Consider the following 72,089-nt stretch of genomic DNA (forward strand, 5'->3'; position numbering starts at 1 on the left):
GCCCCGAAATCCGTGGCTTTGCTTGTTTCAGCGGCTGGGGAAGGCGCTCGGCAGAGGATGGCGCTTGGGAGGCTGTATCGGAGGGGCTGGTCAGAGGCTCGAAGTTTTCGGACGGACGGACTCAGTGTCGGCTGTGGTCGGCTGCTTCCAAGGCATCGGCAAGTTGACGGTGCCTGGAGGTTTATGGCAGGGAGTTTCTCCCTTTTGCCGCCTGCTATCGGGGACTCAGGAGTCGATCGACTCGGGGACTTTGAGACTTTTTTTTTTACTGTGCCCATGGTTTGTTCTTCATCAAATTATGGTACTGCTTTGCACTGCTGTAACTATATGTTATAATTATGTGGTTCTGTCAGTGTTAGTCTTTGGTCTGTCCTGTTTTCTGTGATATCACTCTGGAGAAACATTGTATCATTTCTTAATGCATGTATGCATTTCTAAATGACAATAAAAGAGGACTGAGTGTTCTCATAATCTAATCTAATCTATGTATATATGTATATATAAGCACAAGGACATTTAGCTTTCAACCAAGCTCAAGGTGTACAAGGCTGTGATCCTCACCTCTCTCCTGTACCACTGCGAAAACTGGACCCCGTACCACAGGCACATCGAACAGCTGGAGCAGTTTCTTTCTGTTTCAATCTTTTTATTAAATTTCAGATTAATATACATTATACTAATGGTACAAAGAGATCGGAGTAACATTGATAATAGTTTTTTTAGATTGCTCCTTGGTATGAACAAACACCTCATATACCGTCTAGGTAGTCTCCAGTCCCTTGGTATGAACATAGAATCTCCAACTTCCGGTAATTCCCTGCCCCTCTCTTCCCCTATCCCTATTTCACTCTGCCCCCTCCCCCAGCTGCCTATCACCTCCCTCATGGTTCCGCCTCCTTCTACTACCCATGGTGTTTTCCCCTATTCCTTCTTCACCTTTCCTGCCTATTCCCTCCCTGCTTCCCATCCCTCACCCCTTTATCTTTCCCCTTACTGGTTTTTCACCTGGAACCTACCAGCCTTCTCCTTCCCACCCTCCTCCCACCTTCTTTATAGGGCCTCTGCCCCTTCCCCCTACAGTCCTGACGAAGGGTTCCGGCCCGAAACGTTCACCGATCGTTTCCACGGGTGCTGCCCGACCTGCTGAGTTCCTCCAGCGTGTTGTGACTGTTGCTTTGACCCCAGCACCTGCAGAGTATTTTGTGTTTACTAATAAGGTTGAAAGAGTGCAGAGAAGGTTTACAAGGATGTTGCCGGGACTTGAGAAACTCAGTTACAGAGACAGGTTGAATAGGTTAGGACTTTATTCCCTGGAGCGTAGAAGAATTAGGGGAGATTTGATAGAGGTATATAAAATTATGATGGGTATAGACAGAGTGAATGCAAGCAGGCTTTTTCCACTGAGGCAAGGGGAGAAAAAAACCAGAGGACATGGGTTAAGGGTGAAGGGGGAAAAGTTTAAAGGGAACATTGGTGGGGCTTCTTCACACAGAGAGTGGTGGGAGTATGGAATGAGCTGCCAGACGAGGTGGTAAATGTGGGTTCTTTTTTAACATTTAAGGATAAATTGGACAGATACATGGATGGGAGGTGTATGGAGGGATATGGTCCATGTGCAGGTCAGTGGGACTAGACAGAAAATGGTTCGGCACAGCCAAGAAGGGCCAAAAGGCCTGTTTCTGTGCTGCGCTGTTCTATGGTTCTGGGGTTCTGTGTTGCTGAAAGTTCAAAGTGAGAGTGTTGTCAAAGTACACATACACAGCCCTGAGATTCGTTTTCTTGCGGGCATACTCAACAAACTCTTAATAGAATCAAGGGAAGACTGGGAGTCCAACCAGTGTACTAAAGACAACCAAATGTGCAAATACAAAAATAAAGAAATATTGATAGCAAACAAATAAGCAATAAAGATCAAGAACATGAGATGAAGAGTCCTTGCAAGTGAATTCATAGGTTAAAGGAACACTCCAGTGATGGGGCAAGTGAAGTTATCCCCTCTGGTTCAAGAGCCTGAAGGTTGAGGGGTAATAACTGTTCCTGAAATGGTGGTGTGGGTCCTGAGGCTCCTGTACCTCCTTCCTGATGGTTGAGGGGTAATAACTGTCCCTGAACCTGGTGGTGTGGGTCCTGAGGCTCCTGTACCTCCTTCCTGATGGTTGAGGGGTAATAACTGTTCCTGAACCTGGTGGTGTGGGTCCTGAGGCTCCTGTACCTCCTTCCTGATGGTTGAGGGGTAATAACCGTCCCTGAAATGGTGGTGTGGGTCTTGAGGCTCCTGTACCTCCTTCCTGATGGTTGAGGGGTAATAACTGTTCCTGAACCTGGTGGTGCGAGTCCTGAGGCTCCTGTACCTCCTTCCTGATGGTTGAGGGGTAATAACTGTCCCTGAACCTGGTGGTGTGGGTCCTGAGGCTCCTGTACCTCCTTCCTGATGGCAGCAGTGAGAAGAGAGCGTGTCCTGGGTGGTGGGGGTCCCTGATGATGGATGCTGCTACCCTGTGACAGCGCTCCATGTAGATGTATTCAGTGGTGGGGAGGGCTTCACCCGTGATGGACTGGGCCGTATCCACGATTTTTTGTGGGATTCTCCATTCCAGGATATTAGTGTTTCCACACCAGGCTGTAACGCAGCCAGTCAACACACTCTCCACCACTCATCTATAGAAAGAGTTTTAGATGCCCACGCTCGTCTCTCTTAGGATATTGAAACTGAACTTTGAACAAAACCAGGGCTTCCCAACATTTATTTATGCCATGGTCCAATACCATTAGGCAGGGGAACCCCCAGTTTAGGAACCCCTGAATTAAGAGAAGTGAGCACGTCCTGGGTGGTGGATGTTGGTCGGCCCCTCGCTAATTTACACCGGTTACTATTAACCCAAGCAACCCCCTGCTCTGCAGACAAGTCCTGACATGGCCCGGTCGCTTTTGAAAACTGGCACGTAAAGCCCACAAGCTCCTGTGCTGTTCACCCTCCAGCTTGCAACAAGAATTGCGCCACATTGTGGTCACCGGTTGAATGCGCGTGATCTCTAATTTATCCTCCCTCATAACCAAATCTAAAATATTTATTGATTGATTGAGATGCAGCATGGAATAGGCCTTTTCTGCTTTTCACGCCCAACAACCCCCAGTTTAATCACGGGATAGCTTACAATAGAGCCGGCTGGTGGCGTAGTGGCATCGGCACCGGACTTCGGAGCGAAGGGTCCCGAGTTCGAATCCAGCCGGCTCACTGGCACACTTCCCATCCGTGCTGGGCTGAGCTAGCAACTCGACCTCGTAAAAAAAGAAATTGCCTGCTAAGGAAACATCAACAGCAAAAAAAGTTGATGGTCTATGCTCCCTCGTGAGTTCAAAGGCAATTTCTCTTTCTTTTCCTTAACTTACAATGACCAATTAATCTACCAACTGGTACGTCTTTGGACTGTGGGAGGAAACCGGAGCACCTGGAGGAAACCCAGGCAGTCACGGGCAGAACATGCAAACTCCTTTCAGACAGCAGCGAGAGTTGAACACAGGGCACTGGTACTGAAAAGCACTGTGCTAACCAATACACGCTAGCGTGCCTGCCTTTCTAAATAGTCTATTCCTGGGTGGGTCTGGTGACAGACTGTTCGAAGTAGCAATTTCTGATGTTCTTCTCAAATTATTCCTCCATGACAGCCATTCCCAACTGTTTTTTTAATGCCACAGATCAATCCCATTTGTCACGTGACCGGCAACCATGAACATAGAATTGAGTCAGGTTTTATAAAAACAAACAAACATTTATTAATCTTTGCTCATAAATAGCGAAATGTATTTAACTGCTATACGACAACTCTGGAACAGTTCTTAAAAGGGTAAATGCGAAAACAGTTCTTAAAGTGGTAAATTTGAAAGTCCAAGAGATTTATACAGTCAATTAGGAGAGACTTTCCTGAAGTAAAGGATTCCTCGAAGACGTGTCGTTACTGCTGATCCCAGCCGGAACCTGCCTTGTCCACAGGATTCACAAGGATGGAAATAAAACGGTTTAAAGGAACTGATACTTTGCTCTGGTGAACAGACACTGCACTGTCCTTCCTTCTTTAGCAGGGGATATCTCAGTTGCAGGTCACTTTGACTTGAACGAAGATTCAATAAGGTTGATCCTCTCCAAAACCACCAAATGATATCAGCTTTATTCGACTCAGCAAATCCCAGTATTTTGGTAAGGTCTTCGCTCTCCAATACTACTCACAATAAAAAGTCCGTCTTAAAACAAAACTGCATCACAGGTCCAACACACAGCAAAACGGAATATCTAACACAAAACTAAACTGAAAACTAACTGCGTCACCAGGGGTCTCCCTTTCATATACCTGTTGAGAACAGGTCATCATGTGACCTCACTGGCGGGAAAATTACATCATGTGACCTCCGCAAGACCATTACATCACCCTCACAAGACAGTCACAATATATCCATGAAGCAAGGGCTGGGGGTGGTCTATGATACCTCAAAAGTTTAATTTATCAAATCAACATGTCTTATGAGTATAGTTTGAGCGAGTTAGGGTTCTTCTCTTTGGAGCAAAGGAACAACCAGGACATGCTCTCTTCTCGCTGCTGCCATCAGGAAGGAGGTACAGGAGCCTCAAGACCCACACCACCAGGTTCAGGAACAGTTATCACCCCTCAACCATCAGGAAGGAGGTACAGGAGCCTCAGGACCCACACCACCAGGTTCAGGGACAGTTATTACCCCTCAACCATCAGGAAGGAGGTACAGGAGCCTCAGGACCCACACCACCAGGTTCAGAAACAGTTGTTACCCCTCAACCATCAGCATGGAGGTACAGGAGTCTCAGGTCCCACACCACCAGGTTCAGGAACAGTTATTACCCCCTCAACTACCAGGAAGGAGGTACAGGAGCCTCAGGACCCACACCACCAGGTTCAGGAACAGTTACTACCCCTCAACTATCAGGCTCCTGAACCAGAGGGGATAACTTCACTCAACTTAATTTGCTCCATCACTGAAATGTTCCCATAACCTATGGACTCACTGTTAAGGACTCTTCATCTCATGTTCCCCATATTTATTGCTTATTTTTTTATTATTCTTTCTTTCTTTTAGTATTTGCATGCTTCATTGTCTTTTGCACACTGAAAAGCCCAAATTGGCGCAGTCTTTCATTGTTTCTGTTATGGTTATTATTCTATCAAGGATTTATTAACTAAACCCGCAGGAAAATGAAATTCAGGGTTGTATATGGAGACAAATATGTACTTTGATAATAAATTTACCTTGAACTTTGAAGATGAGAGGCGACTTGATAGAGGTGTACAAGATGATAAGAGGCATAGATCGAGTAGACAGCCAGAGACTTTTCCCCAGGGCAGAAACAGCTAATAACGGGGCACAATTTTCAGATGTGGGCACATGGCCAAGTGGTTAAGGCATTGGACTAGCGATCTGAAGGTCGTGAGTTCGAGACCCAGCCGAGGCAACATGTTGTGTCCTTAAGCAAGGCACTTAATCACACATTGGTCTGCGACGACACCAGTGCCAAGCTGTATGGGTCCTAATGCCCTTCCCTTGGACAACATCGGTGTCGTGGAGAGGGGAGACTTGCAGCATGGGCAACTGCCGGTCTCCCATACAACCTTGCCCAGGCCTGAGCCCTGGAGAGTGAAGGCTTTCCAGGCGCAGATCCATGGTCTCGCAAGACTAACGGATGCCTCTAATTTTCAGATGATTTGGAAGAAAGTATGGGTGGTGGGGAAGGGGGGGAGTATGTCAGAGGTAATTTTGTTTTTATAGAGTGTGGTGTCCTTGGAACGCCCCACCAAGGGTAATGGTAGAGGCAGATACATTAGAGGCATTTAAGATGCTCTTAGGTAAGGCAGATGGGCGATGGAAAATGCAGGGCTGTATGAGAAGGAAGCGTTTAGATTGATTTTGAACGGGTTAACAGGTTGGTGCAGATCGCGGGCCGAAGGGCCTGCACCGTGCTGGCCCATTCCGGGTTCCGTTCTAATCCATAGGTTGAAATCTCCTTTCAAATGTCCCCCACTTCTGCTCACCCCCCCCCCTAATCATGGCCACCATGACAAGTCTCTACCGGGTTGGAGTTCAAAAGCACGGCGTAGAAATCGGAATCACTTTATAGCCAGTGTGTGAAGCGTGCCAGAACTGACTGTGGCTCGGCGCCAAGCATAAAACACAGGACAATAACCATTACAGGCAGCACAACAGGAACCAACAGTTCACAAGACAACAGTGCAAACACCAAACAACAGGAATTCTGCAGACGCTGGAAATTCAAGCAACACACATCAAAGTTGCTGGCGAACGCAGCAGGCCAGGCAGCATCTCTAGGAAGAGGTACGGTTGACGTTTCGGGCCGGGACCCTTCATCAGGACTAACTGAAAGAAGAGCTAGTAAGAGATTTGTAAGTGGGAGGGAGAGGGGGAGATCCAAAATGATAGAAGACAGGAGGGGGAGGGATGGAGCCAAGAGCTGGACAGGTGATTGGCAAAAGGGATATGAGAGGATCATGGGACAGGAGGTCCGGGGAGAAGGGAAAGGGGGAGGGGGGGAAACCCAGAGGATGGGCAAGGGGTATATTCAGAGGGACAGAGGGAGAAAAAGGAGAGTGAGAGAAAGAATGTGTGTATAAAAATAAATAACGGATGGGGTACAAAGGGGAGTTGGGGCATTAGCAGAAGTTAGAGAAGTCAATGTTCATGCCATCAGGTTGGAGGCTACCCAGACGGAATATAAGGTGTTGTTCCTCCAACCTGAGTGTGGCTTCATCTTTACAGTAGAGCAGGCCGTGGATAGACATATCAGAATGGGAATGGGATGTGGAATTAAGATGTGTGGCCACTGGGAGATCCTGCTTTCTCTGTCCGCCAGGGACACTCAGGAGAAGCAGGATAGCTACTGGAAAGAAGCTTCAGAGACGACATGTCGTCCTGGTGGCGATGGACCTGTAGCGTCTCCCTTCCTTTTTAATGCATGTTGCGATCTACATTGAAATAAGCTTATCAAAGACTATCAGAGTGGGATACACAATGCCCTACAAAACAGCTTTAAATGTGAAATACCCTTAGTAAGTAAGACCATATATTTTGGGTATGTACCTCAAGAATGGTTGAAAAGAGATAAATACTTAATGAATGTACTGCTGGTGGCTGGTAAACAGACCCTTACCAGGAAATGGTTATCACAGGAGAGCCCAACTTTAAATGTATGGATGGAAATTCCAATGGACATTTACAAAATGGAGAAGATAACAGTATCTGTTAATCATAAGTTGGAACAATTTGATTCATACTGGGAAAAATGGTTTAACTACATAACACCTGATTTTATTCTCACAAGTCAATGAATATATAAAAAAGATCACTCCCTACCTTGTACATAGTTTTCTTCTTTTGATTGTTCTTTCTTTCCTCTCCTTTCTATGTTAAATATTATGTGGAGATTTGTGACAAATATGACTATATGATATATATGTACTGTATCTGAAATACATCTTATGGAAAGTTTTGTTTGATGACGAACTTCAACAAAAAATAAATTACAAAAAAAAATGGAGCAAACATGAACTAGCAGGCCAGACCAAGGGCTCACCAGCTCAACCATGACAGATCAGCCCAACTTCAGTGCGCGGTTCTACGTCCCTCTGATTGCAGATTTCTACCAGTACTTCCCTCAAATTACCGACTGCCTTCTGTTTCAAAATACCTGAAGGTAAAGTTCTGAGAAAGGGCGAGAGTGATTTTATTTTTTATTTTTTGGTATTTGCAGGGTTTGTCAGTCTTTTTGTGGAGTTTCTCATAGATTCTATTGTATTTCTTTGTTCTACTGTGACACTGTTCCCCCTAGGTTGTGCGGGCGTGTGGTCATGCAGTAACTGAAATGCCCCTGTGCACATAGCCTTTGTTGCCACACAGTTGGAATTTTTTTAATATAATATTAACATAATTTTGAAATTGGTAATATAATTTTGTATTTATGTTAATATAATTTTAAGATCTATGTTAATATAACTGTGAAACACCCTGTAATTGTTAATAAATAGAATCCACAAATTCAAAATAATAAATATGTCTTTACTTTGAAAACGTTTTAGAGCTTCTATGCATTTACATCATCAGTATTTCAAGTTACAACGCTGTTACAAATTGCAACAATAAACACAGAATGGAAGTCAGTAGCTCATTGTTAGAGGAAACGTTGACTGTGAATACCTGCAAGAAAATGAATCTCAAGTTAGGAGACGATGGCGCGTACGTACTTTGTCAACAAAAGTACTTTTCAACTTTGAAACACTTTGCATGAGTTGGGCTGAGTGACGGGACCCCCTTCCTGTGTCACAATTGAGCTTCAGTCAGCTGAGGCCGAGCATTCAGAGGGCAAACCACAAGTGGACAGTGCACTGATGATGTCTCCTGCTATGGTGACGAAACGTTTGCAAATGGATTTGCCAAGATCAGAGAACAGCCCGGCCCAACCATCAACCACCTGAGTTACACATTTTCCAAGAGGTTTTTTAAAATTTTCTAAAGCTATGGTGAAATTTTGCTAGTTACAATTATTACTGTTGATGGTAGCCGGAGATGACCAGAAGGGAGCACATCACAACCGGACCAGTTCTGAGGTCACAGCAGGATACCGACCCAAACCCGGATAGGATCAGTGGAAGGCAAGCGGGAGTTTTGAAGGGGGTCGCACAGGTGGAACGGGCTTGCCGGAGGCAGTAGGGACAATAACAACTTCGAAGAGGCAATCTGGACAGGAACTATTGGTCAGGCCACAGAGGAATGTGGAATTAAAAACGCAAGAGATTCTGCAGATGCTGAAAATCCAGTGCAAAACACACACACACACACAAAACGCTGGAGGAACCCACCAGATCAGGCAGCATCTGTGCAGAGGAATAAACACAAGAGATTCTTCAGATACTGGAAATCCAGGGCAACACACAAACAAAAAATGCTGGAGGAACTCAGCAGGTCAGGCAGCGTCTATGGAGAGGAATTCACAGTCAATGTTTCGGGCTGTTTCAGGGCTGGAAAGGAAGGGTGCAGAAACAAGCACACAGGTGATGGGTGAGACTAAGTGAGGGGAGATCAGATTCCTCTCCTATCAGATTCCTTCTTCTACAGCCCATTACCTTTTCCACCTATCACCACCCCCTCCCAAGCTTCTCACTTCACCCCCCCCAATCACCCCACTTCACCTGATCTCACCTATCACCTCCCAGCTTTTCACTTCATCCTTCCCCTCCAATCACCTGGCTTCACCTGGCAGCCTGCAGTCCTCTCCCACTCTCCCCTTCCTTTCCAGCCCTGAGGAATGGTCTCGCTCCCAGAACGCCGCGGCCGGTTGGATTATGAGGACACGCAGTCCTCTTTTATTGTCATTTAGTAATGCATGCATTAAGAAATGATACAATATTTCTCCGGTGTGATATCACAAAACACAGGACAGACCAAGACCGGAAAGACTAACAAACCCCACATAATTATAACATATAGTTACAACAGTGCAACAATACCACAACTTGATGAAGAACAGTCCATGGCACAGTAAAAAAGTTCAAAGTTTCTCGAAAGTCCCACATCTCACGCAGACGGGAGAAGGAAGAAAACTCTCCCTGCCATGCCCGACCACAGTCCGACTCTGAGTCATCCGAAAACTTCGAGCCTCCGATCAGCCCTCTGACACCGAGTACCGAGCACCATCTCTATCCGAGCGATTCGACTTCAATCTCGGTTGCCAACAGCAGGCAAGGCCGGGGATCTTGAGGCCATCCCTCTGGAAGATTCATGATTGCGCGGTAACGAAAGCAGCGAACGGGCGTTTCAGAAATTTCTCCAGATGTTCCTCTGTGCTTTCACGTCTGTCTCCATCAAATCAGAATTGTCCACGGCCACTATTTAACGGGTACGATATCATTTCTCACCGGAGGGCTGCGCACGTGCGGTGCACTGCTCTCTCTCCTCGCGCCGAGTTACTCCTCTCCGCGGACAGTGCCTGAGCTGCCGAGACCGCCCCGGCGTTCTGTGGGCGTGGGATTAGCGCAGGCAAGTGGGATGGTCGGCAGGGGCGTGACAGGATGAAGGGCCTGTGTTCCAGTTCGTGTACGTCAGAGGCAGTCCAGGAGGAGATCCGAGGGCAAGGGCGGCAGCTGGTGTGGCGGCGACGGAATGTGGGAAGTTATGCCCGTCTGCAGGAGGCGGTGGTGGTACAGAAGTCCGTAAGAGGCAGAAGCAGAATTGGGGGCCACTTGGCCCATCAACTCTGCTCCACGGCCGATTACCTATCCCCCTTAACCCCACTCTCCTGCCTTCACCCGTAACCTTTGGCACTCTGACCAATTGAGGACACCCCCCCCCCCACCCGCTTTAAGTACACCCAGGAGAGCTTCTGCAGACGCTGCAAATCCAGAGCAGGTACATACTTCCGTGGGAAGATGGCGGCGCGACGCAGCTCGCAGTGGCCTCTCCGGTGGTGATGTCTGTTTATCTGTCAAGTAGGGTGCCGTGCACAATCCTGAGTTGATGGAGACGGACGTGAGAGCACGGAGGAACATCTGGTGAAACTTCTGAAATGCCTGCTTCGCTGCCGCTGCTACTGTGTGGTCCAGAATCTCCGGAGGGGAAGGCCCCGAGTCCCCGGCTTTGCTTGTTGCTCGGCAGCCGGGGCGGGGTCAAAGCGCTCGACAGAGGATGGTGCTCAGAGAGACTGTGTCGGAGGGGCTGATTGGAAGCTCGAAGTTTTCGGACGGACTCAGGGTCGGCTGCGGTCGGGTGCTTCCAATGCATCGGCAAGTTTGCGGTGCTTGGAGGTTCATAGCAGGGAGAGTTTCTCTCTTTTACCGTCTGCGTCAGATGATGAGGCTATTAGGACTTTGAGACTTTTTGTTTACTGTGCCCACGGTCTGCTCTTTATCAAATTACGGTATTGCTTTGCACTGCTGTAACTATATGTTATAATTATGTGGTTTTTGTCAGTTTTAGTCTTGGTTTGTCCTGTGTTTTCTTGTGCTATCATTCTGGAGGAACATTATATCATTCTTTTAATGCATGCATTTCTAAATGACAATAAACGAAAACTGAACTGAACACTCAAAATGCTGGAGGAACTCGGCAGGTTCTTTCAGGTGACGCCAAAACAGCTTCTCCCCCCACCTTCCCTCTCCCGTCCTCACGGAGGGTCTCCCCCCACCCCGCCAAGACGTCGACCGTTTACTCCTCTCCACAGATGCTGCCTGACCCGCCGGGTCCCCCCACTGCTTCGTGCGTGGCGCCTTCAAACACACCCCGCGGGCTGGCCTCCGCAGCCGCCCGTGGCGATGAACTCCACCGGCTCCCCAACGCTACCCCCCCCCCCGGCTGAAACGTGGCGCTCTGTCGCTGTCAGACGGGAACGCGCCTGGGAGGGCGGGGAGAGCCGGAACGGATCTGGAAGAGCGTCAGGGTCTTACGGCGGTGAAGAAGCAGAGCCCCGGGTTATCTGAGAGCGACGCGGAAGGCGCTCTGCAGCTCCGCCCTGAAGTCGAGTTGCATTTGCAGTGCTCGCTGGTAAGACAGGGCCCTGTCGCACGACTGGTACGTTAGCCTGTAGCAGTAGCTCCTGCGGTTCGTCCCGGGGTGGCAGAAGCTGTCGATCAGCTCCATTGTTTTGACTGACCCGCCGCTGACCCGTCGGGCGGCGGCGTGGAGTTCCAGCTCGGCCGGCTCTGCGCCGGGCTCCACCCAGAAGCTGACGTCGTGGGTGTAGGAGGGTGGGTAGAGCGAGAGGCCGGAGAGAGGCCGCGGCAGTTTTAATCCCCCCGCGTGGCACGGAGAGCACCAGTCGCGCGTCCACAGCAGCCTCCAGTCACTGATCCGGCACAGCGCCATGGTCAGCAGCCCGAGGTTCACCGAGGCGAGGCAGACCCCCAGCCCGCCCCGGGTCGGGTCCGGGACGAGGTCCACTCTTCCGGCGGCCACGCTGGCGCAGCCCGGTGGCGCCGCGGCCGTAACGCGAATACTCCAGCGCCCGCCGCCGCTCTCCTCTTCCAAGGCGACGGGAGCCGGGCCGTCCCCGGAGGCCGATTCCACCAGCACCGTGATGGCCTTCTCTACGGCAGACGTAAACCGGCGGAAGAAGCCCAGCGGTGACGCGGCAGCCACCAGGAGCAGCTCGTGGAAAGCGGGCATCGTCCGCGGGGAGATCGGGCACCTTCTGAAGACCCTGCCACTCAAGGTGTAGATTACCCCGGCTTGGAAGTCCGGTCTCCGCAGCACCTCGGGCAGGTATCCCGTCAGAGCAGGACAGAGGCAGTAAGCCTCACTCAGACCAGGAACCCTGGCCGCGTCCGGCGTCTCGCTGCCCGGGCTCCCATCGGACGCCGCCCCAGAATCCCCCCAGCAGCAGGGAGGCCCGGTTGGCTCCCCGCACCGGACCGCCCGGTGGCTCGAGCAGCCGACAAAGTAAATCTCAGACTCGGGAATCTCGGACCCAGGCCAGCGGTCTCCAGGGTCAAACTTGGTCAGGAGCGGGAAGTCGTTCTCCAGTTCCTGGGCGGCGGCTTCTGCGCTGATCTGCTTTACCAGCAGGTCTTTGATGACATTCACTGGGTGGGTCGAACCTTTCTGGAGAAAATTCCTGTCAAGAAAAGAAAGAATTCATCTGAGACGCTGTAGGAAGGCCAAAGTTTCTTTACAAAAAAAAAAGTTCAGAAGTCCATCTATTTTCAAAGTGCGTGTGCCACACGCAAACTTGATAGTCACCTTCTCGCATTTGGCCACAAAGAAACACAACCTAACGGAGACAGTCAAACAGCAAATCTGCAAAATAAGAGAGAACAAATCCTGCAAACAATAAAAAAGCTTCCTAAGGAAGCTAAAGCACGCTCTCCTCCCTCATCACCTGCTGATCAACTTCTATAGAGAGCCTCCTGACGTATTGCTGTGCAGTGTGGTTTGCCAGCTGCACAGAACAGAACAGGAAGGACCTGCAGCGGGTGGTGAGGGTGGCAGAGCGGGTTATTGGCACAACGTTACCCTCCCTCAGAGACATTTATACTGGCAGACTTCAAAAGAAGGCCACTTGTATTTCAAAGGATCCCACTCATCCTGGACATCACCTGTTTTCCCCTCTACCTTCTGGGAAGAGATACAGAGAAAACAAAGAGACTCCTTAACAGCTTCTACCCACAAGCAGTGAAACGTATAACACCCCCTTCCCTTCTCCTGCCCCCCTCCTAAGACGGCGGAAGCTAAATGCATCACACTTCCAGGAATGGCAGGTGTGCAATAGACCTACACCCCCATCCATATATTATTAATTTTAGACTGCACTCCTGAGGTTTTAGAGTTTATTTTATGTATATATTCTTTGTCATGCTGCAAAACGTTGAGCTGCTAAATTGCTCCACAACAATGACAATATATTCTATTCTATTCTAAAAGTAAACAAGTAAGAATTGAATTGACTTTATTTCTTACATCCTTCACATACATGAGTAAAAATCTTTACGTTACGTCTCCGTGTAAACGTGCAATGTGCAATTCGTAATAAATAGTATGTACAACAGGACAGGAGTGGGGTTGAGTGGGATAATAAATCAGCCATGGTGGAACGACCTCCATGGGCTGAGTTTTGCTCCTATTCCTGATGGTTTTATTACTATCTGGTGGTCCAAAGGATCTGATTCCATTCACCAGCTTGATTCCAGAGATGAGGGGGTTAGACTATGAGGAGAGATTGAGTCGCCTGGGACTGTACTCGCTGGAATTCAGAAGGATGACAGGAGAATTTACAGAAACATACAAAATTATAAAAGGGATAGATAAGATGGAGGCGGGAAAATTGTTTCCACTGGTAGGTGAGACTAGAACGAGGGGACATTGCCTCAAGATTTGGGAGGGAGATGAGGAGGAACTGCTTTTCCCAGAGAGTGGTGGACCTGCGGAATTCTCTGCCCGATGAAGCAGTGGGAGGCGACCTCAGTAAATATATTTAAGAAGAGGTTGGATAGATTTTTGCACAGTAGGGGAATTAAGGCCTCTAATATATTGGCTACTGCGTCCGGTGCTCCTGATGTGGCCTTTTATATATTGGCGAGACCCGACGCAGACTGGGAGACCGCTTTGCTGAACATCTACGCTCTGTCCGCCAGAGAAAGCAGGATCTCCCAGTGACCACACATTTTAATTCCACATCCCATTCCCATTCTGATATGTCTATCCACGGCCTCCTCTACTGTAAAGATGAAGCCACACTCAGGTTGGAGGAACAACACCTTATATTCCGTCTGGGTAGCCTCCAACCTGATGGCATGAACATCGACTTCTCTAACTTCCGCTAAGGCCCCCCTCCCCCTCGTACCCCATCTGTTACTTATTTTTATACACACATTCTTTCTCTCACTCTCCTTTTTCTCCCTCTGTCCCTCTGAATATACCCCTTGCCCATCCTCTGGGTCCCCCCCCCTTGTCTTTCTTCCCGGACCTCCTGTCCCATGATCCTCTCATATCCCTTTTGCCGATCACCTGTCCAGCTCTTGGCTCCATCCCTCCCCCTCCTGTCTTCTCCTATCATTTTGGATCTCCCCCTCCCACTTCAACTTTCAAATCTCTTACTCGCTCTTCCTTCAGTTAGTCCTGACGGAGGGTCTCGGCCTGAAACGTCGACTGCACCTCTTCCTAGAGATGCTGCCTGGCCTGCTGCGTTCACCAGCAACTTTTATGTGTGTTGTAGGGGAATTAAGGGTTATGGGGGAAAGGCAGGTAGGTGGAGATCAGTCCATGATCTTATTGAATGGCGCAGCAGGCTCGACGGGCCAGATGGCCGAGTCCTGCTCCTATTTCTTATGTCCTTATGATATGTGGCAGTGGTACAGTGCCATACATAACAATAAATACTGTAATGTCCTGTGTGTGTGTGTGTGTGTGTGTGTGTGTGTGTGTGTGTGTGTGAGAGAGAGAGAGAGAGAGAGAGATTAAAATAAATTAATTAAGAAGTGCAAAAAGAGAGAATAAAAAATAGGGAGGTAGTGTTCATGGGTTCGATGTCCATTCTGAAATCGGATAGCGGTGGGGAACAACTTGTTCCTGAATCGTTGAGCGTGTGCCTTCAGCCTCCTGTACCTCCTCCCTGATGTTAGCAATGAGAAGAGGGCAGGTCTTGGGCGAAGGGGGTCCTGAATGACGGATGAGGTCTTCTTGAAGCAGTCCTCCTTGAAGATGACCCTTGACGGAGCGGACCGAGTTCACAACTCCCGTCGGTGGATGGTTTGATGGTAAAGGTGCGTGGTCCCCCGGCCTGGCCCGTCCGGAATTCAGATTGAATCAACACCGGTACATCGAAGCATCGAAGCCCGGAGTGAAAAGCACTGGTTGCGTTAACAGCAAAGCGAGGGATATGCCGGAGATGTTGTCAAAATAGGGTGTCCTCGACGGTCAACCGAAACAGACGGAACTCCACCAAACAGAAACCCTAACCTGACCTCTAAATCCCCCACACCCCTGTCCCTAAACCCTAATCTGACCACTAAATCCCCCACACCCCTGTCCCTAAACCCTAACCCGACCTCTAAATCCCCCACACCCCTGTCCCTAAACCCTAACCTGACCTCTAAATCCCCCACACCCGTCCCTAAACCCCAACCTGACTTCTAAATCCCCTACACCCGTCACTAAACCCTAACCTGACCACGAAATCCCCCACACACCCGTCACTAAACCCTAACCTGACCACTAAATCCCCCACACCCCTGTCCCTAAACCCTAACCCGACCTCTAAATACCCCTCACCCCTGTCCCTAATCCCTAACCTGACCTATAAATCCCCCACACCCGTCCCTAAACCCTAATCCGACCTCTAAATCACCCACACCCCTGTCCCTAAACCCTAACCTGACCACTAAATCCCCCACATCCCTGTCCCTAAACCCTAACCTGACCACTAAATCCCCCACACCCGTCCCTAAACTCTACCATGACCTCTAAATCCCCCACACCCGTCACTAAACCCTAACCTGACCACTAAATCCCCCACACCCGTCCCTAAACCCTAACCTGACCTATAAATCCCCCACACCCCTGTCCCTAAACCCTAACCCGACCTCTAAATACCCCTCACCCCTGTCCCTAAACCCTACCTTGACCACTAAATCCCCCACACCCCCGTCCCTAAACCCTAACCTGACCTATAAATCTCCCACACCCCTGTCCCTAAACCCCAACCTGACCACTAAATCCCCCACACCCCCGTCCCTAAACCCTAACCTGACCTATAAATCTCCCACACCCCTGTCCCTAAACCCCAACCTGACCACTAAATCCCCCACACCCCTGTCCCTAAACCCTAACCTGACCACTAAACCCCCCACACCCCTGTCCCTAAACCCTAACCTGACCTCTAAATCCCCCACACCCGTCACTAAACCCTACCCTGACCACTAAATCCCCCACACCCCTGTCCCTAAACCCTAACCTGACCACTAAACCCCCCACACCCCTCACTAAACCCTAACCCGACCTCTAAATCCCCCACACCCCGTCCCTAAACCCTAACCTGACCACTAAATCCCCCACACCCCTGTCTCTAAACCCTAACCTGACCACTAAATCCCCCACACCCCTGTCCCTAAACCCTAATCTGACCACTAAATCCCCCACACCCGTCACTAAACCCTAACCTGACCACTAAATCTCCCACACCCCGTCCCTAAACCCTAACCTGACCACTAAATCCCCCACACCCCTGTCCCTAAACCCTAACCTGACCACTAAATACCCCTCACCCCTGTCCCTAAACCCTACCTTGACCACTAAATCCCCCACACCCCCGTCCCTAAACCCTAACCTGACCTATAAATCTCCCACACCCCTGTCCCTAAACCCCAACCTGACCACTAAATCCCCCACACCCCTGTCCCTAAACCCTAACCTGACCACTAAACCCCCCACACCCCTCACTAAACCCTAACCCGACCTCTAAATCCCCCACACCCCGTCCCTAAACCCTAACCTGACCACTAAATCCCCCACACCCCTGTCCCTAAACCCTAACCTGACCACTAAATCCCCCACACCCCTGTCCCTAAACCCTAATCTGACCACTAAATCTCCCACACCCGTCACTAAACCCTAACCTGACCACTAAATCTCCCACACCCCGTCCCTAAACCCTAACCTGACCACTAAATCCCCCACACCCCTGTCCCTAAACCCTAACCTGACCACTAAATCCCCCACACCCGTCCCTAAACCCTAATCTGACCACTAAATCCCCCACACCCGTCACTAAACCCTAACCTGACCACTAAATCCCCCACACCCCTGTCCCTAAACCCTACCCTGACCTCTAAATCCCCCACACCCCTGTCCCTAAACCCTAACTTGACCACTAAATCCCCCACACCCCTGTCCCTAAACCCTACCCTGACCTCTAAATCCCCCACAGCCCTGTCCCTAAACCCTAACCTGACTTCTAAACCCCCCACACCTCTCACTAAACCCTAACCCGACCTCTAAATCCCCCACACCCCTGTCCCTAAAGCCTAACCTGACCACTAAATCCCCCACACCCCTGTCCCTAAACCCTAACCTGACCACTAAATACCCCACACCCGTCACTAAACCCTAACCCGACCTCTAAATCCCCCACACCCCGTCCCTAAACCCTAACCCGACCTCTAAATCCCCCACACCCCTGTCCCTAAACCCTAACCTGACCACTAAATACCCCACACCCGTCACTAAACCCTAACCCGACCTCTAAATCCCCCACACCCATCACTAAACTCTAACCTGTCCCCTAACCCCTCTCTCTGTCCCCAAAACCACCCCAACGAGCCTAAAAAGTTCCAGCCAGCACCTCGATAGAGGCCGCAGCTCATCGCCAGCTTCACCCACGTGGTGATCTGAACCTGCCAGTTAGGTCTGGCCCATCGACACACAGAAATGTACAGGGCTCCCACCCTGTTTTGTCCGGTAAAGAATGCCCATTCACCGCAGAGTAGCTGAGGCTGGCGAGCAGAATCTGGTCTACAATACACAAGGGAGAGGGGGTAATTTCAAAGGGAAAGTGAGGGGCAATTTGTTTATTTTTACACCGAGCGTGTTGGGTGCCTGGAATGTGTTCCCTGGGGTGCTGCTGCAGGAAGAAAAATCAGAGAAGATATTGTTGGGGAAATGGACATTGCGTAGGCAGTGGGGATTGGCCTAACCGGCCATTTGATTGCTAACTTAATTGGGCCAGCACAGCATTGTGGGCCGAAGGGCAGTGCGCTGTTCCCCAGTTGAAAAACGTGGCACCGAACCCAACCTGTTTATCTTGTCAGCGAGCTCTCCCGGGATCTGGAAGTAGTGGTGCTCATCCCCAATCCTGGTCTCCAAGACGACGGGCTTCGACCTGGCGACCGGCAAGCTTCGGGTGAACACGTGTGCAAGAGCCCCGTCCAGGCAGAAGCCTTTATCTTGACTCCTGAAGGACAAAAGAGCAAAGGTGCACCTGTTATACAGGGTCTGCTCCACCCCGGCTTTTGTTATTTACTCGGAGATCCGGCGCAGAACACGGCCCCTGCTGGGCCTTCGAGCCGCACTGCCAGCAGCCCACCAACTCAACCCCTGGCCCGGTCACAGGACGGCTTACAGCGACCAAGCAGCCGGTAGGTTTTGGACTGTGGGAGGACGCCGGAATTGAACTCCCAACTCTGACACCCCAAGCGCTAACCACTGCGTTACCATTGTGTCATGCCCAGTTACTGTGAACAGAAGCAACACACACACACACGCACACACACACACAGTGCTGGAGGAACTCAGCAGGTCAGGCAGCATCTATGGAGAGGAATAAACAGCTAACGCTTCGGGTCTCTCCATCTGTCCCAGTGAGGTTAACGTCACCAATTAATCCAGAGGCCAGTGGAACAGAAAGTGCTTGTGCTACTATTGTAGGATCAGGCCATTCGGCCCACTGAATCTGCTCTCCCATTTGGTGCCTCTCAACTCCGCTCTCCTCCCGTAACCCCTGTGGGATCTCTTGACTAATGAAGGGTCCGTTCATCAGGGCGATGGACGCTGCGGGGAGGGAAACTACCCTCTCAGATCAGCGACCCTGGGGACCTCAGGCGTCCGACACCGACGCGACCTTAGCTAGGCGTTTCAGGTAGCGCCGGGCTGCTGCGTGCGTTGGAGAGCAGGTCTTACGAGGCCAGGCTGGGCGAGCTAGAGCGTTTCTCTTCGGGGCGAGGCAGAATGAGACGTTAGGGGTGTACAGGTTGACAAGAGACGGAGATAGAGCAGAGAACTGGAGGCTCAGACAAGGAGGCGTGATTTTAAAGTGACCGGAGGGAAGCACAGGGAGGTGCCACAGGGAGGTTTTTATTTGACACAGAGAGCGGAGAATGCGCAGAACTCGCTGCCGGGGGGGGCTGGTGGTGGAGGCAGAGACCGCACTGCACAGAAGTCTACGCCACCCGTGTACGGCCAGGGTTCTGCACACGGTGCTGTAGTTGTCGACCTGGAGCGGGGAGCGATCTGTAAACCTGGCGGGAGTAAAAGGACGTCGGGAATGGCGAGGGTGGAGCGCCCGCAGGAGGGGTGCGGGACAGGTGGCAGAGAAGGAGTGCCAGGGGTGGGGGGGGGGGTGGCTTGGTGCAGTCACTGAGACACCAAACAAGGTCATTTGATTCCAAATAATTGGCTTACTGATCATGACAGACTTTTGCACGGTACTGTATTTGCATTAACCTAAAAACAAAGGCCGGTGAGCGTAAATTTCCATCAGCTTAAATTATACAGAAGGCGTCGGTCATACCCGCGCACTAGACAACCACCACCTACCTGTAGCCTGTGCTGGTGTAGCCATCGTAACAGGTGCTGTCAAACGGGTGCACCCCAGTGAGAATGAAGTTGGCGCCGGCCGCCATGGCGACGATCTGCCAGCTGTTGTGCCAACTTCGTGCCGGTTGGTCTGCACCGGTGCCGCCCTGGCCCTTACAGAGGGTAACACGCACTTCCCCCCTCGCTGTGAGAACCTCCGCGCAGCTGCGGAGAGAGAGAACGGAATTTTACTGTCACTGCCGCGAGCCGAGTTCAAACCCCTTCATTGATCTTGGAGTATCGTGTGTGCGGTTTCGGTCAGGAGAGATGTCAATAAGGTTGACAGGGTACAGAGAACACTTAACGAGGATGTTGCCGGGTCTGGGGGACCTGAGTTATCGGGAAAGGTTGGACGGGTTGGCACTTCATTCCCTGCAGTGAAGAGGAGATCTGGGAATACTGGTCCATAATCCATTGAAAACGGCATCACAGGTACATGGGGTCATTAAGAAAGCTTTCGGCACGTTGGCCTTCATAAATCAAGGTACTGAGTACAGGAGATGGGATGTTATCTTGAAGTTGTATAAGACATTGGTGAGGCCTCATTTGGAGTATCGTGTGCAGTTTTGGTCACCTACCTACAGGAAAGATGTAAACAAGGTTGAAAGAGTGCAGAGAAAATTTACAAGATGTTGCCAGGACTGGAGGACCAGAGTTACAAGGAAAGATTGAATAGGTTAGTACTGTATTCCTTAGAATGGAGAAGATTGGAAGGGGAGATTTGATAGACATATACAACTTTATGAGGGGTACAGATAGGGTGAATGCAAGCAGGCTTTTTCCACTGAGGTTGGGTGGGACGACAACCAAAGGTCATGGGTTAAGGGTGAAAGGTGAAAAATTTAGTGGGAGCATGAAGGGAGAACGTCTTCCCTCAGAGGGTGGTGAGAGTGTGGAACGAGCTGCCAGCACAAGTGGTGCCTGTGAGCTCGATTTCAACGTTTAAGATAAATTTGGATGGGCACATGGATGGTAGGGGTATGGAGGGCTATGGTCCCGGTGCAGGTCAATGGGAGCAGGCTGTTTAAATGGTTCAGCACAGACTAGGTGAGCTGAAATTTTCTATGACTCGAATTTATACATGTATACCGCCCCAAATGAAACAACGTTCCGCCGGACCAAGGTACACAACACAGTACATATAACTCACACACACAACACGTAAAGTATACCGTCAAATGAAACAACGTTCCCCCAGACCAAGGTGCACAACACAATACATATAACTCACACACACAACACGTAAAGTATACCGTCAAACGAGACAACGTTCCCCCGGACCAAGGTGCACAACACAGTACATATAACTCACACACACAACACGTAAAGTATACCGTCAAACGAAACAACGTTCCCCCGGACCAAGGTACACAACACAGTACATATAACTCACACACACAACACATAAAGTATACCGTCAAATGAGACAACGTTCCCCCGGACCAAGGTGCACAACACAGTACATATAACTCACACACACAACACATAAAGTAATTTTACCACAAATGAATGAACAAATAACACAAGTTAAAAAGTAAACAGTATAACGCTGCTGGTACTTCATGCGTGATGAGACCTGTGTGGTGTCAGGGAGTTCAGTTGTCCTGAAGATGACTAAATTCAAGTTTAATTGTCATTTAACCCCCCATGAATACAGCCAAGTGAAACAGCGTTACTCCGCAGTCAAGTGCAAAACACCATTCCAAACCACAGACAAGGCACATATAAGCTAGCTGTACAGTACACACATTTTGGTGGCAAAATGGTTGCCGTGACGCGTCTGGCGTGGTGGTGTAGCGTGTCGTGCTTGGCGCTCTCACTTCCAGCCTCCGCCGCTGTCTAGCCGTCTCGGGAAAAGGGGAGCTGAACGTGTCGGTCTCTCCCTGCCAGTACACAGCCTCTCGGACAGCAAGCCTCATGTAGCGCCTCCTCGCTGGCGACACACACACGGAAACTGAACTCCTCTCGGACTCAGGCTAAGCTACAGGGGACAGGGAGGAGGTCCGGCCCCTGCACGACGTAGCACGCAGGCCCACCGGCGTGCGGACACGCCCCAGTGCTCATGAACCAGATCCCCGGCTACGGGTAAATAGCCCCCACTGCCTTGCGGGCAGCCTCGGGGGAGAGACGAAGGTCTACGGGAGTTAAACCCAGACAGCAAATCCGGAGTGGAGCCCCCTGATGTCATTGAACATCCTCCCGGCAGCTCCTGCAGCCGAGCTGGTGACAAACGTACTGCTTCATAAGCTTTCCTTCGGGCTACACCGGTGAGGCCGAGAGGGGGATCTTGACGACTGGGGTATCTCAGGATCTCCGTACCTTCCGCCCAACCTTGTGATGATGGCGATTGTCACCCATTGTCCTTCCAGACAGCCGGATGCCAACCACCACAATACACATAATGAAAAAAAATACAGTCCAAACCCTTGAGTCCAGGAAAGTTACAGCAGTCTGCAGTCAAACACAAGGCAGCGTGTTTCTGCCAAGAGAACACTGGGGGGTGGCAGGGGGAAGCACCGACTCCAACGCCTCTCTCCTGGATGGGCGTAAGCAGGCGAGCCTGCGGCTTGAGGCCTAGTTCTCACTACGACCGAGCTCCCCCACCGGCCGCACCCGTGGTTCGCCAATAGATCAGCGATAAGCCAGCTCCAGCACAGACACAACCCTCCCCACCTCCGAGGGCATCTTCAAGAAGGCCGCATCAATCCCGAAGGACCCTCACTATCCGGGACATGAACCCCTTCTCGTTACCACCATCAGAGAGGAGGCACTGGAGCCTGAAGGCACACAACTTCTATCAGATTTCCGAACGGTCCACCTTCACTAGACCTCTCTTAATTCAGGGGTCCCCAACCTGTTTTGCACCGCGGACCGGTCTAATACTGACAATATTCTTGCGGACTGTCCGACCCGGGGGCGGGGGTGGTGGTGGTGTTCCAGTAGGGTTAAACTCACCTCAGCATGTCTTTTACAGTTAGGGTTGCCAACTGTCTCACTCCCAAATAAGGGACAGAAGTAGCAGTCAAATCCCGGGACACTTGTGTTTATCCCAGGAAAGACTACCATGACCATGAAGCCTTGTGCGGGCACCTGTGTGCGCACGTGTGTACGTGCGCATATATGATGTGCGCATGCGCGTACGTGCCGATTTTTTTCCCCACAAATCGGTTTTGGCTTAATCTTCCCGACTACACTGTACATTCATTATTTCTACTTTATATAGGCTGTGTATTTATCATACCATTCCTGCTTTTACTATATGTTAGTGTTATTTTAGGTTTTATGTGTTACTTGGTATGATTTGGTAGGTTATTTTTTGGGTCTGGGAACGCTCAAAAAATTTTGCCATATAAATTAATGGTAATTGCTTCTTCGCTTCACACCATTTCGGCACGAAAAGGTTTCATAGGAACACTCTACCTTAGCGGGGGGAATACGGGACAAGGGCGGTCCCATAAGGGACAAACCAATTTAGCCCAATATACGGGATGTCCCGGCTAATACGGGACAGCTGGCAACCCTATGTTCAAGTGCAACAGTGCGTGACAGAGAATGAGGAAAGGTGCAGCTGACTCATATCGTTTCCTCACGGCCCGGTGGTTGGGGACCGCTGTCTTAATTTCACTATTTAGTTATTTTTTGCGTTCTGGTGATTTCACGCCTCTGCCGCCACAAAACAACAGGTTTCACCTCGCCTCGGTGATAATAGAACCTGATTTTGATTCTGTCACCACCCCCCCACCATTGCAAACGCTTAGCTTAGCGGTTTGCAGGACGCATTCCAGAGTTCAGAGTTCAGAGTTCAATCCCGGGTGCCCTCCATGCGGACTCCCTGTGGGTCCTCCCTGCGCAATGCGCGGATTTTTTTCCCCCTGGATCTCTCCCGCTTTCCTCCCACAGTCCAAAGGTGTGGCGGGTCAGGTCAGCTGGTCATTGGAAATTCTCCTCTGATTGGGTTAAATCAGGGTTAAAGGGGCGGTTGCTGCCTGGCATGGCTCAAAGGGCCTTTCCTACGCGGTATCTGCAGTCTAGCCGGCTGATACGGGAGACGGGGGGTGGGGGCTGCTACTGCACAGGGTCCACATAGGCTGCAAATGTGTCATCTTTAACTTTATGCCTTTTGGAAATCAGTTCATCCTTTACTCACTTAGCTATTCACAGTAACAGAAATTTTGACTGGCATGCCCAAACTTTTGCATGCCACTGTGTGTACGCGGTTTCTGTTAGTTTTTTCAGTCTTGGTCTGTCCTGTGTTTCTGTGATATCACACCGGAGGAATATTGTATCATTTCTTAATGCATGCATTACTAAATGACAATGAAAGAGGACTGCGTGTCCTCATAATCTAATCAACCAGCTGATCCATCTCGCTCCTGCGTGCTCTCCTCGTCACCATCGGAGATTCTGCCAATAGATGAGTCGTCAGCGAGTTTACAGATGGGGTGTTTGAGCTGTGCCTCGCCCACACGGTCCCGGGTGTAGAGAGAGTAGAGCAGTGGGCTAAACTGCGGGCTGGAGGAGACCGTGTACCATACGTGCATGGAGTGTGCGAGGCTGCAGCCCCTTTTTGCGTATTTGCGTGGGCTGCTTCTCGCCTTCTGGTTGCATTTTAGCCCCACCCTATTTATATACGGTCATCCAGTAAGGAGCAGGGGCATGGAGGGATGACGATGTCCTTGTCAACTTGCTCCTGGGGCTGGCGAAAACAGCCATCCGTGGGTCTTGGAAACGGGTGGCGGGAGGATCTCCCCGGGCAGACTGCCTGGCAATGTTTAGGGGGTATGTCCGTGCCCGGGTAAATACTGAAAAGGAACATGGCGACCACAGAGGCATTCTGGGAACACTGGGCTCCACAGGAGGTAATTGCCATCATTGATAAAGATGGTAATGTTTTGGTTTAATGTGTATTGTCTATTTGTAGTGAAGTAATTGTGTTAGTCACTGTTTTGTATAAATTGTATAGCAGGGGTCCCCAACCATTTTTGCACCGCGGACCAGTTTAATATTGACAATATTTTTGCGGACCGACCGTCGGGGGCGGGGGGTGGTGGTGGTGTTCCAGTAGGGTTAAACTCACCTCAACATGTCTTTTACAGTTAGGGTTGCCAACTCTCTCACTCCTAAATAAGGGACAAAAGTAGCAGTCAAATACGGGACAGTGTTTACCCCGAGAAAGACTGCCATGACCATGCAGCCTTGCACGGTCACCTGCGTGCGCCTGCGCGTACCTGCCGATTTTTTTTTCCACAAATCGCTTTTGACTTAATCTTCCCGACTACACTGTACATACATTATTTCTACTTTATATAGGCTGTGTATTTATCATACCATTCCTGCTTTTACTATATGTTAGTGTTATTTTTGGCTTTACGTGTTATTTGGTATGGTTTGGTAGGTTATTTTTTGGGTCTGGGAACACTCGAAAATTTTTTCCCATATATATTAATGGCAATTGCTTCTTCGCTTCACGCCATTTTGGCACGAAAGGTTTCACAGGAACGCTCTACCTTAGCGGGGGAAATACGGGACAAGGGCAGTCTCGTATGGGACAAACCAATTTAGCCCAACATACGGGATGTCCCGGCAAATACGGGACAGTTGGCAACCCTATGTTCAAGTTCAACAGTGCGTGACAGGGAATGAGGAAAGGTGCAGCTGACTCGTATCGTTTCCTCACGGCCTGGTAGCACATGCCTTGCCGCCCGGTGGTTGGGGACCGCTGTTGTATAGCACCGATATTTGTAATAAAGAATTTTGTAAATAATAAAAAAAGAGGTGCGCTGGTGCTGACTGTCAGCGAGGAGGAGACGTTATCTGATCCGTGTAGGTCACGGTCTGTCGGTGAGGAGGTCGAGGTTCTGGTTGCAGAGGGAGGCACAGAGGCCCAGGTTCTGGAGTCCTTCTTTTCCCCAGTCAGAACCGCAGGAATGGCTGTGTTAGGACGCGGAGCTGTGGACGACAGACAGCATCCTGACACAGGCACTTGCAATGCCCAAAGCTGGCCCAAGGCCATGTGAGGACCAGATGAGATCGTGTCCGCCATAGACCTAGACAGGCAAATTACCCCCCTGAAACAGGAGTTGATTCCAGCCACGACCAACCTCTCAAAGCACTTCATCACCGTAGATGTGAGTGCTACTGGGCGACAGTCGTTAAGACAGCCCACCCTGCACAGGTACGATTGCTGCCCTTTATAAAGCAGGTGGGGGCTTCCGACCGCAACTTAGGAGACAATGGCGCCCAACAGCAACTTCTTTGCTTGCATCGTCGGAAACAGCCATATTTCCATCTACAATATCCCTATTTCTCCCCCTTCAGGGCTCTTTAGAAGACCCTGACCTGCAGTTACACGCTGACTTCGGTTCTTCGTGGGAATGGGACCCACTTTCAGGGTGCCACGACTGGCCGCTATTCGATATACCCAAGGCTCTTCGTGGCTCTGGGGGGAGGTGGGCGGACTCAAGGTCGGTGCCTCTGCAGGAAATCGGTGTGTGGTGGGAGTACACAGAAGATCGAAAGCAGCAAGCTGGCTGCTGGCCGTGTGCCCAGAGACCCGAGTTCTTTGGGCAGAGAGCTCGGAAAAGGCGACGCAATGGACTTCTAACATCCTAAACCGGCGAGTTGTCTTGTTATTTTAAAAACGCAAACACGAGGAAATCTGCAGATGCTGGAATTTCAAGCAACACACACTTGTCCTGACGAAGGGTCTCGGCCCGAAACGTCGACTGTACCTCTTCCTATAGATGCTGCCTGGCCTGCTGCGTTCCACCAGCAACTTTTATGTGTGTTGTTTGTTATGTCTCCCCTCTCGCTGTGAAACGGAGACACCTCTTTTTCCCTTATTAGGGAGAGAGAGAGAGAGAGAGCCTGTGGTATGTTGAATACCGGGTGAACGGGTAGCCTTTGGGGTAACTGCAAGTCTGTATCTTTTATGACGCTTGAGTGCTCGGTGGGGGGAGCTGATGCTTTTTTTGCTGGTGGGGGAGTGGGGAGGTTGTTGCTTTGCTGCTGCTTGTGCGTGGGAGGGGGGAGCGGGGGGGAGCTTTGGGGTTCTAACATTTAACTGTCACTCATTCTTTGGGGGCACCCCTGTGTTTGCGTGGATATTTGCGAAGAAGAAGAATTTCAGGATGTATATTGTATGCATTTCCCTGACATTAAATGTACCTTCAAAACCTTTGAGAGTTTGAAAATGTCTTTGAACACCCCCGCCTGCTGGTTGGCACGGGTTTTCAGGGCCCTGGCCAGGTAACTCCTTCGGGGCCGTGCAAGGGTTCCGCCTGGTGAAAGGCAGCCTGACGCTGCCCTCCCGAGACAGAGACCACACTGTCGCCGGGCCCTGCAGCCACAGTTCTGTGCTCCCGTTCAAAGCGAGCGGAGGTGGTGTCGGGCTCGTCCGGGAGTGAAGCGTGACTGGCATTGCCGGGGGCATGAAACGACACAGGCCCTAAGTTTCTCCGCCTTCCTCTTTCCACCGCACGCTGCCTCCGCTCTGGTACATTCCGGGCCCAGGAAACGTTCCAGTCGCCCAACAAGTGCAGGGGTGAAGTCGAGCCACGAGGCTGAAAAGCCACAGAACAAAAAACGATACCCAGCGTCAGAAGAACAACGCTAACGCAGACAGCGTCCGCCTCAACGTCGCAGAAACAAAGGAGCCGGTTGTGGACTACAGGGGGAACGGAGACGGGCTCACCCCTACAGACCATGGATCTGGGGTTGAGAGGGTGATCAGCTTTAAGTTCCTCGGCATCCACATCACCGAGGACCTCACGTGGTCTGTACACACCAGCTGTGCAGTGAAAAAGGCACAACAGCACCTCTTTCACCTCAGACGGTTGAGGAAGTTTGGTATGGGCTCCCAAATCCTAAGAACTTTCTACAGGGGCACAATTGAGAGCATCCTGACTGGCTGCATCACTGCCTGGTATGGGAACTGTACCTCCCTCAATCGCAGGACTCTACAGAGAGTGGTGTGGACAGCCCAGTGCATCTGTAGATGTGAACTTCCCACGATTCAGGACATTTACAGAGACAGGTGTGTAAAAAGGGCCCGAAGGATCATTGGGGACCCGAGTCACCCTAACCACAAACTGTTCTAGCTGCTACCATCCGGGAAACGGTACCACAGCATAAAAGCCAGGACCAACAGGCTCCGGGACAGCTTCTTCCACCAAGCCATCAGACTGAATAATTCAAGCTGACACAACTGTATTTCTATGTTATACTGACTGTCATGTTGTACATAATATTTATTATAAATTACTATAAATTGCACATTGCACATTCAGACGGAGACGTAACGTAAAGATTTTTACTCCTCATGTATATGAAGGACGCAAGAAATAAAGTCAGTTCAATCCAATTCAGATGCCGGAAATCTGAAACAACACATACCATGGAGGAACTCAGCTGGCCAGGCACCATCTATGGAGGGGAATAAATGGTCGACGTTTTGGGCCGAGACCCTTCGTCAGGACTGGAAAGGAAAGGGGGAAGGAGGAAGGAGGAGGACGCTGACTTGAGCTGAACTGGAAACCCACCACCGAGCAGAGAGACCTGCCCACCCTTGGCTTCGGACTTACCTCACAAAAAACTTCGCCAGAAGTTCTCTGTTCTTTTTCACTCCTGCCTTCCGGCCGCAGTGAGGGAAGTTGAAGATAATCTTGTCAAACCGCCTGCTCCTTAAGGACGGACATCCCTGGAGGTCGGTGCAGTCCACTAGAAAGTAGACTTCTGCTCCTGGCAAGAGGGTTGCAAAGAACAGCCTGTTACATCTCCTGAGTGTGTTAAAATGAGAGTTCAGAATGTAATGTTAACGTTAAGACTCTCGGCAGCGTGGAGGATCAGCGAGATCTTGGGGTCCGCGCCCACAGGCCACTCAGAGCTGCTGCGCAGGTTGACAGTGCTGTTAAGAAGGCGTGTTGGCCTTCATCAACCGTGGGACTGAGTTCAAGAGACGAGAGGTAATGTTACGGCTATATAAGACCTTAGTCAGTTGGAGTACTGTGTTCAGTTCTGAACACCTCACTACAGGAAGGATGTGGATGCTATAGAGAGAGTGCAGAGGAGATTTACCAGGATGCTGCCTGGATTGGGGAGCATGCCTTATGAGAATAGATTGAGTGAACTTGGCCTTTTCTCCTTGGAGCAACAGAGGATGAGAGGTGACCTGATAGAGGTGTACAAGGTGATGACAGGCATTGATCGTCTGGATAGTCAGAGGCTTTTTCCCCAGGGTTGAAATGGCTAACACGAGGGGGCACAGTTTTAAGGTGCTTGGAAATAGGTACAGAGGGGATGTCAGGGGTAAGTTTTTCACACAGAGAGTGGTGGGTGCGTGGAATGCACTGCTGGTGACAGTGGTGAAGGCGGAAACGATAGAGTCTTTTAAGAACCTCTTAGGGAGGTACATGGAGCTTAGAAAAATAGAGGGCTATGGGGTAGGGAAATTCTAAGCAGTTTCTAGAGTAGGTTACATGGTTGGCATGACACTGTGGGCCGAAGGGCCTGTAATGTCCTGCAGATTTGTATGCTTCGAGGTGTCTAAACCAGAGCTCTTGATCAGAGACACAAGACATAGAACGTAGGAGAGAGAAAATCTACAGCACATTACAGGCCCACAAGATGGCAGATGCTGGAGTTCAAGATGGCTGAATATCATTCCCAACACACAAAGTGGAGAGGAGAACAAAATATTTGTTAGTCCGGATCCGATGCAGCACAAAAATTTAACACAGTAAGATAAAGAACACAATAATAAAAAAAACAGAATAAATACATAAGGCAGGTGAAATACACTGTGCAAAAGTCAACCTGGAGCAGCGAGTTTGTACATCTCGCGGGAGCAATGGACTCGAAATATTGCGGAGTGTTTGGCTGCCTGGAAGTCTGGTTGATCGCTGAGCTTGGCGAATGGTTTGCGGCCGAAACGTCGGCAGATATTTTGCCAAGCTCAGCGATCAAACAAACTTCCAAAAAAAAAAGGAGCAAAGGACGTTCGGGAATGGCGAGGGTGGGGCGCCCTCGGGAGGGGTGTGGGACAGGTAGCAGAGAAGAAGTGTCAGGGGGCCGGGGGGGGGTGCGGGGCTTGGGAACAGTGCAGGTGCAGACACACCGGGCAAGGCCATTTGATTCCAAACAATCGGTTTATTGATCATTACAGAACGTCTCTCCGGTGCTTCCCCTCTCCCTCCCACCTTTTCCCAACCGTGATTCCCCCTCTCCCTGTCCTATTCCCACTCTTCCCTCTCCCTTCCCCTTTTCCCACTCTCAGTCCACAATAGAGACCCAGATCAGAATCAGGTTTATCATCACTCACACAAACAACAAGAATTCTGCAGATGCGAGTCCTGACGAAGGGTCTCTGCCTGAAACGTCGACTGTACCTCTTCCTAGAGATGCTGCCTGGCCTGCTGCGTTCACCAGCAACTTTGATGTGTGTTCCTATCATCACTCACATATGTCACGAAATTTGTTTTTTTTGCTGCAGCAGTACAGTGTAATACATAAAATTACTAGTTATATGTGCCTAAGACTCTTACACAGTACTGCACACAGATTGACTGTGTGTCCATAAAGTGACTCTGGGCACAGGAGTGTCTGTACAGAAGGTGACTCTGACGGGAAATGATAAAGTCGTGGTGGTTTGGGGGTGTGGAGGGGTGGGTTAGTGGGTGGAGGTGTTGATCAGACTCACTGCTTGGGGAAAGTCACTATTTTTGAGTCTGGTGGTCCTGGCGTGGATGGTAGGTAGACTCCTCCCCGGAAGGATCATAGGGGTCTCCCTACCATCCATCGAGGACATTTATCAGGAGCGCTGTGTACACAGGGCCCTTAGTATTATCAAGGATCCCACCCGTCCATCCAGCGTCCTCTTCAACTAATAAATAAATATATTTAATTTATGCACTTTATTTTGTTTATCCATATGTAATTCATTTGTAGGGTTAATCCCTACTTTCCTAAATTATTGTGTGTTATATTTGTTTTATGAGTAATACTGTGCTTTATACGCTGATTCCGAGCAATGTCTTGTTGGGCGTATGTAATGCCTTGGTTCACATCTTTCCCGTTGTGCTGTCAGTATTTCATTTTGGCAGTTCTGTGAGAGCAGCCTGTTCTGCTTTCAGCCTGTTCGGGTTACTGTTGAAGATCAGGGACGATGTGGAATGTGTGCTGTCCAATTAGCGGGACGTTTTTCTCGGTGAGGGGCAATAAAGTTGGGCTTCGGGGCTTTTGTTCGAGAGGAGGTGAAGAGGGAAGACGCTGGGGAGAACCAGTCGCAGCCTACAATCCGGTGGGAGACCTGTTTGCTCGAGATGGATTGCGAGCGACGTTCGGAAGGCGGTGTGTGTGTGAGTTTTCCTGTTGACCGAGATCCCAGAGCGTGAGTGACAGGGAAGTTCAAGATGAGCTCCAACTTGTGCACGTTTGACTGTTTAATTAGAACGGGCCCTTTTCTTTTTGTTATTATTCACTAACCCTTTAGTTAAGATTCATAAATAGAATTCCGTTCATCGTATGCAGTGTGCTGTCAGTTATTTTGTGGCATTAATTTGTAACAGGGTAACGAATAACACAGCATCCACACAGACCAAGGGTTTGGGGTGGGATCGAGCAGGCCTCAGTCTCACAAATTTGGCGAGACTTCAGAGTGTCTTCCCTCAACTTCCCTCAAGGAAACCAGGGTGATTCATGTATATAGTTAAGTGACAATCAAATTGATTTGATGTGATTTATTTTTCAACACCAAGCATTTCTTTTATTCAGTAAATTAACTTGACGAGTGTTGACAATGTTTGTCTTTCAGATGCTTTCTGAGCTGTACTGCACTCTGAAGTTTTTTTTCCCCCTCAATTCTTACATCCCTCTCAACTCAGACCTGCTGGATTGGGCTGTTTAATTCTTAGGTTGATCAACATCATTCCGCGCCATGGTATATGACATCATCGTTATGCGCCGTGTCGTATAACACGGGCGGTTGTGGCCCTTCCATGATTGTTCTTGGCAAATATTTCAACAGGAGTGATTTGCCGCTGCCTTCTGGGCAGTGTGTGTCTTTACAAGACGGGTGACCCACCCAACCCATTACCAATACCCCTTCAGAGATTGTCTGCCCAGCATCAGTGGTCACAGAACCAGGACTTGTGATCTGCACCGGCTGCTCGTATGACCATCCACCACCCGCTCCCGCGGGTTCACGTGACCCTGATCGAAGGGCTGAGCAGATGCTACACCTTGCCCGAGGGTGACTCACAGGCTAGCAGAGGGAAGGAGCGGACTTCCGTATCACCACCCCGTCTAATTCTTAGATTGTACTGTTTAATTGTTACTTTCTTTGCTGTCTTACAATGATCTACATTTATTTTAAGTAGTTCTTAAACGTATAACAGTTTATACAAACTCTACAGATGTGTGGTGGAGAGTGCATTGATTGTCTGCATCACGGCCTGGTATGGAAACAACAATGCCTCTGCACGGAAATTCCTACGAAAGGTATTGGATTCAGCCCAGTACATCACAGGTAAAGCCCTCCCAAACATTGAGCTCATCAACATGAAACACTGTTGCAGGAAAGCAGTGTCCATCGTCAGAGATCCTCATCGCTCAGGCCATGCTCTCTTCTCACTGCTGCCATTAGGTAGAAGGTACAGGAGCCTCAGGACCCACACCACCAGGTTCAGGAACAGTTATTACCCCTCAACCAGCAGGGAGGAGGTACAGGAGCCTCAGGACCCACACCACCAGGTTCAGGGACAGTTATTACCCCTCAACCATCAGGAAGGAGGTACAGGAGCCTCAGGACCCACACCACCAGGTTCAGGAACAGTTATTACCCCTCAACCATCAGGAAGGAGGTACAGGAGCCTCAGGACCCACACTACCAGGTTCAGGAACAGTTATTGCCCCTCAACCATCAGGAAGGAGGTACAGGAGCCTCAGGACCCACACCACCAGGTTCAGGAACAGTTATTACCCCTCAACCATCAGGAAGGAGGTACAGGAGCCTCAGGACCCACACTACCAGGTTCAGGAACAGTTATTGCCCCTCAACCATCAGGAAGGAGGTACAGGAGCCTCAGGACCCACACCACCAGGTTCAGGAACAGTTATTACCCCTCAACCATCAGGAAGGAGGTACAGGAGCCTCAGGACCCACACTACCAGGTTCAGGAACAGTTATTACCCCTCAACCATCAGGGAGGAGGTACAGGAGCCTCAGGACCCACACCACCAGGTTCAGGGTCAGTTATTACCCTTCAACCATCAGGAAGGAGGTACAGGAGCCTCAGGAACCCACACCACCAGGTTCAGGAACAGTTATTACCCCTCAACCATCAGGAAGGAGGTACAGGAGCCTCAGGACACACACCACCAGGTTCAGGAACAGTTATTACCCCTCAACCATCAGGAAGGAGGTACAGGAGCCTCAGGACCCACACTACCAGGTTCAGGAACAGTTATTACCCTTCAACCATCAGGCTCTTGAACCAAAGGGGATAACTACACTCACTTGCCCATCCATTGAGATGTTCCCACAACTAATGGTCTCACTACAAGGACTCTTTATCTCATTGTCTCATGCTTTTGTTATTTATTGCTATTTATTAATATTTGCATTTGCTCAGCTTGCTGTCTTTGGCACTCTGGGTGACCTTTCACTGATCCTGTTTACGGTCACCATTCTATAGGTTTCCTGAGTTTGCCCGTGAGCAAATGAATCTCAGAGTTGTATAAGCTGACATATGTATTAAATTTACTTCTAACGTTGACTCAGAACTGTAATATGCCTCTAGCAGTTATATAAAGTATAATCTTGGAATGCTCTGGAAGCTTCTTTGCTTTCTCATTAGCTAATGTGGTACCCCGGTACTCAAACGAGGACCTTTGAATCAGTTGTATCTTATCGACAGATTTTTGAATGGAATTTTTTTGATCTTTGTGGGTATAAACTAACTTAACACAGAATAGTTCCACCTCAACCTTCTTAGCTTTCTCTTCAGCTTCCCTCTGATTAAGGAGACAGATCTGGGAGTCGTCCGGGACTACGGATGCCCGGGCGGTGAACTGGACTGGACTGGAAATTCAGGGGCTCCGCACGAGAAGGGACAGAGCTGACTGTCCTTCCCGAGGGAGGCTCCGGTCGCTCACCCTCTGCAGTGCGAGGCTGCAGACCATTCTACGATCCGGAGGCGGCCAGCATTCGATTCCATGCTGTCGTCTGCTGGGGCGGCTAGGGTGGGAGCGGCTGAGGCCAGGAAGACCGATAAGCTCGTCAGGAAGGCTGGTTCTGTTCTGGGTGGGGGGAACTGGATTCCCTGGTGGTCATGTCTGAGAGGAGGCTGTGGAGAATTATGGCCAATCCCTCTCACCCTCCCTCCATGACACACTGGACAAACAGAGCAGCAGCTTCAGTGCTGTTTACACTGATTACACCGAGCTGCGTCACTGAACACCTCAGGAGATCCTTTCTCCCTGTGTGGCTGTAAGATTGTACTGCTTCTCCGCCATAAGTATAGTGAAAAAGACTAAGGAGCTGGTTGAGGACCTGAGGAGGGCTAAGGTACCGGTGACCCCTATTTCCATCCAGGGGGTCAGTGTGGACATGGTGGAGGATTACAAATACCTGGGGATACGAATTGACAATAAACTGGACTAGTCAAAGAACACTGAGGCTGTCTATAAGAAGGGTCAGAGCCGTCTCTATTTCCTGAGGAGACTGAGGTCCTTTAACATCTGCCGGACGATGCTGAGGATGTTCTACGAGTCTGTGGTGGCCAGTGCTATCATGTTTGCTGTTGTGTGCTGGGGCAGCAAGCTGAGGGTAGCAGACACCAACAGAATCAACAAACTCATTCGTAAGGACAGTGATGTTGTGGGGATGGAACTGGACTCTCTGACGGTGGTGTCTGAAAAGAGGATACTGTCTAAGTTGCATGCCATCTTGGACAATGTCTCCCATCCACTACATAATGTACTGGGTGGGCACAGGAGTACATTCAGCCGGAGACTCATCCCACCGAGATGTAGCACAGAGCATCATAGGAAGCCATTCCTGCCTGTGGCCATCAAACTTTACAACTCCTCCCTTGGAGGGTCAGACACCCTGAGCCAATAGGCTGGTCCTAGACTTATTTCCTGGCATAATTTACATATTACTATTTAACTATTTATGGTTCTATTACTATTTATTATTTATGGTGCAACTGTAACGAAAAACAATTTCCCCCGGGATCAATAAACTATGACTATGATTATAGAAGCATTTGGTTTCATTGCACGTCTGTATCTTGCACTGTCCCTTTTTAATGCAAATTTTGTACTGTTTTCTTGTATCTCTGTGATTACATTTCGAATTTTAAACTATATGTTTCTGACTGAGCAACCTCACAACCTTTCCTGCCGGATAAAGAAGGTTTTATCTTATCTCAATGAAACGATGGCGTGGCAGCACGTTCCGTCCTGAAAACACATTGGAGTGAAAGGGTTACCGTATGAGGAACGTCGGGCTGTGTTCCCTGGAATTCAGGAGAATGGGGGGCAGGGGTGGATCTCGTAGAAACATTCCGAATGTTAAAAGGCCCAAACAGATTAAATATAGTCATAGTCATAGTCATACTTTATTGATCCTGGGGGAAATTGGTTTTCGTTACAGTTGCACCATGAATAATTAAATAGTAATTAAACCATGAATAATTAAATAGTAATATGTAAATTATGCCAGGAAATAAGTCCAGGACCAGCCTATTGGCTCAGGGTGTCTGACCCTCCAAGGGAGGAGTTGTAAAGTTTGATGGCCACAGGCAGGAATGACTTCCTATGACGCTCTGTGCTGCATCTCGGTGGAATGAGTCTCTGGCTGAATGTACTCCTGTGCCCACCCAGTACATTATGTAGTGGGTGGGAGACATTGTCCAAGATGGCATGCAAAGTTATGGCAAAGTTATTTCCCATGGTAGGTATCTGCGGTCCCTGACAACCTCCACATCTGTCCCCTTGATCAGAAGGAAGCTGAAGAGACAGTGGTAGAGACAAGAGGGCACGACTTCAGGATTGAAGGACGTCCGTTTAGAGCAGAGATGCGGAGAAACTACTTTAGTCAGAGGGCGGTCAATCGCTGGAATCTGTTGCCACGAGCGGCTGTGGAGGCCAAGGCATTGGGTGTATTTAAGGCAGAGGTAGAGAGGTTCTTGATTAGCCAAGGCATCAAAGGGGATGGGGGAGAAGGCAGGGCAGTGGGGGATGACTGGAAGAATTGGATCAGCCCATGATTGAATGACAGACAGACTCCATGGGCTGAATGGCCTACTTCTGCTCCTATGTCTGATGGTCCTTTGGACTAGAACACTAGAATCTACAGAGACCAACACCCCTCATGCCCGTGGTAAGACCTTACCCTTCTCCAATAAGTAGTCGATGTTGCCCACCGCCCGTTCGTGCCTGGTGGCCGCCTCTTCACTCTCGTAGCAAGTCGCCACGATCCGGGTGTCACTTGACACGCAGTCACACAGGGAAGCGGCGAAGGAGAAATTCCCCTCTCCCACCAGCAAGACGCTGCTGCTGGGCCTCATCGCCTGCTCGGCCTGAAAGGACAACCAGAGGAAAGCGTCTCAGGTTCCGTCACACGTATGAAAAGCCACGGATGCTCGAACTTTACCTTCTCCACCCCCACTCCCCCCCCCCACCGGCTTTCCGCAGGGATCGCTCCCTCCGCGGTTCCCCTGTCCATTCGTCCCTCCCCATTAATCTCGCTCCGGACACGGACACCTGTAAGTATTTCAGGTGTTTCACAATACATATAAATACACGAGATAGCTTATGTACACAGATTGATTGTCTGTCCATAACGTGACGCTGGGCACAGGAGTGTCTGACAGGAAATGATAAAGTAGTGGTGGTTTGGGTGTGTGGAGGGGGTGGGTTAGTGGGTGGAGGTGTTGATCAGACTCACTGCTTGGGGAAAGTCACTGGTCCTGGTGTGGACGCTACGTAGCCTCCACCCCGATGGGAGTGGGACAGACAGTCCGTGAGCAGGGTGGGTGGGGATCCTTCGCGGTCCTGGTGTGGACGCTACGTAGCCTCCTCCCCGATGGGAGTGGGACAGACAGTCCGTGAGCAGGGTGGGTGGGGATCCTTCACGGTCCTGGTGTGGATGCTACGTAGCCTCCTCCCCGATGGGAGTGGGACAGACAGTCCGTGAGCAGGGTGGGTGGGACCCTTCACGGTCCTGGTGTGGACGCTACGTAGCCTCCTCCCCGATGGGAGTGGGACAGACAGTCCGTGAGCAGGGTGGGTGGGATCCCTCACGGTCCTGGTGTGGATGCTACGTAGCCTCCTCCCCAATGGGAGTGGGACAGACAGTCGGTGAGCAGGGTGGGTGGGACCCTTCACGGTCCTGGTGTGGGTGCTACGTAGCCTCCTCCTCGAAGGGAGTGGGACAGACAGTCCGTGAGCAGGGTGGGTGGGACCCTTCACGGTCCTGGTGTGGGTGCTACGTAGCCTCCTCCCCGATGGGAGTGGGACAGACAGTCCGTGAGCAGGGTGGGTGGGATCCCTCACGGTCCTGGTGTGGACGCTACGTAGCCTCCTCCCCGATGGGAGTGGGACGGACAGTCCGTGAGCAGGGTGGGTGGGACCCTTCATGGTCCTGGTTTTCCTTTGGGTGCGTGGAGAGGGGGAGCCTGCTACATGGGGTAACAGCTCGCTCTCCATATCGTACTGCCCGGGCTTGCGTATCTAGACAGCTAGGCCACAACATCCATGGTCGACCTTCGACCAACAGCTGGCGCCAGCACACACAGATCGATTGTTTATCCATAAAGTGACTCTGGGCACAGGAGTGTCTGTACAGAAGGTGACTCCGACAGGAAATGATAAAGTAGTGGTGGTTTGGGGGTGTCTGGAGGGGTGGGTCAGTGGGTGGAGGCGTCGATCAGACTCGCTGCTTGGGGGAAAAGACACGGTTTTCGTTGAGAGTGAACGAAATCATTTATCTCGGAACGCCTCCCAAGCCCAACACCCCGCCAGCTGCAACATCCCGCCACCCTCCAAGCCCGGCCTCCTGCCCATCCCCGCCTCGTGCCCTTTACCTGCCGTCATCAGGAGAAGGGCCCCCCGTACGACTCAGGACACCGGCCGGGGTCTCTCCGTTCTGCAGCAGACACACTGGAACGAAAGAATCGGAAGCAGGGCATTTGTATCCTTTACCCTGTTCCAACATTCACTTTGATCACGGCTCAGATTTTAACTTAATCCCATTTCCCTGTCTTGCTCCCACTGCTTTTGATTCCCATTATCTCCAGAAACCTATCCGAATTAATCCAAAGATTCAATAACCAGAAATCTTGCTTTGAGTTGCTTCAATGACTAACAAAGGACCACGGCGCTGATCACTGACTCGAAGAGTAGGAAACCAGGGGTCCGTCAGCTCGTTCTCACCAGAGGTGGAGAGGGTGAGCAACGTTAAATTTCGGGGTGTGACGACTTCAGAGGGCCTGTCCTGGCCCCCAGCACGCAAGTGCCATTACAAAGAGAACAAGGCAGGGCCTCTGCTTTCTGTGGAGTTTGTGGAGATTCAACGTGACATCTACAACTTTGGCAAACTTCTATGCATGTGTATTGACTGGATGCATCACCACCTGGTCATGGGAACACCAATGCCCTCCTACGGAAATCCCGACAAAAAGTAGTGGGTCCATCACGGGTGAAGCCCTTCCCCACCATTGACAACATCGACATGAAACGCTGTTTCAGGAAAGCAGCATCCATCGTCAGGGACCCCCACCACCCAGGACATGCTCTCTTCTAACTGCTGCCATCAGGAAGGAGGTACAGGAGCCTCAGGACACACACAATCATGTTCAGGAACAGTTATTACACCTCAACCATCAGGAAGGAGGTACAGGAGCCTCGAGTCCCACACCAAAAGATTCAGGAACAGTTATTACCCCTCAACCATCAGGAAGAAGGTACAGGAGCCTCAGGACCCACACCATCATGTCCAGGAACAGTTATTACCCCTCAACCATCAGGAAGGAGGTACAGGAGCCTCGAGTCCCACACCAAAAGATTCAGGAACGGTTATTACCCCTCAACCGTCAGAAAGGAGGTACAGGAGCCTCAGGACCCACACCACCAGGTTCAGGAACAGTTATTACCCCTCAACCATCAGGAAGGAGGTACAGGAGCCTCAGGACCCACACCACCAGGTTCAAGAACAGTTATTACCCCTCAACCATCAGGAAGGAGGTAAAGGAGCCTCAGATCCCACACCACCAGGTTCAGGGACAGTTATTACCCCTCAACCATCAGGCTCCTGAACCAGAGGGAATAACTTCACTCACCCCAACACTGAACTGTTTCCACAACCTTTCTTTGAAACTACATACAAACTTCACACCTCCATATCCGCAGGCACACTCCACAGACATCCAAGTGAATTTTAATCAGCAGCAAGAGAAGATCCGCAGATGCTGGAAATCCGAGCAACACACATACACAAACAAAACGCGGGAGGAACTCAGCAGGCTGGGCAGCATCTACGGAAAAGAGTAAAACAGTCGACGTTTCGGGCCGAGACCCTTCGGCAGGACAGGGACTTCGGAGGGTCTCGGCCCTAAAAGTCAACTGTTTTCTCTTTGCCGTAGAATCTACCTGACCTGCTGAGTTCCTCCAGCATTGTGTGTGTTGCTTGGGTTGTAATCGGCATTGTCTGTCTGGGACTCACGGCTTTTAGCGATTCATTGTTCATGTCTGCAACTCCAGATTAAATCCACAATACATATTCAGATGTGAAGACTGGCAGCCAAAGTCACTTGCCAAACGTAAGTGTGCCCAAACCCATAAAAATTGTTCCAACACTTAATAATAAATTTTACTTTGATCTTTAAATCCCTAAAACACTCACTAATTTTTATAGATGCACCGTAGAGAGCATTCTTCTGGGGTGCATCACAACCTGGTATGGAAGTTGTCCTGTCCAAGACCGGAAGAAGCTGCAGAAGATCGTGAACACGGCCCAGCACATCACACAAACCAATCTTCCGTCCGTGGACTCACTTTACACTGCACGCTGTCGGAGCAGTGCTGCCAGGATAATCAAGGACACGACCCACCCAGCCAACACACTTTTCGTCCCTCTTCCCTCCGGGAGAAGGCTCAGGAGCTTGAAGACTCGTACGGCCAGATTTGGGAACAGCTTCTTTCCAACTGTGATAAGACTGCTGAACGGATCCTGACCCGGATCTGGGCCGTACCCTCCAAATATCCGGACCTGCCTCTCGGTTTTTTTGCGCTACCTTACTTCCCATTTTCTATTTTCTATTCATGACTTATAATTTAAATTTTTATATTTACTAATCTTTACTATTTTTAATATTTAATATTTGTAATCCAGGGAGCGGGAAGTGCAGAATCAAATATCGCTGTGATGATTGTACGTTCTAGTACCAATTGTTTGGTGACAATAAAGTATAAAGTATTTCAAAATATCCAGAAATCTCTCACTGAATTGATTCAATAACTAATCCTCCACAGCCCTTCATAGTTGAGAATACTAAAATTCCACTCATTTCATTTTCCATGTTTACAACATCTCTCTGCCAGGGAGGGGGAGGGGAGCATTTTACAGCGTTGGACGCTGCAAAAATATCGTCAATTTTCAATGAGGTGTTACCTACTGCCACTGTAAGTCTACAGGGGCGCAAGCACACCAGCTCTCCACTTGGCCTTGGGTCAGGCGGACCAATACCTACGTCAGGCTGCTGTTTATTGATTACAGCTCAGCGTTCAACACTATCATCCCCCTCGCTACTAACCGAGGAGCTCCCAAACCCGGGCCACCGTGAGCTAAACTATTCTCCCATCTAGTTCCAATTTCCGGCTTTTTCCCCATATCTCTTGATACCCTGACTAATTAGATACCTGTCAATCTCCTCCTTAAACACCCTCAATGATCAGGCCTCCACAGCTGTATGTGGCAACGAATTCCATAAATCCACGACCCTCTGGCTAAAAAATTTCTCCTCATCTCTGTTTTAACTGGGTACCCTCTAATTCTAAGACCGTGGCCTCTTGTCCTGGACTCACCCACCAAGGGAAACAACCTTTCCACATCTACTCTGTCCAACCCTTTCAACATTCGAAACGTTTCTATGAGATCCCCTCTCATTCTTCTATACTCTAATGAATACAGTCCAAGAGCCGACAGACGCTCCTCATACGTTAGCCCCTGCATTCCAGGAATCATCCTCGTAAATCTTCTCTGAACTCTCTCCAACATCAGAACATCCCTTCTAAGATAGGGGGCCCAAAACTGCACACAGTATTCCAAATGAGGTCTCACTAATGCCCCACAGAGCCTCATCAACACCTCCTTACTCTTATACATTATTCCTCTTGAAATGAGTGCCAAGAAAGCATTCGCTTTCCTTACCACCAATCCAACCTGGTGGTTAACCTTTAGGGTATCCTGCACGAGGACCCCCAAGTCCCTTTGCACTTCTGGTTTTTGAATTTTCTCCCCATCTTAATAATAACCTGCTCGATTAGTTCTTCTTCCAAAATGTACAGCCGTACATTTCTCAACATTGTATCTCATCTGCCATTTCTTTGCCCACTCTCCTAAACTGACCAAGACCCTTTGCAACCTTTCCGTTTCTTCAGTACTTCCTGCTCCTCCACCTATCTCGGTGTCATCCGCAAACTTAGCCACAAAACCATTTAATCCATAATCCAAATCATCGATATACATCATAAAAAGAAGCAGCCCCAACACCGACCCCTGCGGAACACCACTAGTAACCAGCAACTGATCAGAATAGGATCCCTTTATTCCCACCCTTTGCTTTCTGCCTATCAGCCAATGCTCCACCCATTTCAGTATCTTTCCTATAATTCCATGGGCTCTCATCTTATTAAGCAGCCTCATATTCGGCACCTTATCGAAGGCCTTTTGAAAATCCAGATACACAACATCCACAGCCTCTTCCTTGTCAATCTTACTTGAGATTACCTCAAAAAATTCCAATAGGTTGATGAGGCAGGATCTTCCCTTCATGAAACCATGCTGGCTTGGGCCTATCTTGTCATGCACCTCGAGATAGTTCATAACCTCATCCTTGAAGATCAACTCCAATAACTTTCCAACTACCGATGTCAGACTAATAGGTCTGTAATTTTCTTTTTGCTGCCTCCCTCCTTTCTTAAACAGCGGAACTACGTTTGTGACCTTCCAATCCTCCGGAACCATGCCAGAGTCTATTGATTCCTGGATCTCCAATGCTTCCACAATCTCCAAAGCCACCTCCTTCAGAACCCTTGGGTGCACCTCATCTAGGCTGGGAGACTTATCTATTCTTAGTCCAGTTAGCTTCCCAAGCACATTCTCTCTAGTAATTTTGACCGTAGCTAATTCAATTCCCTGAGACCTCTGGCTATCAGGTATATTGCTAATGTCTTTCACTGTGAAGACTGATGCAAAATACTCATTTAGTTCCTCTGCCATCTCTGTTACCCATTATAATTTCTCCAGCATCATTTTCAATCGGTCCTATATCTATCCATGTCACTCTTTTACTCTACATATATTTTTTAAAAACCTCTTAGTATCCATTTTAATGTTAATTGCCAACGTCCTTTCATAATTCATCTTTTCTTTCCTAATGACTTTCTTAGTTTCCTTCTGCAAGTTTTTAAAAGTCGTCCAGTCCTCAGCTTTCCCACTAATTTTTGCTTCCTTGCTTTTATTTTAGCCTTAACCTCTCTCGTTAGCCACACTTGTTCCATTTTTCCCATTCATGATTTTCTTTCTTCTAGGAATATATTTTTTCCTGCACTTTCCTAATTTCTTGCAGGAACTTCATCCAAGTCTGCTCTACCGTCCCTCTGTCTAGCTTACTTTTCCAATCGACTTGGGCCGGTTCTTCTCTCATACCACTGTAATTTCCTTTGTTCCACTGAAGCACTGATGCACCTGATGCCAGCTGGAGACAGGGCCAGCTCTATCACGGGCAGCAGCCTCCCTACCAGAGGAAGACCACAGCCCTTCGGCCCCTCTAGACCATGCCAGACCCGGTCTCCCTGAACCGTAGCCCTCCCGTCCACATACTTAACCTAAACTTCTGTTAAATATCACGACTGAACCCATGTTCACCACTCCCACTGGCAGCTCGGTCTACACTCTCACCACCCCCTGGGTGAAAAAGTTTCCCCACCCTTTAAATGTTTCACCTTTCACCCTTAACCCATGACCCCCAAGTTCTAGTCTCACCTGATATCAGGTGAGACTAAGCCCTCCAGCATTTGCCCTTTATAATTTTGCACGCCTCCATCAGATCTGCCCTGTTTCCCCTATGCTCCCGGGAAATAAAGCCGATCCAATCTGTCCTGAAAACCCGGGTCCTCCAAGGCCCGGCACCATCCCCCCTCCAAACCCCAGCTTCCTTACCGAGTCCCCGGGCTGCCGCTCGACCCCGCCCGCCGAGAGCGAGCCCCGGGCGCGGCCGCGAGTGGCGAGGGCCGGCCGCGGGCTGCGGGGAACTCCCTGGGTCCTAGCGCCCCACACGCCTGCAGCCACGCGTGGGTCCTAGTGCCCGACGGCATCCCACTATCATCTCCAGTACACAAGTGTAAAGAAGATGGAAATAATTGTTACTCCGGATCCAAAAAAGAAAAGAACAATGAGAAAAAGAACGCAATAGTAATAAAATACAAGTTAGTTTATGTACTTTGATTGTATGCCCAGAAAGTGAAGCTAGACACAGGAGTGCCTGTGCATAAGGTGACAGACAGGAAATGATAAAATGGTGGTAAGGTTGGGTGGGCTGCTGGGTGAAGCTTGGGGGAAATGAGCAGTAGAGGGGCGAGGAGGCGGGGAATGAAGAGAGCCGGGAACGGGAGCTGGGAAAGCAGTGGGGCACTGGGCCCAGCGGCGGCATGAATGCCAGTAATGAGCGGAAGGTGTGGAAAGAGGGAACAGAGATCCCAGCGAGCGGCTCCAGAGGGCGGCGGGTGAGGGAGATGCCAGCACCGAGGGAGCCCCAAAGCCCAGCCTCGAGGCGAAAGGAGGGACTGATTCTTCATTCATTTCGGTATCAGAATCAGGTTTATTATCACCGGCATGTGTCGTGAAATTTGTTAACTTAGCAGCAGCAGTTCAATGCAATACATAATATAGAAGAAGAAGAAAATAAACAATTATATTAAAAATGAGTAAATCAATTACAGTGTACATATATTGAATAGATTAAAAATCGTGCAAAAAACAGAAATACTGTACAGTATATTAAAACAGTGAGGTAGTGTTCATGGGTTCAATGTCCATTTAGGAATCGGGTGGCAGAGGGGAAGAAGCTGTTCCTGAATCGCTGAGTGTGTGTCTTCAGGCTTCTGTCCCTCCTCCCTGATGGTAACAGTGAGAAAAGGGCATGTCCTGGGTGCTGGAGATCCTTAATAATGGACGCTGCCTTTCTGAGACACCGCTCCCTGAAGATGTCCTGACCCGGATCTGTGCCGTACCCTACAAATACCCGGATCTGCCTCTCGTTTTTTTTTGCACTACCTTACTTTCCATTTTCTATTTTCTATTTATGATTTATAATTTAAAATGTTAATATTTACTGTCGATTTGTACTCCAGGGAGCGGGAAGCCCAGAATCAAATATCGCCGTGATGATTGTACGTTCTAGTATCAATTGCTTGGCAACTATAAAGTATAAAGTGCTTTGTAGGATGGAGGTGACTAAATTTACAACCTTCTGCAGCTTCTTTCAGTCCTGTGCAGTAACCCCTCCATACCAGACAGTGATGCAGCCTGTCAGAATGCTCTCCACGGTACATCTATAGAAATTTGTGAGTGTATTTGTTGACAAACCAAACCTCTTCAAATTCCAATGAATATATAGCCGCTGTCTTGCCTTCCTTATAACTTCATCGATATGTTGGGACCAGGTGAGATTCTCACAGACCTTGACATTCAGGAACTTGAAGCTGCTCACTTTCTCCACTTCTGATCCCTCCCTCAGGATTGATATGTGTTCCTTCATCTTATCCTTCCTGAAGTCCACAATCAACTCTTTCGTCGTACTGACGTTGAGTGCCAGATTCATTTCCATAGATGCCGACTGTTATTCCTCTCGATAGATGCTGCCTGACCTGCTGAGTTCCTCCAGCATTGTGTGTGTGTGTGTGTGTTGCTCTGGACTTCCAGCATCTGCAGAATCTCCCATGTTTAAGATTAGTGCGGAAAAGGATTGAGGGCTGGCATCATCCTGATGGGCTGAATGCCTTTAGTAAGCTTGTTCAAAGAGTTCAAAGTTTAAAGAAACTTTATCATCAAAGTACCTCCATGTCACCACATACAACCAAGAGATTCGTTTTCTTGCAGGCATACTCAGTAAATCCAAGAACCCTAATAGAATCAATGAAAGACCACACCCAACAGGGTTGATAAACAACCAACATGCAAAAAAAGAACAAGTTGTGCAAATTCAAATGATAAAAGGAAATAATAATAATAATAATAAATAAATATTGACAAAGAGAGATAAAGAGTCCTTGAAAGTGAGCCCATTGGTTGTGGGAACAGTTCAGTGATGCGGTGAGTGAAGTTATCCCCTCTGGTTCAGGAATCTGTTGGTTGAGGGGTAATAACTGTTCCTGAACCTGGTGGTGTGGGTCCTGAGGCTCCTGTACATCCTTCCTGATGGTCGAGGGGTAATAACTGTTCCTGAACCGGGTGGTGTGGGTCCTGAGGCTCCTGTACCTCCTTCCTGATGGTTGAGGGGTAATAACTGTTACTGAACCTGGTGGTGTGGGTACTGAGGCTCCTGTACCTCCTTCCTGATGGTTGAGGGGTAATAACTGTCCCTGAACCTGGTGGTGTGGGTCCTGAGGCTCCTGTACCTCCTTCCTGATGGTTGAGGAGTAATAACTGTCCCTGAACCTGGTGATGTGGGACCTGAGGCTCCTGTACCTCCTTCCTGATGGTTGAAGGGTAATAAATGTTCCTGAACCTGGTGATGTGGGTCCTGAGGCTCCTGTACCTCCTTCCTGATGGTTGAGGGGTAATAACTGTTCCTGAACCTGGTGGTGTGGGACCTGAGGCTCCTGTACCTCCTTCCTGATGGTCGAGGGGTAATAACTGTTCCTGAACCAGGTGGTATGGGTACTGAGGCTCCTGTACCTCCTTCCTGATGGTTGAGGGGTAATAACTGTTCCTGAACCTGCTAGTGTGGGACCTGAGGCTCCTGTACCTCCTTCCTGATGGTTGAGGGGTAATAACTGTTCCTGAACCTGGTGGTGTGGGTCCTGAGGCTCCTGTACCTCCTTCCTGATGGTTAATAACTGTCCCTGAACCTGGTGGTGTGGGTCCTGAGGCTCCTGTACCTCCTTCCTGATGGTTGAGGGGTGATAACTGTTCCTGAACCGGGTGGTATGGGTACTGAGGCTCCTGTACCTCCTTCCTGATGGTTGAGGGGGTAATAACTGTTCCTGAACCTGGTGCTGTGGGTCCTGAGGCTCCGGTACCTCCTTCCTGATGGTTGAGGAGTAATAACTGTTCCTGAACCTGGTGGTGTGGGTTCTGAGGCTCCTGTACCTCCTTCCTGATGGTTGAGGGGTAATAACTGTTCCTGAACCTGGTGGTGTGGGTCTTGAGGCTCCTGTACCTCCTTCCTGATGGCAGCAGTGAGAAGAGAGCTGGGCTGGGTGGTTGGGGTGCCTGATGATGGCTGCTGCTTTCCTGTGCCAGCACTCCATGTAGATGTTCTCAGTGGTGGGGAGGGCTTCACCAGTGACGGACTGGGCCGTGTCCACCAAATTTTTGTAGGATTTTCTGTTCAAAGGCATGAGTGTTCCCCATACCAGTCCGTGATGCCGCCAGTCAATACTCTCTCCACCACACGTCTATAGAAGTTTGTCGAAGTTTTAGATGTCACGCTGTTGATGAAGTGGAGGCTGTGCCGTGCTGGGACAAGGACAAGTCCTACGAAGTCGTAACAGACGTGGCTGACCCTCTCTCCACCTCTGAAGCCTCGGTGAGGACTGCCCTACAGACCCCTGGCTTCCTCCTTCCGGAGTCTTTCACCAGCTCGTCGGTCACTGGGCGAGAAGTTGAGGTGGCACTACTCAGCCTCCCCTCCGACACGACGATACATCACCCCCCCCATTGATTCGGCCTGCCACAGCGCTGTACACTAGAACACTACAGCACAGTACAGGCCCTTCGGCTCTCCGTGTTGTGCAGACCCATGTATTCCTTTTTAAAAAAAACGTACTGAACCCACACTACCCCGTAACCCTCTGTTTTTCTTTCATCCATGTGCCCGTCCAGGAGGCTCTTAAATGTTTCAGCCTCCACCACCGTCCCTGGCAAGTCGTTCCAGGCACCCACAACCCTCTGTGTAAAAAAAAACTTACCCCTGATGTCTCCCCTAAACTTTGTAGATCCTACGCCCTCTGGTGTTTGCTGTTCATGCCCTGGGAAACAGGTACTGGCTATCCACCCTGTCTATGCCTCTCATAATCTCTATCAAGTCTCCCCTCTCACCCTTCTACCCTCCAAAGAGAAAAGTCCCAGCTCTGCTCACCTTGCCTCATAAGACTTGCTTTCCAATCCAGGCAACATCCAGGTAAACCTCCTCTGCACCCTCTCCATAGCTTCCACGTCCTTCCTATGATGAGGTGACCAGAACTGAACACAATATTCTCTGTGTGGTCTCACCAGAGATTTGTAGAGTGCAACATGACCTCTCTACTCTTCAACTCAATCCCCCTATTAATGAGGCCTAGCATTCCACAGGCCTTCTTAACTATCTTATCAACCTGTGCAGTGACCTTGAGGGATGTATGGATTTGAACTCTGTTCATCCACACTCTTTCAGTAAACCGGCCATTAACCATGTACTCAGCCTTCTGGTTTGTCCTTCCAGGATGCATCACCTCACACTGCTGGGGTCTGCAAACTTGAATTGTGACACTGGAGGGGCGGTTACCCACACGGTCACAGGGGGGCTCAGCTTGTGGGGCACCCGTGCTGAAGGAGACCGTGGAGGGGATATGGTTGCCAACCCGAACTGACTGGGGTCTGCAGGTGAGGAAATCGAGGGTCCAATTACACGAGTAAATCTCCTACCACATTACGTTCCCTTGTCCATTTTTTCCCTCCCCACTAATCCTCCCTGCCGGTACATACCCCTGCAAAGTGCTGCACCTCCGCCCTCACCTCCATTCAGGGCTCCAAACAAGGGGGCCGTGCACAATCCTGATTTGAGGGAGACGGACGTGAGAGCACGGAGGAACATCTGGAGTAACTTCTGAAATGCCCACTTCGCTGCCGCTGTTACGGTGCGATCGAGAATCTCCGGAGGGGAAGGCCCAAAGTCCTCGGCTTTGCCTATTGCCTGTTGCCGGGGCCGGGGTCGAAGCACTCGGCAGAGATGGTGCTCGGTGCTCGGTGTCGGAGGGCTGGTCGGAGGCTCGGAGTTTTCGGACGGACTCAGAGTCGGACTGTGGTCGGGTGCTTCCAGGGTGCTGCATTGGCAAGTTTGCGGCGCTGGAGGCTCATGGCAGGGAGAGTTTCTCCCTACTACCGTCCCTGTGAGATGATGGGAGTTTCGAGAGACTTTGAGACTTTTACCGTGCCCATGGTCTGTTCTCTATCAAATTATGGTATTGCTTTGCACTGTTGTAACTATATGTTATAATTATGTGGCTTTTGTGAGTTTTTAAGTGGGTTTGTCATGTGTTTCTGTGATATCATTCTGGAAAAACATATTTATAATTTCTTCATGCATGCATTACTAAATGACAATAAAAGATGACTCATAATCATAATCATAAACAGTCCTTCCCGGTGAGGCAGCACTTCACCTGCGACTCTGCTGGGGCCGTCTATTGCGTCCAGCACACTCGATGCAGCCTCTTCTAAGTCGGTGAGACCCGTCGTAAGTTAGGAGACCGCTTCTTTGAGCGCCTCCACTCCATCCGCCAAAGAGAGTGGAGCCTCCCGCTGGCCGACCATTTTATTTCTGATTCCCATTCCTGTTCTGACGTGTCGGTTCGTGGCCTGCTCCTGTGCCACGATGAGGCCACTCTCAGGGTGGAGGAGCAACACTTTATATTCCATCAGGGTAGCCTCCAGCCTGATGGCGTGAACATCGATTTCTCCTTCCAGTAAAAAAAAATCCCCCCTCTGTTCTCTATTCCCCACTCTGGTCCCTTATCTTTTCTCACCGGTCTATCACCTCTCCCTGGTGTCCCTCCTCCTTCCCTTTCTCCCACGGTCAACTCTCCTCTCCGATCAGATTCCTTCCTCTCCAGCCCTTTACCTTTCCCACCCATCACCTCCCCCTGGTGTCCCTCCTCCTTCCCTTTCTCCCACGGTCCACTCTCCTCTCCGATCAGATTCCTTCCTCTCCAGCCCTTTACCTTTCCCACCCATCACCTCCCCCTGGTGTCCCTCCTCCTTCCCTTTCTCCCACGGTCCACTCTCCTCTCCGATCAGATTCCTTCCTCTCCAGCCCTTTACCTTTCACACCCATCACCTCCCCCTGGTGTCCCTCCTCCTTCCCTTTCTCCCACGGTCCACTCTCCTCTCCTGTCGATTCCTTCCTCTCCAGCCCTTTACATTTCCTACCTGTCTGGCTTCACCTGTTACCTTCTAGTTACCCCCACCTTTTTATTCTGGCATCTTCCCCCTTTCTTCTTCGTCCTGAAGAAGGGTCATGACCTCCGATGTCGACTGTTTACTCTTTTCCATAGATGCTGTCTGACCTGCTGAGTTCCTCCAGCATTTTGTGTGTGTGTGTGTGTGTGTGTGTGTGTCTCACCTGTTTATAACTTGTTACCACATACCAGACACTAGCTTGACATTAATTTGCTTGCAGACAAAAGAAATGCAGTATAATTTACAAAAAAACAAATGGTTTCACACTCCCGTCAGGGCAATGTTTTATAAGGCTGGTGTCTTGCAGTCCAGTGAGCAGTTTCAATGGGTACATTTAACGTCAGAGTAATGAATACAATATACATCCTGAAATTCTTTTTCTTCGCAAACATCCGGAAAAAAAGAGGAGTGCCCCAAAGAATGAATGACAGTTAAATGTTAGAAACCCAAAGCCCCCCAGCTCCCCCTCCCACACACAAGCAGAGCAAAGCAATGGCCTCCCTCCCCACGCCAGCAAAAAAGTATCAGCTCCCCCCAAGCACTCAAGCATGCAGCAAAGCATCAATAAAGACACAGACTTGCAGTACCCCAAAGACTACTCATTCACCCTGTAATTCGACACACCACAGTGTCTCTCCCTCCCTCCCTCCCCCTCTAATAAGGGGAAAATAGAGGTTTCCCGTTTCCCAGCCCCTTATCTCAGAAAGGATGTGTGGGCAATGGAGAGGGTTCAAAGGAGGTTCACAAAAATGATTCCGGGAAAGAAAAGCTTATCGTTCAAGGAGCCTTTCGGGTTTTTTTCCCCCTGGGCCTGAACTCACTGGAGTTCAGATGAATGAGAGAGGGGATCTCATTGAAACCTATCACATCTTGAAAGGCTGAGATAGAGTGGATGTGGAGAGGATGTTTCCTGTAGTGGGGGAGTCTAGGACCAGAGGACACAGATAGAGTGGGTGTGGAGAGGATGTTTACTGTAGTGGGGGAGTCTAGGACCAGAGGACACAGATAGAGTGGGTGTCGAGAGGATGTTTCCTATAGTAGGGGAGTCTAGGACCAGAGGACACAGATAGAGTGGATGTGGAGAGGATGTTTACTATAGTGGGGGAGTCTAGGACCAGAGGACACAGATAGAGTGGATGTGGAGAGGATGTTTCCTACAGTGGGGGAGTCTAGGACCAGAGGGCACAGATAGAGTGGGTGTGGAGAGGATGTTTCCTGTAGTGGGGGAGTCTAGGACCAGAGGACACAGATAGAGTGGATGTGGGGAGGATGTTTCCTATAGTGGGGGAGTCTAGGACCAGAGGACACAGATAGAGTGGGTGTGGAGAGGATGTTTCCTATAGTGGGGGAGTCTAGGACCAGAGGACACAGATAGAGTGGGTGTGGAGAGGATGTTTCCTATAGTGGGGGAGTCTAGGACCAGAGGGCACAGATAGAGTGGATGTGGAGAAGATGTTTCCTCTGGTGGGGGAGTCTAGGACCAGAGGTCACAGATAGAGTGGATCTGGAGGGGATGTTTCCTCTGGTGGGGGAGTCTAGGACCAGAGGACACAGATAGAGTGGGTGTGGAGGGGATGTTTCCTCTGGTGGGGGAGCCTAGGACCTGAGGACACAGATAGAGTGGGTGTGGAGAGGATGTTTCCTATACTGGGGGAATCTAGGACCAGAGGACACAGAGGACACTGATAGAGTGGATGTGGAGAGAATGTTTCCTATAGTGGGGGAGTCTAGAACCAGAGGACACAGATAGAGTGGATGTGGAGAGGATGTTTGCTATAGTGGGAGAGTCTAGGACCAGAGGGCACAGATAGAGTGGGTGTGGAGAGGATGTTTCCTATAGTAGGGGAGTCTAGGTCCAGAGGGCACAGATAGAGTGGGTGTGAAGAGGATGTTTCCTGTAGTGGGGGAGTCTAGGACCAGAGGACACAGATAGAGTGGATGTGGGGAGGATGTTTCCTATAGTGGGGGAGTCTAGGACCAGAGGACACAGATAGAGTGGGTGTGGAGAGGATGTTTCCTATAGTGGGGGAGTCTAGGACCAGAGGACACAGATAGAGTGGGTGTGGAGAGGATGTTTCCTATAGTGGGGGAGTCTAGGACCAGAGGGCACAGATAGAGTGGGTGTGGAGAGGATGTTTCCTACAGTGGGAGAGTCTAGGACCAGAGGACACAGATAGAGTGGGTGTGGAGAGGATGTTTCCTATAGTAGGGGAGTCTAGGACCAGAGGACACAGATAGAGTGGGTGTGGAGAGGATGTTTCCTATAGTGGGGGAGTCTAGGACCAGAGGACACTGATAGAGTGGGTGTGGAGAGGATGTTTCCTATAGTGGGGGAGTCTAGGACCAGAGGGCACAGATAGAGTGGATGTGGAGAAGATGTTTCCTCTGGTGGGGGAGTCTAGGACCAGAGGTCACAGATAGAGTGGATCTGGAGGGGATGTTTCCTCTGGTGGGGGAGTCTAGGACCAGAGGACACAGATAGAGTGCATGTGGAGGGGATGTTTCCTCTGGTGGGGGAGCCTAGGACCAGAGGACACAGATAGAGTGGGTGTGGAGAGGATGTTTCCTATACTGGGGGAATCTAGGACCAGAGGACACAGAGGACACTGATAGAGTGGATGTGGAGAGAATGTTTCCTATAGTGGGGGAGTCTAGAACCAGAGGACACAGATAGAGTGGATGTGGAGAGGATGTTTCCTATAGTGGGGGAGTCTAGGACCAGAGGGCACAGATAGAGTGGATGTGGAGAGGATGTTTCCTGTAGTGGGGGAGTCTAGGACCAGAGGACACAGATAGAGTGGGTGTGGAGAGGATGTTTCCTATAGTGGGGGAGTCTAGGACCAGAGGGCACAGATAGAATGGATGTGGAGAGAATGTTTCCTGTGGTGGGGGAGTCTAGGACCAGAGGGCACAGATAGAGTGGATGTGGAGAGGATGTTTCCTACAGTGGGGGAGTCTAGGACCAGAGGACACAGATAGAGTGGGTGTGGAGAGGATGTTTCCTATAGTGGGGGAGTCTAGGACCAGAGGGCGCAGATAGCGTGGATGTGGAGAGGATGTTTCCTATAGTGGGGAGGGGTCTAGGAGCAGCCTCAGAATCGGGGGATGTCTGTTTAGAACAGAGATGAGGAATTTCTTTAGACAGAGGATGGTGAATCTGTGGAATTCATTGCCACAGTCAGCCGCAGAGGCCAAGTCATTGGGTATATTTGAAGCAGGAGTTGGCGGTTTCTTGATCTGTCCTGGTGTCAAAGGTGACGGGGAGAAGGCAGGAGAATGGGATTGAGAGGGATAGTAAATCGGCCGGGATGAAATGGCAGAGAAGATTCGATGGACAGAGTGGCCTAATTCTGCTCCTTCCTCTTGTGATCTAACGCAGCACCTCGTTCCTGACATGTCGCGCATCCGGGCAGCTTCTGCGACGTGGTAACATCGTCGCGGTCCGCGGGGTGGACATTCGGCCCGTCGACCCCATGCCGGCAGCTGTCGGATTAACTCCGTCAGTGCCAAGCCCCACGGATGAGCGTCAGCAAGCAAATTGTAGCCCTCCCCCCGCTTCCCGTCCCGGGGCGCAGAGACGTCCCCCGGGGTGGGGGTCAGTGTCACACTGCCCGCTCTGTGATGTGTTAGCCGGGGGGGATCGCAGGCCGTGAGCTGTACACGGTCCCGTTCCCGGGTATCGGTCAGCTATGGAGCCGTTTACCGCGGCTGCGGCCGGCAGGCAGTCTCTCGTCCAGGGGGCCGCGATGTGCCCCGTCCCTCCGGGAGAGCCGGACGTCGGGGGGAATCGCTACGGGCCGCGGACTCTGGTGACCAACTGGTTCGAGGAGAGGAGCGGGCTGGGCGAAATTCGGAAAATGAAGTCGCTGCCGACTCAGGTGCGACCCCGGCCCGCTCCTGTCCCGGCGCAGAGCGTTTCCCTACGGGAGCAGTACCCGGGGGTTTGCGAGGGGATTCGGGGGAGCGGCTTCTCCGCGGAAGCCCCAGGGCAAAATGCCGGGGGTGCAGGGCCTTTGTCACGGACCTCTGTCTCCGCTGAAATCGGGGCAGTTGCCAGTGCAGAAGTTTGGGGTAATCCCCCTTCCCCTTTGTGGGGGGAACGGACGGCTGGGGGGGAGGTTCGGTCTTGTCTCTGATAGTCCACTCGTCGGGCCCCGCACTAAGGTGGCCCTGCGTCTGGCCTCTGGGCCTGGTGGGGTGCAGACAGCCATAGTGTTGGGTTAAATAAGGACATCCGATTGGAAACCCCCCCCCCCCCCCCCCCCACTTTCCAACCGTTGGACAACCTTTCAGCTTAAACCGAACGATCTTGCAGCAAATCACGATCCACGGTTTTCAGGCGCCGCTAACCCGCCTTTGCCCCTTCTCCCGTCGGTAGGAACGGTTCATTTGGGATAAGTAGCCAAGCCACACGTGAAGGCCGGGAGCTGGACTTGGTTTCTGCAGAGGATGTTTGAGACGCACGCCATTGGGAACATCTCTCCCGCCGTTGGCTGTAAGACGCTTGTACATTCTGTCTGTGAGCGTGTGGGCTCGCCTCCGGGTGCTCCCGTGTCCTCCCACAGACCAAAGACCGGCTGGTTCTGAGGTTAACTGGTCATTGTAAATTGCCCTGTGTGTCACAACCACCAGACTCTTCTGTGGGGTCTACGCGCTGAACGGGTTCGAGAAGCACGGTGGTGAGTCTGCACAATTAGTGTTCCACTGTTGTGGTATCTTAACCCCCTTCCTTCTCGAGACTTGACCAAAAGCACAGCAACATTTACGCTGCCTGCTTACCTCCCGCCCTTGTCCACGAAAGAGGACCGTTTCGATCGATGCTGTGAAGGAGCGGTAATTCGTTCAGTATTTAGTTTTTCTTGCTTCCAGCTGCTGTGTTGGCACTTAACTTTCGGTTCCAGAGTTTGAGCTAACGGCCCTGTCGGTGTGGCGTTCATTGTCTTCCTTTCCCTTTAAATTCTGCAGCAGTTCTCATTAAAGTCAGAGCAACACACACACACACACACACACACACACACACACACACACACAAACACAGACACACACACACACACACACACACACACACACACACACACACACACAGACACACACACACACACAAACACACACACACACACACACACACACACACAAAAATGCTGAGATCCTCCAGCATTTTGTGCATGTTGCTCGAATTTCCAGTATCTGCAGATTTTCTCTGTCATTAAAGTCATCTCTCTATCACTCTCTTTATCACACCCTCTATCACTTGCTCTCTATCACACTCTCTCCCTCTCTATCATTCTCTGTCCCTCTCTCTCCCTCTCTATCACTCTCTCTCTCTCTCTCTCTCTCTCTCTCTCTCTATCTCTCTGTCTCAAAGATTTTCAAAGGCGCATTTAATGTCAGAGAAATGTATACAATATACATCCAGAAATTCTTTTTCTTCGCAAACATCCACGCAAACAGAGTGCCTCCAAAGAATGAATGACAGTTAAACGTTAGAACCCCAAAGCCCCCCCCAGCTCCCCCTCCCACACATAAGCAGCAGTAAGGCAAGAACCCCACCCCCCCACCAGCAAAAAATCATCGGCGGCCCCTAACTGAGCACTCAAGTGTGCAGCTAAACATCTCTCTCTCTTTCTATCTCTCTCTCTCTCTCTCTCTCTTCCCCCCCCCCCCCCCACACACACACAATTGGGCCATATCTGAACATTTTGACACTGTGATTAGGCTGGGGTTAAATAGGTGGGCCATTGAGCGACACATAAATCCCCCCCCCCACCCCCACTACCAGCACCTGCTCTGACAACCTTGTGGAACTCTCTCTGTCTTCAAAGAAAGAATAATCCACTTTCTTTCTCACGGGTCCTACTTTCTCACAGCTCCTGTTCGCAGCATTGTTTAGTTATTATTGTTAACTACTGTTTTAAATATTCGCCAGAATTGTCAGCCTTTCCGTGTATTTTTTTTCCTCGTTGATCCCAATGTGCTTCCTTGTCCTTCTGTGAATGCCGGCAGGAGAGTGAATCCCGGGGGCTGTGCGAAAGATGACTGACACTGACTTCGACGAGGACTTCCCTTCGAACTTTGAAGCATTGACATATACCCTGATCTGCTTAGAGGGAGGGCACGGAACAGGCCCTTCCGCCCCCCCCCCCCAGCTGCCTGCCGGTTTGCCCCTTCCCTAATCACAGGACGGTTTACAACGGCCAGTTAACCTACCGGCCAACTCCTGGTCGGGCTTCACTCTCCTCGGCAGCTCGCAGCTACAAGCTGACGTCCGGGACTCTTGCGGTCTGAGGTGTAATTTGCTTTCCATTCCGGTTCTTTTTTTTTGCTGTTTGCGTGATTTGCCCTTTTTTTTTTACACACATCTTATCGTGTGGTGGGGGGGAAGGGGCTGGTTTCGTTACGGCCTTTTTTACTGTTTGCATGATTTGCCCTTTTTTTTTACAAACATCTTGTGTGGTGGGGAGAGGGGTGGTTTCGTTACGGCCTTTTTTGCTGTTTGCGTGAGTTGCCCTCTTGTCGTGTGGTGGGGGGGAAGGGGGTGGTTTTGTTATGGCCTTTTTTTTGCTGTTTGCGCGATTTGCCCTTTTTTTAAACACGGGCCTTGTTCTGTGGGGGGTGTGGTTTCGTTAGACGGGTTCCGAGGTGTTTCTTTGCTTTGGGGCTGCCGACAAGTAGATGAATCACGAGGTTGTACACCGCCTGCCTACTCTGATAATGAATGCACTTTGAACCGGAGTGCGGGGGGTGGGGGGAAATTGGAACACCTGGAGAAAACCACGTGGTCACGGGGGGTGGGGGTGGGGGGGCATACAGACTCCTTCCAGAGGACGTCGGAATTGAACTCTGAACTCCGGCGCCCCCAGCTGTAGTAGTGTCCCCGCTCACCGCTAAGCTACCTGGCGTCCTCATTAACCGTACCTTGATATCTCCCCTTGCAGTACGAATATGTCTACAGAACAATATACATGGATTCGTACGGCAAAGCAGACACAAGACACAAAGGTAAGTGCCAGCAAAACCTGTCTCGTTCTTACCTGGGGCTCGAGGGAAGGCATAGACAGGTCTCCCAAGCAGACTGCATCCCAGACAAACCAGTTTCCCTTCTCCTGTCCTGCAAGTCCATCCTGCCACAGAGGAGGTGACTGAACCTTGCATTCCAGATTGTCAGAATCAGGTTTTATTATCACCTTGAAATTCGTTAACTTAATTGCATTTCAATGCAATACATAATACAGAAGAAGAAAAAAATGTAAATAAAAATAATAATTATTATTAATAAATCAATTACAGTATACATATAATGAATAGATTAAAAATCGTGCAAAAATCAGAAATAATATGTATTAAAAAAGCGAGGTAGTGTCCAAGGTTTCAATGTCCGTTTAGGAATCAGAGGAGAAGAAGCTGTTCCTGAATCGCCGAGTGTGTGCATTCAGGCTTCTGTACCTACTACCTGATGGTTACAGTGAGAAAAGGACATGCCCTGGGTGCTGGAGGTCCTTAATAATGGACGCTGCCTTTCAGAGACATCGCTCCCTGAAGATGTCCTGGGTACTTTGTTGTAGATTGTTGAATGTCATTTTGGGTACACAAGTGTAAAGGAGAATGAAACAATTGTTATTAAAACAAAAAAAAGATAAAGATCACTAATAATAAAAAAATACAATAAATATAAATATATAAGAAATATTATATGTACAGTATAAATAATTAAGATATAAGAAATACGTCTATATGGCCTGCTGAGTTCCTTCAGCTTTTTGTGTCTCTTGTATTTAGTAGGTCTTTGTTTTTCTGTTCTTTCTCCTGCCTTAATGCTTAATTTCCACATTCTCCCGCAAAAGGTTCCACTCGTCAGCTCCTTGTCCACAACTAAATGATTGTAACTCCCCAGATTCCTTTCACCAGCAGTGCAGGGCATCTCTTCACAGGGCTGGAGCTTGTTGGTCAAGCACAGATTCCTGTTGACTTTGCCCATTGACCTGACTTTGCCCAAGTACACTACCTTTAATTAAATGCTTCAGTCACTTTCTCTTCGACAGACATTCGACTAACTAATGTGCACCTTCCTGCTTTCCGTCTCCTCCTAAACACGAGAGAATCTGCAGATGCTGGAAATCCAGAGCAACACACACACACACACACACACACACACACACACACACACACACACACACACACAAAGTGCTGGAGGAACTCAGCAGGCCAGGCAGCATCTATGGAGAGGAATAAACCATATAACCATATAACAATTACAGCACGGAATCAGGCCATCTCGGCCATCTCGGCCCATGCCGAACACTTACTCTCACCTAGTCCCACCGACCTGCACTCAGCCCATAACCCTCCATTCCTTTCCTGTCCATACAGCTGTCCAATTTAACCTTAAACGACAACATCGAACCTGCCTCAACCACTTCTGCTGGAAGCTCGTTCCACACAGCTACCACTCTCTGAGTAAAGAAATTCCCCCTCGTGTTACCCCTAAACTTTTGCCCTTTAACTCTCAACTCATGTCCTCTTGTTTGAATCTCCCCCACTCTCAATGGAAAAAACCTATCCACATCAACTCTATCAATCCCCCTCATAATTTTAAACACCTCTACCAAGTCCCCCCCCAACCTTCTACGATCCAAAGAATAAAGACCCAACTTGTTCAACCTTTCTCTGTAACTTAGGTGATGAAACCCAGGCAACATTCTAGTAAATCTTCTCTGTATTTTAAACACAAGAGATTCTGCAGATGCTGGAAATCCAGAGCAACACACACACACACACACACACACACACACACAATGCTGGAGGAACTCAGCAGGTCAGGCAGCGTCTATGGAAAAGAGTACGGTTGACGTTTGGGGTTCCTTTTCTTGGATCGATGAGTGACATTTGCTGTTTTCCAGTTGAGCAGATCTGCCTGCGTTTAATTGGTTCAGCACAGCATTGTGGGCCGAGGGGTCTGCTCGTAAGCTATACTGTTCTATGTACCTCCAGTTCCAAAACAAAGGTTTAGAAATTTTAATCCAACATGTCAACACGAGGAGGAGCAGATGGTGGCACAACGGCAGCGCGTGCGGCCTCTCCGGTGATGAATATCTGTTATCTGTCAAGTAGGGGACCGTGCACAATCCTGATTTGATGGAGACGGACGTGAGAGCACAGCGGAACATCTGGAAAACTTCTGAAATGCCCACTTGGCTGCCGCTGCTATTGTGTGGTAACCGGAATCTCCGGAGCTGAAGGCCCCAAAATCCTCGGCTTTGCGTGTTTCAGCGGCCGGGGAGAGGTCGAAGGCGCTTGGCAGAGGATGGCGCTCGGGAGGCTGTATCTGAGAAGCTGCTCGGAGGCTCGAAGTTTTCGGACGGATGGACTCAGTGTCGGCTGTGGTCGGCTGCTTCCAAGGCATCGGCAAGTTGACGGTGCCTGGAGGTTTATGGCAAGGAGTTTCTCCCTTTTGCCGCCTGCTATCGGGGACTCGGGAGTCGATCGACTCGGGGACTTTGAGACTTTTTTTTTACCGTGCCCATGGTCTGTTCTTCATCAAATTATGGTATTGCTTTGCACTGCTGTAACTGTATGTTATAATTATGTGGTTCTGTCAGTGTTAGACTTTGGTTTGTCCTGTTTTTCTGTGATATCACTCCGGAGAAACATTGTATCATTTCTTATTGCATGTATGCATTTCTAAATGACAATAAAAGAGGACTGAGTGTTCTCATAATCTAACCGATCTCACTTCTTTCGTGTCTCTGGGATAAGGTCCGTGACAGCCGATCCTTGTTAGCCCCCAGTGCTCGGTAACACTGTCGCGTGACTGGGATTTTCCCGACTTCTCAACGTCCGATCTACGGACAGTTCTGGAATTTGACCTGCTTTCTCGCTGGTAAACTCTGCTCAAACTTTCTGCCACTCCCGCCCCCAACCCCCCCCCGACAGAAATGGGAAATAGAAAGCGGCATAATTCATGATGATTGGAGGAAAGGACGGGGAGGGGGCGGGATGTCGGACTTGAGTTTTTTTTACACGGGCGTGCTGGGTGCGTGGAAACATGCTACCAAGGGGAGATGGTAGACATTTAAAAACTCTTGAGGACATTTAAAAAAAAGCCTCACAGGCAGCCACGTAAGTTCCTTAGGAGTTTGTGGAGATTCAGCACGACTTCTAAAACTTTGACAATTCTCTCTGGATGTGTGGTGGAGGGTGTATTGACCGGCTGCATCACAGCCTGGTACGGAAACACCAATGCCCTCGAATGGAAAATTCCACAAAAGGCAGTGGATTCGGCCCAGTACAACCTTCCCAACCAGCAGGTGCATCTACATGAAACACTGATGCAGGAAAGAAGCATCCATTGTCAGAGATCGCCCACTGCCCAGGACATACTGCCATCAGGAAGCCTCAGGTCCCACACCACCAGGTTCAGGAACAGTTATTACCCCTCAACCATCAGGAAGGAGGTACAGGAGCCTCAGGAGCCACACCACCAGGTTCAGGGACAGTTATTACCCCTCAACCATCAGGAAGGAGGTACGGGAGCCTCAGGACCCACACCACCAGTTTCAGGAACAGTTATTATCCCTGAACTATCAGGAAGGAGGTACAGGAGCCTCAGGTCCCACACCACCAGGTTCAGGGACAGTTATTACCCCTCAACCATCAGGAAGGAGGTACAGGAGCCTCAGGACCCACACCACCAGGTTCAGGGACAGTTATTACCCCTCAACCATCAGGAAGGAGGTACAGCAGCCACAGGACCCACACCACCAGGTTCAGGAACAGTTATTACCCCTCAGCCATCAGAAAGGAGGTACAGGAGCCTCAGGTCCCACACCACCAGGTTCAGGGACAGTTATTACCCCTCAACCATCAGGAAGGAGGTACAGGAGCCTCAGGACCCACACCACCGGGTTCCGGGACAGTTATTACCCCTCAACCATCAGGAAGGAGGGACAGGAGCCTCAGGTCCCACACCACCAGGTTCAGGAACAGTTATTACCCCTCAGCCATCAGGAAGGAGGTACAGGAGCCTCAGGACCCTCACCACCAGGTTCAGGAACAGTTATTACCCCTCAACCATCAGGAAGGAGGTACAGGAGCCTCAGGACCCACACCACCAGGTTCAGGGACAGTTATTACCCCTCAACCATCAGGAAGGATGTACAGGAGCCTCAGGACCCACACCACCAGGTTCAGGAACAGTTATTACCCCTCAAGCATCAGGAAGGAGGTACAGGAGCCTCAGGACCCACACCACCAGGTTCAGGAACAGTTATTACCCCTCAAGCATCAGGAAGGAGGGACAGGAGCCTCAGGTCCCACACCACCAGGTTCAGGAACAGTTATTACCCCTCAGCCATCAGGAAGGAGGTACAGGAGCCTCAGGACCCTCACCACCAGGTTCAGGAACAGTTATTACCCCTCAACCATCAGGAAGGAGGTACAGGAGCCTCAGGACCCACACCACCAGGTTCAGGAACAGTTATTACCCCTCAACCATCAGGAAGGAGGGACAGGAGCCTCAGAACCCACACCACCAGGTTCAGGGACAGTTATTACCCCTCAAGCATCAGGAAGGAGGTACAGGAGCCTCAGGACCCACACCACCAGGTTCAGGGACAATTATCACCCCTCAGCCATCAGGAAGGAGGTACAGGAGCCTCAGGTCCCACACCACCGGGTTCCGGGACAGTTATTACCCCTCAACCATCAGGAAGGAGGTACAGGAGCCTCAGGACCCACACCACCAGGTTCAGGAACAGTTATTACCCCTCAACCATCAGGAAGGAGGGACAGGAGCCTCAGGTCCCACACCACCAGGTTCAGGAACAGTTATTACCCCTCAGCCATCAGGAAGGAGGTACAGGAGCCTCAGGACCCTCACCACCAGGTTCAGGAACAGTTATTACCCCTCAACCATCAGGAAGGAGGTACAAGAGCCTCAGGAATCACACCACCAGGTTCAGGAACAGTTATTACCCCTCAACCATCAGGAAGGAGGGACAGGAGCCTCAGGACCCACACCACCAGGTTCAGGGACAGTTATTACCCCTCAAGCATCAGGAAGGAGGTACAGGAGCCTCAGGACCCACACCACCAGGTTCAGGAACAGTTATTACCCCTCAACCATCAGGAAGGAGGGACAGGAGCCTCAGGTCCCACACCACCAGGTTCAGGAACAGTTATTACCCCTCAGCCATCAGGAAGGAGGTACAGGAGCCTCAGGACCCACACCACCAGGTTCAGGAACAGTTATTACCCCTCAACCATCAGGAAGGAGGGACAGGAGCCTCAGGTCCCACACCACCGGGTTCAGGAACAGTTATTACCCCTCAACCATCAGGGTGAAGGTACAGGAGCCTCAGGACCCACACCACCAGGTTCAGGGACAGTTATTACCCCTCAACCATCAGGAAAGAGGTACAGGAGCCTCAGGACCCACACCACCAGGTTCAGGGACAGTTATTACCCCTCAGCCATCAGGAAGGAGGTACAGGACCCTCAGAACCCCCACCACCAGGTTCAGGAACAGTTAATACCCCTCAACCATCAGGGTGAAGGTACAGGAGCCTCAGGACCCACACCACCAGGTTCAGGGACAGTTATTACCCCATAACCATCAGGAAGGAGGTACAGGAGCCTCAGGACCCACACCACCAGGTTCAGGGACAGTTATTACCCCTCAACCATCAGGAAGGAGGTACAGGAGCCTCAGGACCCACACCACCAGGTTCAGGGACAGTTATTACCCCATAACCATCAGGAAGGAGGGACAGGAGCCTCAGGACCCACACCACCAGGTTCAGGAACAGTTATTACCCCTCAGCCATCAGGAAGGAGGTACAGGAGCCTCAGGACCCACACCACCAGGTTCAGGAACAGTTATTACCCCTCAGCCATCAGGAAGGAGGTACAGGAGCCTCAGGACCCACACCACCAGGTTCAGGGACAGTTATTACCCCCTCAACCATCAGGAAGGAGGTACAGGAGCCTCAGGACCCACGCCACCAGGTTCAGGAACAGTTATTACCCCTCAACCATCAGGAAGGAGATACAGGAGCCTCAGGACCCACACCACCAGGTTCAGGAACAGTTATTACCCTTCAACCATCAGGAAGGAGGTACAGGAGTCTCAGAACCCCCACCACCAGGTTCAGGGACAGTTATTACCCCTCAGCCATCAGGAAGGAGGTACAGGAGTCTCAGGACCCGCACCACCAGGGTCAGGGACAGTTATTACCCCTCAGCCATCAGGAAGGAGATACAGGAGCCTCAGGACCCACACCACCAGGTTCAGGGACAGTTATTACCCCTCAGCCATCAGGAAGGAGGTACAGGACCCTCAGAACCCCCACCACCAGGTTCAGGGGCAGTTACTAACCCTCAATCATCGGGCTCTTGAACAAAAGGGGGTAACTACATTCACTTGCCCGTCCCATTGAGATGTTCCCACTTCAAGGACTCTTTATCTCATGTTCTCATTATTTATTGCTATTTATTTATATTTATTATTATGTATTGCAATTTTACTGCTGCCACAAAACGATTTCACTGCATGTGCCAGTGATATTAAATCTGATTCTAGTTCTGATTTCAATAGACAATAGGTGTAGGAGTAGGCCATTCAGCCCTTCGAGCCAGCACCGCCATTCACTGTGATCATGGCTGATCATCCACAATCAGTATCCAGTTTCTGCCTTATCCCCATAACCTTTGATTCTGCCATCTTTAAGAGCTCTATCCATCTCTTTCTTGAAAGCATCCAGAGACTTGGCCTCCACTGCCTTCTGGGGCAGAGCATTCCATATATCCACCACTCTCTGGGTGAAAAAGTCTTTCCTCAAATCCGTTCTAAATGGCCTACCCCTTATTCTTAAACTGTGGCCTCTGGTTCTGGACTCACCATTCAGCGGGAACATGCTTCCTGCCTGCAGCGTGTCCAATCCCTTAATAATCTTATATGTTTCAATAAGATCCCCTCTCAGCCTTCTAAATTCCAAAGTATACAAGCCCAGTCGCTCCAATCTTTCACCACATGACAGTCCCGCCATCCCGGGAATTAACCTTGTGAACCTACACTGCACTCCCTCAATAGCAAGAATGTCCTTCCTCAAATTTGGAGACCAAAACTGCACACAATACTCCGGGTGTGGTCTCACCAGGGTCCTGTACAGCTGCAGAAGGACCTCTTTGCTCTTATACTCAATTCTCCTTGTTATGAAGGCCAACATGTCATTAGATTTCTTCTTTCTTTCCCGGATGGGACAGCTGGAACAGTTTGTGGTTGGGGTGACTCGGGTCCCCAATGATCCTTCGGACCCTTTTTACACACCTGTCTCTGTAAATGTCCTGAACAGTGGGAAGTTCACAACTACAGAAGCGCTGGGCTGTCCACACCACTCTCTGCAGAGTCCTGCGACTGAGGGAGGTACAGTTCCCGTACCAGGCAGTGATGCAGCCAGTCAGGATGCTCTCAATTGTGTCCCTGTAGAAAGTTCTTAGGATCTGGGGGGCCCACACCAAACTTCTTCAACTGTCTGAGGTGAAAGAGGTGCTGTTGTGCTTTTCTCACCACACAGCGGGTATGTACAGACCACGTGAGGCCCTCGGTGATGTGGATGCCGAGGAACTTAAAGCTGTCCACCCTCTCAACCCCAGATCCATTGACGTCGATAGGGGTTAGCCTCTCTCCATTCCTCCTGTAATCCACAACCAGCTCCTTTGTTTTTGCGACATTGAGGGAGAGGTTGTTTTCTTGACACCACTGTGTCAGAGAGATGACTTCTTCCCTGTAGGTTGACTCATTATTCGACAGAAATCAATTCAAAGTTCACCTCCTTTTCCCAGGTAATTTTTATTCCAATGGTCGGGACCAAGCGCGGCAAGGTAGCTGTTAGCGAAATGCTATTTCAGCGCCAGTAACCCCAGTTCAATCCCTGCCGCAGTCCGTAAGGAGTTTGTACGCTCTCCCCGTGACCTCGTGGGTTTCCTCACACGGAGTCCCAAGGCGTGCCTCTTCATTGCAAATTGTCCCGTCGTTAGCATACGGTTAATTGGGTTTGTTGTGGGGTTGCTGGAAAGGGCTGTATCTCCAAATAAAGCAAAATTAAAATTAAATAACGGCCAAATCCCTCGTCTGACGCCCTCTTCTCACTGTTACCATCAGGGAGGAGGTACAGCAGCCTGAAGGCACACACTCAACGATTCAGGAACAGCTTCTTCCCCTCCACCATCCGATTTCTGAATGGACATTGAACCCATAAACACTACCTCACTGCTTTTCCTCTCCTTTTGCACGACTGAAGTCCTGAGGGGGGGGGGCCTCGACCCGAAATGTCGACTGTTTATTCATTTCCAGAGATGCTACCTGACCTGCTGAGTTCCTCTAGCATTTTGTATGTGTGTGTGTTGCTCTGGATTTCCAGCATCTGCAGAATCTCTTGTGTTTAAAATAGAGAGAGTACAGAGAAGATTTACTAGAATGTTACCTGGGTTTCATCACCTAAGTTACAGAGAAAGGTTGAACAAGTTGGGTCTTTATTCTTTGGAGCGTAGAAGGTTGAGGGGGGACCTGATAGAGGTGTTTAAAATTATGAGGGGGATTGATAGAGTTGACATGGATAGGCTTTTTCCATTGAGAGTGGGGGAGATTCAAACAAGAGGACATGAGTTGAGAGTTAAAGGGCAAAAGTTTAGGGGTAACATGAGGGGGAACTTCTTTACTCAGAGAGTGGTAGCTGTGTGGAACGAGCTTTCAGCAGAAGTGGTTGAGGCAGGTTCGATGTTGTCATTTAAAGTTAAATTGGTTAGATATATGGACAGGAAAGGAATGGAGGGTTATGGGCTGAGTGCAGGTCGGTGGGACTAGGTGGGAGTAAGAGTTCGGCACGGACTAGAAGGGCCGAGATGGCCTGTTTCTGTGCTGTAATTGTTATATGGTTATATGGTTTATTCCTCTCCATAGATGCTGCCTGACCTGCTGAGTTTCTTCAGCATTTTGTGTGTGTGTGTGTGTGTGTGTGTGTGTGTCTGTCTGTCTGTCTCTGGGTTTCCAGCATCTGCAGAATCTCTTGTGTATATTCCTCTCCATAGACGCTGCCTGACCTGCTGAGTTCCTCCAGCATTGTGTGTGTGTGAGAGACGGAGTGAGAGAGAGAGAGTGAGAGAGAGTCAGAGTGAGAGAGATTATACACACACACACACACACACGCTCTGAATTTCCAGCATGTTGTCGTTTAAAGTCAAACTGGACAGCTATATGGACAGGAAGGGAATGGAGGGTTATGGGCTGAGTGCAGGTCGGTGGGACTAGGTGAGAGTAAGAGTTCGGCACGGACTAGAAGGGCTGGGATGGCCTGTTCCTGTGCTGTAATTGTTATATGGTTATATGGTTTATTCCTCTTCATAGATGCTGCCTGGCCTGCTGAGTTCCTCCAGCAGTTTGTGTGTGTGTGTGTGTGTGTGTGTGTGTTGCTCTGAATTTCTTGTGTTTACTATTTAATTTAATTTTATATATTTCTAATTGTAATTTATAGTTTTTATCTTTAGGATGTATTGTAACGCAAGCTGCCATGAAACGGCGAATTCCACGACGTATGCGGGTGATCTTAAACCTGATTCCCATTCCGATTCTGATCCCAGATTTCCCCTGGACCCCCCCCCCCACCCCGGGCAACAGAATCGTGGAATTCTACGTCACGGGTGAGGGTCTGACTCAGCACCCTGAGGATGAACCCGGTTAATTCCCCTCCCCGGTCCATTCCCTGTCCCTCTCATAACCTCCAGTTTTGCAAAAACCACAGGAGTTCATTCACGCAGAACCATCGAGGATTTCCAAGACGGTTAGCAACTTCAAATTAAAAGATGGTCACGACTGGATAAAAACACTCAATCCCCGGGGGAGGGGGAAGGTGCCACCTTTCCCAGAATCCAACCCCCCCCCCCACGGCACCCATAGTGAACGCATGCTCCCCCCTCTCAGGACACTCGGGCACGAACGCACCCCTGGAAGAGGGCCAGGCAGAGTCCTGGTCTGCCCCGCGGCCTGGACCCATGACTGGCCAACGTGGACGGACAAACCAAGTTAGAACATACAAGGTAAACGGTAAGGCACCGAGGAGTGCAGTAGAACAGAGGGATCTGGGAATACAAATGGCGGGAGGAGAAGATGGCAGCGCAACACAGAGTGCGCAGCTCTCCGGTGAAATGATATCGTATCTGTTAAATAGACAATTCTGACTTGATGAAGACGGACGTGAGAAGCAGAGGAACGTCTGGAGAAATTTTTGACATTCCTGGTTCACTGCTGTTGTTACTGTGTGATCCAGAATCTTCCGGAAGGGAGATCCCAAAATCCCCGGCCTTTGCCTGCTGCTGGCGACCGAGGCTGAGGTCGAAGTGTTCGGATAGAGACGTTCGGTATTCGGTGTCGGAGGGCTGATTAGAGCTCGAAGTTTTCGGATGACTCAGAGTCGGACTGTGGCCGGGCATGGCAGGGAGAGTTTTCTTCCTTCTCCCGTCTGCGTGAGATGTGGGACATTTGAGAGACTTTGAACTTTTTACTGTGCCCGTGGCCTGTTCTTCATCAAGTTATGGTATTGTTGCACTGTTGTAACTATGTGTTATAATTATGTGGTTTTGTTAGTTTTTCTGTCTTGGTCTGTCCTGTGTTTTTGTGATATCACACCGGAGGAATATTGTATCATTTCTTAATGCATGCATTACTAAATGACAATAAAAGAGGACTACGTGTCCTCATAATCTAAGAAAATTCTAATCTAAAAAAAAAATTCCCTCTAAGTGTTGTCACAGGTAGATAGGGTCGTAAAGAGAGCTTTTGGTACATTGGCCTTTATTAATCAAAGTATAGAGTATAAGAGCTGGAATATTATGATGAGGTTGTATAAGGCATTGGTGAGGCCGAATCTGGAGTATTGTGTTCAGTTTTGGTCACCAAATTACAGGAAGGATATTAATAAGGTTGAAAGAGTGCAGAGAAGGTTTACAAGGATGTTGCTGGGACTTGAGAAACTGAGTTACAGAGAAAGGTTGAATAGTTTAGGACTTTATTCCCTGGAGCATAGAAGAATGAGGGGAGATTTGATAGAGGTATATAAAATTATGATGGGTATAGATAGAATGAATGCAAGCAGGCTTTTTCCACTGAGGCTAGGGGAGAAAAAAACCAGAGGACATGGGTTAAGGCTGAGGGAGGAAAAGTTTAAAGGGAACATTAGCGGGGGGGCTTCTTCACACAGAGAGTGGTGGGAGTATGGAATGAGCTGCCAGATGAAGTGGTAAATGCGGGTTCTTTTAAGAAAAACTTGGACAGGTACATGGATGAGAGGTGTATGGAGGGATATGGTCCAGGTGCAGGTCAATGGGACTAGGCAGAAAATGGTTCGGCACAGCCAAGAAGGGCCAAAAGACCTGTTTCTGTACTGTAATGTTCTAGGGTTCTACGGCCAAGCCCGGGGGCAAGCCTGCCAGTAGATTCCCCTCGAGAGTGAGCCGCACCCCCTCCACCCCTCCATACGAGGTCTCTGGACTCTGCGGGGGAAGAAATGCAGCGTAGGTTCACAAGGTTAATTCCTGGGATGGCGGGACTGTCATATGTCGAAAGATTGGAGTGACTGGGCTTGTTTACTCTGGAATTTAGAAGGTTGAGAGGGGATCATATTGAAACATATCAGATTATTAAGGGATTGGACACGCTGGGGGCAAGAAGCATGTTCCCGCTGATGGGTGTGTCCAGAACCAGAGACCGCAGTTTAAGAATAAGGGGTAGACCATTTAGAACGGAGTTGAGGAAAAACTTTTTCACACAGAGGGTTGTGGTTCTGTGGAATGCTCTGCCTCAGAAGGCAGTGGAGGCCAAGTTTCTGGATGCCTTCAAGAAAAAGATGGATAGAGCTCTTAAAGATAGCTCTTAAAGATAAGGCAGGAACTGGATACTGATTGTGGATGATCAGCCATGATCACAGTGAATGGCGGTGCTGGCTCGAAGGGCCGAATGGCCTACTCCTGCACCTATTCTCTATTGAAACGGTACCGCAGCATAAAAGCCAGGACCAACAGGCTCCGGGACAGCTTCTTCCACCGGGCCATCAGACTGATTAATTCACGCTGATACAATTGTATTTCTATGTTATATTGACTGTCCGGTTGTACATACTAGTTATTATAAATTACTATATTTGCACATTGCACACTTGGAGACGTAACGTAAAGATTTTTACTCCTGGTGTATGTGAGGGATGTAAGGACTAAAGTCAATTCAATTCATTGCCGCGTTGACAATTTCTCTCCTCAGTGTTTAAGGACGAGCCTCACATCTACCCCGGGCACCAACCGGAGCTGAACCCTCCCCACACCAAAGCGGCCCCGAAGACGAGCTACATGCTGGACTACGAGGACCCCGCCCGCCGGCGGCTGGGGCACCGCGGCCCCCCGGTCCCACCCGGGGCGGGCGCGGGTGTAGGCTGGAACCCGCTATGCTCCTCTTCGGCTGCTGGCGCGGCAGCGGCCGTGGAGGACCGGCAGGCGGGGGAGCCCCGGTTCTGCGGGTCTTACTTTCCCCCGGAAGGCCACTCGGGGCAGTGGCCGGCTGATTTCTGTCGCCCTTGCGCTGCCCCTCCCGGAGCCGGCGTGGCTGGCTGGTGTGGAGCTGCCATCCCCGAAGGAAAGGGCTTGGCTTACCGGGAAGGAGGGTCCGTGACCCGGGAGAGGAGAGGAGGGGTTGTGGTAAAAAGGATTCCACTTTAATTATTAGTTTGAAATAACTCTTTAATAAACGGGGAATGGTGTGTCTGCCGTGCCTGGGCTGTGAGATCTATTTAATGTCGAAACAGTTATCGCCCACTACACCATCATGCGCCAGTCTCCAACCGCCTGAAATCGAGGAAAATCTTTGCTATAATGGAGGAACTACCGCACGGAGCATCCCCCCCCCCCTCCCCCGCCAAACATATGGGATTGACCTCCGGCTCCACAGGGGACTGTCTTGTCTCCCTTTCTCTTCACCACTTACACCTCGGACTTCAACTACCGCACAGAGTCTTGTCATCTTCAGAAGTTTTCGGGTGACTCTGCCATAGTTGGAAGCATCAGCAAGGGAGATGAGGCTGAGTACAGGGCTACGGTAGGAAACTTTGTCACACGGTGTGAGCAGAATTATCTGCAGCTTAATGTGAAAAAGACCAAGAGCTGGTGGTGGACCTGAGGAGAGCTAAGGTAACGGTGACCCCTGTTTCCATCCAGGGGGTCAATGTGGACATGGTGGAGGATTACAAATACCTGGGGATACGAATTGACAATAAACTGGACTGGTCAAAGAACACTCAGGCTGTCTACAAGAAGGGTCAGAGCCGTCTCTATTTCCTGATGAGACTGAGGTCCTTTAACATCTGCCGGACGATGCTGAGGATGTTCTACGAGTCTCTGGTGGCCAGTGTGATCATGTTTGCTGTTGTGTGCTGGGGCAGCAGGCTGAGGGTAGCAGACACCAACAGAATCAACAAACTCATTCGTAAGGCCAGTGATGTTGTGGGGATGGAACTGAACTCTCTGACGGTGGTGTCTGAAAAGAGGATGCTGTCCAAGTTGCATGCCATCTTGGACAATGTCTCCCATCCACTACATAATGTACTGGTTGGGCACAGGAGTACATTCAGCCAGAGACTCATTCCACCGAGATGCAGCACAGAGCGTCATAGGAAGTCATTCCTGCCTGTGGCCATCAAACTTTACAACTCCTCCCTTGGAGGGTCAGACACCCTGAGCCAATAGGCTGGTCCTGGACTTATTTCCTGGCATAATTTACATATTACTATTTAACTATTTATGGTTCTGTTACTATTTATTAGTAAAGAAAAGAACAAAAAAAAGAGAAGGGTCCATTTTCATGAAAGACCCTAATGTGTTCAAGTTGGAGCTCACGGCTTCCCCAAGTCAACGATCCTCAATTGATCTCATCCCGGGCTTCGTCGAATCACGGTCTCGCTCCAGGTCGAATCCTACAGCCTCTTCTCTCTGGCACCTTCCCTCTTCATCTCTCGAACCAAAGCCGCAAGCCCCAACTTAGTGTCCCTCACCAGAGAAATTCACCCCCCCCCCCACCATTAGATTGGATGGCAGACAATTCTCCTCATCTCTTATCTTCAACAGTTACCCAAACAGGCTGAAAACAAGCAGCTCTCACAGAACTGCCAAAATGAGATACATACAGCATAACAGTAAAGATATGAACATTAATTTATATACGGTATTTAAATCCATTACCCTGAGAAGGTGCCCACCAGATTCACCAAAGGCGTCCATGGCATTAAATGATTAATAACCCCCCGCATGAGAACGGAGACGAGGAGGAATTTCTTTCACCAGAGGGCGGTGAATCTGTGGAATTCACAGCCACGGGCGGCTGTGGAGGCCGAGTCACTGGGTGTATTTGAAGCAGAAGTTGATAGGTTCTTGATTCGTCGGGGTATGGGGAGGGGGCAGGAGGATGGGTGTTGAGAGGGATGATAAATCGGCCACGATGGGATAGCAGAGCAGGATCGATGGGCCGAATGGCCCGATTCTGCCCCCCCCCCCCCCGTGCCTTATGGTCTCATAGGTGGGGAATATGCAGACAAGCTGCAGAGAGGGAGGGTGAGGCTCAGGCACTGGGGTGGCTGGAGAGAGAGAGTGAGTGAGAGAGAGAGAGAATGAGCGAAAGAGTGAGAGAGTGTGTGTGTGTGAGAGAGAGAGAGGGAGAGAGAGAATGAGAGTGCAAGAGAGAGAGAGAGTGTGTTTGATAGAGAGAAAGAGACAGAGAGAGGGAGAGAGAGAGGAGGGACAGAGAGAGAGAGTGAGAGTGTGTGAGAGAGAGAGACAGAGAGAGAGAGAGGGAGAGAATGAGAGAGAGACAGAGAGAAGGAGGAGAGAGAGAGAGAGATTAGTCCCACACACACCTGTAAACTCATCATTCCCTGATAAGACAGAAGAGCAGGATTAGGCTATTCAGCCCATCGGATCCCTGGACAGTCCTCTTTCAGAATTACCTTTTCCCAACTACGACTCCCCCTCTCCCTTCCCCTTTTCCCAACCACGATTCCCCCTCTCCCTTCCCCTTTTCCCAACCATGATTCCCCCTCTCCCTTCCCCTTTTCCCAACCATGATCCCCCTCTCCCTTCCCCTTTTCCCAACCATTATTCCCCTCTCCCTTCCTCTTTTCCCAACCATGATTCCCCTCTCCCTTCCCCTTTTCCCAACCATGATTCCCCCTCTCCCTTCCCCTTTTCCCAACCATGATTCCCCCTCTCCCTTCCCCTTTTCCCAACCATGATTCCCCTCTCCCTTCCCCTTTTCGCAACCATGATTCCCCTCTCCCTTCCCCTTTTCCCAACCATGATTCCCCTCTCCCTTCCCCTTTTCCCAACCATGATTCCCCTCTCCCTTCCCCTTTTTCCAACCATGATTCCCCTCTCCCTTCCCCTTTTCCCAACTATGATTCCCCTCTCCCTTCCCCTTTTCCCAACTATGATTCCCCCTCTCCCTTCCCCTTTTCCTAACCATGATTCCCCCCTT

The 72,089-nt window shown here is 50.0% G+C and overlaps 1 protein-coding gene across 4 annotated transcripts; it reads right to left on the reverse strand.

The window, feature by feature from the left end:
* Positions 1-10,970: 10,970 nt before the first annotated feature.
* fdxacb1 (ferredoxin-fold anticodon binding domain containing 1) lies at positions 10,971-43,424 on the reverse strand. Of its 4 annotated transcripts, none has more exons than XM_072238560.1 (7): positions 43,313-43,424; positions 37,956-38,031; positions 36,263-36,449; positions 28,449-28,605; positions 19,828-20,031; positions 18,308-18,466; positions 10,971-12,637 (listed from the first exon to the last, which is right to left on the reverse strand). In XM_072238560.1, exons 3-7 carry the CDS (start codon positions 36,435-36,437, stop codon positions 11,497-11,499), a joined length of 1,836 nt encoding a protein of 611 aa, XP_072094661.1. In that variant the 5' UTR covers positions 36,438-36,449; positions 37,956-38,031; positions 43,313-43,424; the 3' UTR covers positions 10,971-11,496. The 4 variants fall into 4 exon arrangements, with proteins under 4 accessions (XP_072094661.1, XP_072094660.1, XP_072094664.1 ...); XM_072238559.1 differs by having other exon boundaries at positions 37,956-38,074; XM_072238563.1 differs by lacking the exon at positions 43,313-43,424 and adding an exon at positions 39,773-39,856.
* Between the last annotated feature and the right edge of the window lie 28,665 nt (positions 43,425-72,089).

Source organism: Mobula birostris, chromosome 20 (genome assembly GCF_030028105.1).
Source record: "Mobula birostris isolate sMobBir1 chromosome 20, sMobBir1.hap1, whole genome shotgun sequence".
NCBI lineage: Eukaryota > Metazoa > Chordata > Chondrichthyes > Myliobatiformes > Myliobatidae > Mobula > Mobula birostris.

Bases quoted from the DNA above. Each gene is read 5' to 3' on its own strand.
- fdxacb1 (XM_072238560.1), bottom strand. From the start codon at position 36,437: ATGAGGCCCAGCAGCAGCGTCTTGCTGGTGGGAGAGGGGAATTTCTCC. The intron at 20,032-28,448 runs GTAAGTCCGAAG...CTCTCTCCGCAG, and splicing joins CTGGCGAAGTTTTTTGTGAG to CTGCGCGGAGGTTCTCACAG. The intron at 12,638-18,307 runs GTTGGGTTCGGT...TTTTCTTGACAG, and splicing joins CTCGCTGACAAGATAAACAG to GAATTTTCTCCAGAAAGGTT.